Raw genomic sequence first — 72,089 nt, 5'->3', positions numbered from 1 at the left:
GATTCTTGTAATTGAAACGAGTGAGTAACTCAATTATATCGCTGAAAAGTTTTACCCCCTTGTTATTTCTGACTGGATTCGTTTGGGAAATCAATATGGAAATTTTGCCTTGATTTGCATTTCACGTTGAACTTCTGAAGGGTAGTTCGATTATTATTTTTTGTACATTTTTTAATCGTTGAATTTGCATTTGGATCAAGTGTTGGATTATATACAGAATGAAATAAATATTTATATTTTGATAAAATGTGGTGTAATGTCGAGGTTTGCGTATTAGCTAAAATAAATAATGTGAACGAAGTTTAAATATTTTTTTGCAGATGTCACTGTACTCGTAAGTGTTTTTATTTTGAACTTTGTATATTAAAACATTAGTAAAAAAAGTAATTTAAGTATACATACATATATTTAAAATATGTACTTACATACTACATATGTATATGCTCAAATTTTCGAGTTGAATAATATTATAATTTAAAATAATTTCGAGTATCTTTGAAAAATGAACCAATTAAAGAAGTTTTGATAAATAATTTTTAAGATTTTTAAGTAAAATATTCCGTTAAATGTAAATCGAAACAAATAAATCGTAGAAAATATGTATAGTAGAGTGAGTGAAACATGTGGGTTGGAAATTGGATGAGGAATGGTACCCAAGAGAATGTGATAGACTTCAACAATATTTGTTTGATGAACTAACGTATGTAACCCAAGATGGAGCTAGGTATAATATGTGTAATATAATAATTTTTCAAAGTAATTTTTTATTTTGTTACTTACAGATGAACTACCCGGCGTTGCTCAGGCAGGTGAAATTTTTTATGGAGGCACCTTAGCCCTGGGTTTCAACTCCTCAAATCAAAATTCAATTACGATTTTATTTATACCAAATTTGGTAGTTCTCAGTCGAAAACCGTGAATCGCAACATATGTATGTATGTACATACAAACTCTTGGAATTTTATTTTCGCTGTATTTCTTACGCTGCGTTTTATTCGCGAACTTTTTAATTTAGTTTCTATGTTCGCAGTTTTTTCAATATAATTTTTACTTTATCTATGTACGTAGTAACAATAGATGAAGTTTTGTGATCATGCGAAAATTCGAACTCGAGATTTTGACTGATTCGAACTCAGAAAATGTGTGTGTGTCTGTGTATTTTGGGGATTTTTTGAACACCGTTATTCCTATCGAACTGAAACTTAGTATCGGTTACTGAAATTTTTATCACCACGACGTAAATTTTTTTTTAATTTTTAAGTTGACGGAAATGGTACCACCTCTTATAGGTCTTTTTTTAAGATTTTGAATTCAATTATCTTCCAAACCGCTAACTGACTCGGACTGAATTTTTTTTACATGTAATAGAAATTATAAGTTTTATACCCCATAGGGATAATATATTAAATTATCTTTATACGAGAATTAAATAAAATTCCACTTGGAAAAAATTATTTCGACTATTTTTGTGGATTTATAAAAAAAAATCGTTTATTTTATCGAGGTAAGCCACTTATCAATAGAATTTTTGTTCCAATTAACCATTTTAAGCGAAAACAAAAAATAGTGTGGCCAGAACACTATTCCAATAAACATGCTTTAGTAGAAAAAACTCAATATAAAATAGTATTAACAGTGGGAAAAAATCCCAGATGAAAATACATACTTTTGACTTTTGATTTAAAGTGGACGACTACTTAGAGAGATTTGAAAGCTGAAAAATACTACAAATGAAAGGTATAATACCCGACTATAGATTCCAATATTAATTTTGTACAGGAAATTGACAGATTATGAGACATCGACCGAACAACACAAAGATATAGAAAAATCGCGCGATTTAAAAAACACATACATATATCATCGAATCTCGAGGCAATCAACATTTTTATTACCAGATTCGTATTTACTGGGCGTATATCTATAAGAAAAGTCATATTTCGTCTCTGAACATTTTTCGTGTCGAACAGTGCTAAACAGTGTAAAACTCGTACATCATCAGTAAAGCCCGGACCCTGAGGGGGCTGTATATTGTTCAAATGTTGTAAATGCATTGTTAAAGGTTTGCCGAACCTTTTTTACAAAGGATTTACAATTGAACAATAAACGGCACGCTTCCGGTCCTACCTCTAATCATCAATATTTACAATAGCTTACATAGAAGAGGATATAGACCTATTTCACGATAGTTTAATTACTATTAAGAACTAATTTGCTAGATCGTTTTTTTATCCCTTTTCGCTTAACTTTTTACTATTACTTATCATAATTTACTATTACTTATGAATTTTTCATTATTTAATCCTTCCGAAGTTTCACTTTACTCATATTTTTAACCCATTTTTGCCCAAATTTTTTTTTTCTCAAAATTTATAATAATTTCAACAAATCATAGTGTTATATGATACATAAGATTTTTTTTTCTTTTTTTTTTTGCATTCGTATTGGTTTTATACGAGTTTTTCAAGATGTTCCAAATTTGGAACACTGGGAATACAGTGAGGTAGCGTTACAAAACTAAATTAAGAAAAAAAGTTTATTTCAACACAGGCAACCTTATAAAATAGTGTACATAGATAAGTCAAGTTATGTAAATATAATATATATACATGAATTAACGAAAATGAAAGGTTTTAAAACATCCTTCATGCAAATTTACACCACATTTTTCACAACATTTTGTGGCATGTTTTTTACAAAGTGCACATCCATTTTGTTTATCAGCTGTAATCATCCAATGATCTAGGCGATCATATCGAATATTGACAGGCACCCTGCTAGATAATTATTTTGAAGATTTTGGCCTTCCTCCCCCCCTTTACGGGATTTCCGTTAATTTTAAAAATTAACGGAAATCAGTACAGTTGTACTATATTTCTTCTAAATTGCAAGTAATCTAACTTTTTATTTTCTGGATTTTTTCTATTCAAGTTGCCAAGCATTATTAGCACCATTTTTTAGATTTGATGGATACTCGATAGTTATCTATATTTTCATCCATTCGATGTACTCCGGCCATATGTATAGTTGTTGTATTTTAATATGACATTTGGTCGGTTGATTGGTGGTTTTTTTTCTCGGAGGATATCCATCTCTGAGCCTGTCCTGTCCTATTGGTTCTACTGGATCGCAGGAGCTAACGATGAGAACTACTCGGTTGTCATTCCAAGCTGTGATAGTTTTTGCCAGTTTTGGTGTCAATTCAAAATTCATATGTCCCTCTTTCCAGTTTTTTTTTATCAATTTAGTATTTGATATTGGGCATTTTTCTGTTCTATTAGTCATTATTGTTCCCATATAGCCGAACCCAACAATTTCTTCCATCTCTGATGTTGTTAAAAATCTGGGGGGAAAAAAAATCCAATGTTGCTATAATCCCAGTGTTCCAAATTAGGAACATGGATAATATTGTGAATAAAAAAGTTACATATGGAAAAATTAAAAAAAGTACTACACATAACGAATCTAGAACAATAAGAGATTATAATAAATATGGTCAATATGTAATAAATGTATTATAAAGATGTGTAAACTTACTTGTCAGATGACATTTTCTGTTGAACGTATTTGATGCAAATAAAAAAACACTGCTCAGTCCTACAGGTTCCAACCTAAAAAAATATTACCCGAAACGATCCCCACACTCGCTAGCTGTAGACTGATACAATTTAAACTTTTATTGTGTTATTTATTTATTTTATTTATTTATTTATTTATATATATTTTAGCTATCAAGCTAATTTAAAAATACATCTTAATTATTATACTTAACTCTAAAATTTATAATTAACTTATATGTACTGTCCCTCACAGAGGTGTCTCTTCGCACCTCGCAGGAATGCATCCATGTTTTTAGCAGACCTGACGCACTCAGGGAGGGCATTATACATGAGCACACCCCTGTGAAAAACACCCCCAGCCGTCTTATTCTTTCTTACTCTACTTACAACTAGTTTGTCCTTATTTCTAGTATAAAAACTATGTTTATCTCTATTCCTTATTATATAATCATCAAAATACTTAGGTAATAACTTATGATCTAACTTATAAACAAAAGACAATGTACTAATATTTAGACTAATTCTAATACTCATCCATCCTAATTCATCTAACATACTTCCAATACTCTTAAATCTACTCACATTCAAAATAGCTCTCATAGCTTTATTCTGTATTTTTTGCATTTTTTCTAAATCTTGGCCACTAAACAAATTAAGCACAGTGGCACAATAAACCACATGTGGCAAGACAATTGAATTAAACACTAAAATTTTACTTTTTATACTTAAAATATTTCTTAATCTACATAATACACCAACTTTTCTAGCCATTTTTTTTATTATATAGTCAGCGTGCATTTTAAAATTTAGTCCTGAATCTATGTATACACCTAAGTATTTTATATTTTCAACTTTTTCAATTAACTTATCATCAATTCTAATTTCATTCAATATATTTTTATTTTTACCATTCAACCACACGTTATGCATAATAGAGTGGGGGTAAAAATACAAAATGTTCCAATATTGGAACACTGGGCAAAAATGGGTTAATGCTATCTGAAGAAACTTATAATTGGTTTATGTATAACTATTCATTTTATTATCTTTGTATTAGCTGTAAGTTTCTCTTAAGAATATAAAAAAATAAAAAAATAAATGAAAATGTGCGCACCTGGAGATGATGAACCACATTATTCCCCTCTCACGCTTATTGATAAATTTGTATTGTTAAAATGTGATAGTAATTTTTTGTTGTTATTGTTTCAGATCCAGGAAGCACTGACAAGCGGATATATAATTGATGTGAATAGTGTGGTGTGCTGTGGTGTGGTGTGCAGTGGAGAAGTGGAGCGCGAGAGGCTGTGCGGTGCGGGTGGTGCGGGCGGTGGTGGTGGCGGAGGTGGCGCCGATGTGCGTCGTCTGTCGGCGGCAGTGAGGCGCAAGCTGCGGGGCGGCGGCGCGGGGGGCGCGGCCATGCTGCTTCTGGCGGCTCGGGAGCCTCTCGCCTGGTGACGTCACGGGATGGGGCTCATCGTGGCCGCCCTCGTCATGCTAGCGTTCGTCGTGCTCGTCGGTAATACACACCTCGCTCCTAACTTCTCACCCTCCTTTCCCAACTTCGTCCACTTCCATCGAAAGTTTTGAATTTCGCACCTAGAAATACCATCCTAGTAGCGTCGTCATAGACTTTCATTCGAGGGATGCTCTCAAATGGAACAACCAACTTCTAATGAGCCACTGACCAATCAGCCCGTTTTATATAATGAACGCACTGAGCGACGATGATTGATCGATTGATCACGAGGTCTCATTGGTTATTGAGTGCTGCTCGCTGATTGGCTGTTGAGTGCTGCTCGCTGGTTGGTCGATGAGCACTGTTCGCTTAAGGTCTGACTTATGCGACCATGACTATGACTTATGACTATGCGACAACTGAACGATCCGACACTTCACAACAATACGCGACCAAATATTGTATGTATGAAATAATTGTATGAGACATAACGCACTGCGCGACAGTCGTATGACGTACAACGACACCGTGCGTCAAAGTTGACCTTTTTTTATTTTTTATTTTATTTTATTAATTGAAAAACAACAGACAGGATGTACATAGATATGTATAAAAAAAAACAAATAGTAAATAAATAATATATGTAACATCCGAGTCCAATAATAGATTTTTACAAAAATGAAAAAGATAAATATAAGGAAAACAAATTAAAAAGTAAAGAATAAAGGCATGACAAAATATGTAGAACATTGCATAATTAAACTATAGTATTAAAATATTTGGAAAAGGTTATAAAATAGAATATAAGAAGAAATTGACATTACAAATATAAAACAAATGAAAAAGGTAAATACAAAATAAACAAATGAAAAGGAAAAGAATGAAAGCTATAATATGATTAAATAGCACATTGCATAACTAAACTAAAGTATAAAAATATTGGAAATATTGGAAAAATAGAATAGGAGAAGAAATGAATCAATCGGTCAAGATTCTCTTGATGTTAGACCTGAATTGATGTAGGGAAATACCAAATAGATCAACCTCATTCAGCTCTCCGTTAAACATACGATAAACGCGCTGCAGATAAAAATATTTTTGGGAATTAGTATTGAAAGGATCAAGTGAAAAGAGTGCAACGCGTCTAGAGTACCGAACTGGGATTCTGAAATTAACCTTATTCAGTAAATCAGAACAATCAAGGAAATCATCTTTCGACCAACTTTGACGCAAGGTGTCGTTCACGACGTGACGCAAATGTCGTTGAGTGGGGGTTACCTTGCGACAACTATTCTCCTTCTTCATATCGTGACTTTGAAATAACATGTAGTCATAATCTTTTGGTTTTTCTCGATTGTTCTTCTTCCTCGCATATCAAAGATACTATAATAGCGTCCGTTTCGTCCATCTTACTCCGAGGTACCAAACGAATGATTGACATAATTTACTGCGTAGTGTCACATCGCTGTCGTTCAAGCGCGGTTTACCTAATATTGTCGCACACTGTTGTGAAGTGTCGGATCGTTCGTTTGACGCATAGTGCGGTCAGACCATTATTAGTCGATGAGCACTGCTCGCCCAATCTAGTAGACATAATTACTTGTGATCGAACTGCCTAACTAGTACTTAACTACATAAATAATTACTTTCTAGCGTTCAATGGGGTATTTTTTTATAATAAATCAATTAATCATGCACACTCGTCTAACAGATTGCTACAAAACTACGAGTGTGCTAAACAGATTTTGACGAGAGAAACAGCAAATGACGAGAGATGTGACAAATGTCAATGGTACCATCCAGTGAGTTTAAGAAACGGAGGCTGCGAGGAATGGGAGAATTAAGATATGCTGCACTTCTTGTCGATGGCAGCTCCAGATAAAACTCTCCGGAGCATGAATAAACTGACACAAGATAAGACCTCCAAATAAATAAAACAAGATGGATTGAGTTTTGGCTTAAGGACTCCAGATCATAGAGGCATAAGATAAGGCATAGATCATAGAGGCAGAGGAACTGGGTTGAATCGCTCCGCTACAAATGGTTGCAAACCACGCAGCCACATGCTCATTTCGCTGCATGCTCATTTCATACTTTTATCTCGGCTTTTGCCATTTTAAACTTGCCAGAAAGATCTAACTCAATTTTAAGAATTGACAATCATTAATGTACATCGAATTTTTCATCTGCGCAACCCCATGAATATCTCGTCTTTCGTACATGCTGATATACAAACAGATTCAATCGAAATAAAATCGAAACAAAATTCAATCGAAATCAGCATGCAGCCGCGTGGTTGGGTTTGCTACAAATTGTTGCGAAATTTCCAAATTATGACACAAGGAGAGCACGTAAAAACAATACCAATAAGAGGTATGTAAAACTTGATGGAACACGTGTTCGTCATTGCATGCCTTGTGTCCTAATTTGGACAAACCTTAAAAGATATGTATTTTTGGGTGGACGTGAAAAGGGGTTTTCAGGATCGGAGATAAAGTCACCGTAGTATAGTAGAGGTTCTTTATTGGTCTGCACCCGTTGGCTCGCCAGCTCCGAATGCTCTACAGTTCGAGAACGCCCAATATTTAAGGTCTGACCACACTATGCGTCTGCGACACGAATGGCAGCGTGCGGCCAAATATTGTTTGTATGAAATTGTATGAGACAAATATGTACTCATCGGGCGCTCTCTGTACACAGACATTCGCGAGATCCTATTGGTCGATGAGTCGCGCGATCCTATTGGCCGTTATACTCGAGTCCCCTATACGTCGAGGCCGATCAGGTGATCAGCGCTAGTAAGCCATCGGTCCGCGAGCGCCACTCACCTAATCTTCAGTCCTGGGGGAATCTTTCGAGCTCTGGAAAGACTACGAATTTAGTATATTTATTTATTTATTTGGAAAATTTACAGTTTATTAAGTTATATAGATTGATAGTAAAAAAAACATAATTATGTTAAGTAAACCATTAATAATTTTCACATATAAAAAAACAAAAATGATAATAGAGTAAGATAGTTAGAGAAAACAAAAAGAAAAAAATAGAAATAACAGTATAGTAAAAATATCAAAATAATAATAATAATAATATGATAAAAATTATGAAATAATAAAAATAATCTAATCTATAATTTGGAAAGAGACTTTGTATGTATGTAAATATCCTTGGTCTTCGTCGTCGTCGTCGTCGTCGTCGTCGTCGTCGTCGTCGTCGTCGTCGTCGTCGTCGTCGTCGTCGTCGTCGTCGTCCGTAGATCGGTGACGTCATCGAACACGTGATTCGATGGGATTCGAACACATGCCTCATTGGGCCCCAAAGGGGGCGCAGCCTCATGGGGCGCAGCCCCATGGGGCCCCGAAGGGGGCGCAGCCTCATGGGGCGCCGCCTTATGGGGCGCTGCCTTATGGGGCCCCGAAGGGGGCGCAGCCTCATGGGGCGCAGCCTTATGAGGCGAAGCCCTAAACGGCAACTAATCATGGGGGCGCAGAGGGGCGAAGCCCTAATAGGCATTAACTAAGGGGGGCGAAGCCCTAGGCGGCATTTAATCATGAGGGTGCGGAGTGGCGAAGCCCCAAAAGGCATTAGTTAAGGGGGGCGAAGCCCTAAACGGCATTTAATAATGGGGGCGCGGAGGGGCGAAGCCCTAAAAGGCATTAACTAAGGGGGGCGAAGCCCTAAACGGCATTTAATAATGGGGGCGCGGAGGGGCGAAGCCCTAAAAGGCAACTGATAATGGGGGCGAAGCCGTAGACGGCAATTAACCATGGGGACGTGGAGGGGCGAAGCCCTTATCGGCAACTGATCATGGGGGCGAAGCCCTAGACGGCATTTAATCATGAGGGTGCGGAGGGGCGAAGCCCCAAAAGGCATTAGTTAAGGGCGGCGAAGCCCTAAACGGCAGTTAATCATGGGGGCGCGGAAGGGCGAAGCCCTAAAAGGCAACTGATCATGGGGGCGAAGCCCTAGACGGCATTTAACCATGGGGACGTGGAGGGGCGAAGCCCTTATCGGCAACTGATCATGGGGGCGAAGCCCTAGACGGCATTTAATCATGAGGGTGCGGAGGGGCGAAGCCCCAAAAGGCATTAGTTAAGGGGGGCGAAGCCCTAAACGGCAGTTAATCATGGGGGCGCGGAGGGGCGAAGCCCTAAAAGGCATTAGCTAAGGGGGGCGAAGCCCTAAACGGCAATTAATCTTGGGGGCGCGGGGGGCGAAGCCCTAAACGGCAATTAATCTTGGGGGCGCGGGGGGCGAAGCCCTAAAAGGCATTAACTAAGGGGGGCGAAGCCCTAGACGGCTTTGAATCATGGGGGCGCGGAGGGGCGAAGCCCTAAAAGGCAACTGATCATGGGGGCGAAGCCCTAAATGGCAATTGCTCATGGGGCGTGGAGGGGCGAAGCCCTAGAAGGCAAAGGCTCAGGGGGGTGCCGAGGGTGAAGCCCTAGAAGGCAAAGGCTCAGGGGGGGTGCCGAGGGCGAAGCCCTAGAAGGCAAAAAAAAATTTTGATTTTTTAAAATTTTTTTTTGATTTTTTTTTTTTATTTTTTTTTTATTTTTTTTTTAAATTTTTTTTTTAAATTTTAAAATTTTTTTTTTTTTTTTAATTAAATTAGCTTAGTCATGTTTAAGCGGTTTATATTATAAACACTGAGCGAAGCTGGGTAATACAGCTAGTATAATATATAACAAAAAACAAAAAGACAAAATAAATACATCAAAATAAAAATTCATAATCACAATCGTAAATTTTCAATAAAGTTAATCATCGAAAAACAAATTTGCAATAATCACTCTAGCTTGTAAAGCATTAATATTAAATAAGTCAAACATAGAAATTGTTAAAATTAGTGTGTTGACGGTGGAGCTTGCACGCCAGATGAATGAGCTTCTTCCATAATTAGAAAAAGTATTAGGTATGTAAAGGAGCTCATTACATCTAGTCATTCTATTTGGCACACGCAATGATAGTCTACTCAATAATTGAGGACAGTCGATCGAGCCGTTAAGGATGTTCAAAATGTCAGCTATCTCCATTTTTTGACAAGTGGAAGTAGATGCTGACACCTACAAGCATCTTCATAGGAAGTATAGGATAATCCAAAACGGCTACTGATGTACCTCAAGAATCTCTTCTGAATGCGCTCCAATCTGTCTCTTGCACCAGAGTACTCTGGGTTCCAAACTTGGGATGCAAACTCAACAATACTTCTTACGTATGCACAATATAGTATTTTGTATGATTTAATAGAAGTAAAGCATTTGGAGGACCGGATGACGAACCCGAGGGCCTTCGACGCTCGAGCTACAACATTGTCAATATGTTTACTAAAGGATAGATCAGAGTTTAAAAAGACTCCCAAATCCCTAATTTCCGATACCCTTGTGAGTCTATGTCCGTTGATTGAATGAGGAAAGTCAACTGGACATAGTTTTCTGGTGAAGGTTATGCAGGAGCATTTTGCTACATTAATTTCCAACTTATTTATGCTGCAATAAGCCTCTAGCCTGAACAAATCATCTTGTAGGGCCAAAGCATCATTTCGGTTGTCTATTCTCTTGAAAATCTTCATATCATCAGCAAATAATAGTACACTTGAATTCTGAAAACATTTTTCAATATCGAAGATGAAGATATTGAATAATAGAGGTCCCAAGAGGGAGCCTTGCGGAACACCAGAAGGAATATTCATCCATCTCGATATAAATCCATTTATTAAGACAGCCTGTGATCGACGTGTAATGTATGAGGTGAACCATCTATAGAGATCACCATGAATACCGATCTGTAAAAGTTTTTCAAGGAGAATATCGTGATCAATCCTGTCAAATGCCTTACTATAATCTGTATATATAGTATCAACCTGAGACCGATCGTTCATGGTATTAGTAACGAAATCATTAAATAGTAGTAAATTTGTTGTAACTGAGCGTCCTTTCTGTATAGCTAGCTAATGTATGTATAATTTGAGGATAGATTGTAATGATGGTGCAATGGGCAGTTACAGGGTTCCCGTCGGCCGCGGGGGGCGCCAACGTGGCAGCGGTGCCCGGGGGCGCCGTGGTGGGCCCCAGCGTAGCCCCCCACCCTTCAGCCAACCAGCCAGGCGGGGGCGTCGGCGGAGTACGAAGGTAAGCGACGATCACCACACATCTCACCAGACGCCACTCCATCGACGAAGACCAACTATACCCACCGACACAGACACTACTGCTCTTTCTATTATATGCTGCCTACCTTTCAATTTATCGCTATCGAACTGTCTCTGTTGTCTATTTCGGACTCTTCATCCAACAGACCTCCCATCGACCGACACCATATTTTTATTGAATTTTATGTTTGCAAAACTGTGAAGTGGATGTAAAGCAATGTGATTTTTATAGAAGTCGTTCCGTTCGCAAAGGCCCACCCCCACTCCTTGCAAAATATGCGCAAAAACAGCATTCAATGCGCGATCCTATAAGCTAGCGTAGAAAGGTTCGGCAAATTATTTTTTTTTGTTTGTTCTCAATTGTATCCCAAGGTTTGATGCTTAAATAATGCAAATTGTATAAAATATAGAGTGAAAAAAGAAAAAGTTAAAGGCGTTTACAAAATTAAAATTTGACATTGTCTATTGGCGAGAGGGTGGTGAAAAGGGAAAAAATGATAGGAACAGTGGATACATGCGGCAACGTGGATAAATACACTGAGCAACAAAAAAAATTACCAGAGTGAAGACTAATCAATCTTTACTAAGTTTGACCCACTGAATTCGAATATGATAATGATTTTTCTCCTTTACGAGATATGAGCGTTTAAAAAAATGAGAAATTTTTACAGTTTTTTGGCTTTTGCGGTCTTTAATTCAAAATATAGTATTGCTGTGCTCAAAGTGAGTATTGGAATCAATAGTCAGATGTTTTTTCTATTGATTGAAACTTTTTATTGTTTTAAAATACGTATAATTAATTATCTAGCAAATTTTAAAGTCAAAAAAATATTTTTTTCTCTGTGCTATTTTGCATTTGTTTGGTCAGTTTTTTATTTCAGCACGTTCATAAAGATTGGTTTTCTATCTCAATATTTTTTATTTTTATCTAAACGTACTAACTCGAGCGGTAATCGCGTTAGAAAGACTTTCGTTCAGTTTCCGTGAGCGTACACCAGAAGCGTTGGTGCAAGCGAGACGGCAAGCTGCCATCATCAGCGGCCAGGATGCTTTAACCCACAAAAATCGTTCACTATTGTACTACAAAGCAAGAGAGCAAAAAAAAGGTTGGCAATAGTAATTGACGTGGTTTGTTTATAAAATATTGTAAATATATTAGATTTTACAAATCTTTGTGTCTCTGGAGCTCTTTGGGCCGAACTTTGGTTGAATAGGAAGTCTGCTTGTCGATTGATGAATGATGATTTCCTAAATGTGCATCCATCCGTGGGGTGGTTAACCTTCGAAAATGGAACGGCCTCTATCTATTGATTGGTTAGCTTACTATTCATCCACGTTATAGTTGTGAAACGTCTGTACCATTGAATTCTGCAGTGATAGTTATAGAATCTGCTGAAACTGATGATGTGAAGCAAGAAGTGATAGCTTTCATTCACAGTGTCTCGATTTAAAATGTTGGTCAGGTTGATGAGGTCTGTTCGTTAAAGTCCGAACATGTACTGCTATTGCATGAAGTCCTTTGAAAATTTGCTTTGGTTTGTAGATATGTATTTTTGCATGACACGTTACAATACATGTATACTGATTTTATGTCCAAAATGATAATTTAATATCGATCAGGTATCCAAAATATCATCTTGCAGTGGTTGAAAAATTAATAAAAAACAATTTAATTTCTCTTTAAGTTTATTTATTCTCGAGGCATGTGCTTTTCGAAATAAAAAACACAAATGATGAAATAATTCGAAAACTGTCTATTATTTACAACCTTTTATGTTATTTCTGATATTTGTCAATTTAAAAGCAAAAAAATTCTCCTTACAGAAAAGTATGTAAAATTTAGACAAAATATACAATTTAGATTTAATAAAATGTATATTTTGACATAATTTCATTGTACATTCGATATTTGCAAAAAAAATGAAATTGCTATGATTTGACAAGTCTTACTTGAATCTATAATATTATATATTTTCTTATGATTTGATTTTTAATACAACATACAAAGAACACTGCACATTTAAATGTATTATGAAATTTAAAATAAAGCCAAAAAAAAGGTTTTTTTTATATAGTCACAATAAATTTTATATAAATACATATGTATAATTACAGTTTTCTTTTTTTTTATTATTTTTCATACACAAAAAAGATGATTCTATTGCAATTAGCATGTGGAATGTTTTGTTATTTTTTTTTACTTTAATGTAATATAAATGAATTTAAATAACAAAATAATAAAAAAAACTTATATACTAAAACATATTATCATTCAATAATTTAGTTGATGCTTTTTACAAATTGGCATGAAATTTGCACGGTTAATTTATTCTTTTGTTGATTGTTTTGATAAAATGAAACTTAAATAATCATAATAAATGATAAATAAAATGGCCTTAAAATAAAATAAATATGAAAATATATTTTTTTTTGAAAATACATTATAACCCATCAGTAAAGTCATCAGAAAACTATCTCAATATGTTTATTTTGGCTTTATTTCCAATCAATGAAAATAATAAACTGAATGGGAGTTTCTTTTTATATGACTTTCTTCATATAAAAATGTAATTTATGTCAGTATTAATAAACAATGAAACCCATTTTTCAATGTAAATTTTATATATTTACATATATATAAAAAAAAAAAATAGTAAAATTTACATTTATATTGTTCTTATTTTATTAACAAAAAAATTGCATTTTTTCATTGCTAAAAATTCATATTATATAAAAAAAATGCAATTTTTCAGTATTTTCAATCCAGTCAAAGTATTATATTTAGGCATATACACAAGTAAATTGTTTGAGAATTGGCTTAAAAGAGTATACATACATATGTATACTTTTTTTTATATCTACATATTTTTTTCTCTTTACGTTTGCCGATGAAATTAAATTACAAAAAAAGTCTGAACTATTATGAAGGCTTTATATAAATATTTTCGTTTGTTGACAAAATTTGCGTTTTATATGAGAGGGTAATGCCAAAAAGCAAAATAAAATTGCCGTGGCTAATTAATTCAATTATGAAACACGCGGAATGGTGCCAAATGATATTAAAAGATTTGAATTTATGCTTACATTTTTTTAAATTAATTTCGAAACACAATACATACTTATGCCGAAGCGAAAATAGAATTTTAACTATCTATGATTAAATTTTTCATTTTGTACGTAGAAGTTGAATCTTACATTAACAATTTTAAATTTTTTACATTAGAAATATACAAATAGACTTCTTAACATTTATAATAGTCTTACATTTAAGATTATATAAGCGATGGCGATAGTACACATTATTATTTCTTGAATGTGACTGTAAATGTGTAAATTCCTATTTGATAGATTTTTGGTGGCAAATAGGATATTGATATGTTTTCGGCACAAGTATCTTCAATAGGACTTTAAATATCAATAAAGTGCTCACTTAGATCAATTATAGATAGTTTGCTTGTCGAATGGCTTATTGGGTTTGCCTATAGAAAACTAATCCCTTAAATGAAAAATAGATTCAGTCAAAATTCCAGAGGGCGAGGGTACCGCGACTGGAGAACTCGTGGGGACCCCACCCTCATCAACTCGCTCTGGAGGAGCAGACAACCACTGGGCATCAGGAAACAACTTGGTAAGAACCACAATATATCATTTAAAAAGAATAATATTATAAATACATACATATATTCATCATCATTCACCGCTGGATTTCATTCTTCTCAGTCTTTCTACATTCATTCATCTTTCTACCCAAGACATTTTTCTAACTTCGTCCCCCTATATCACTTGTGCCATTCCTTGTATTATTTTACACCCTTCTGGACACCACTAGACTAATCTCTTTATCCTTTTTTAAAGAAAATTGCCCGTCCACTAAAATTTCAATCCCGTCTGTTACTTCTCACTCATATGTCTAGCTTTTTCAATGTTTTCTTGTTTTATCAAATATTTTATGCTTAATGCAACATTTTGGTATTCAATATAATACATTTGATTCAGTAATTACTGGAAAAATACAAATTTAATAAAACAATCAACTTCATGGAAATGTACTCTAACATAATTTAAACTTTTATCTCCTTTTTTTTAAATTCAAACACGTTGATTTATTTTAAATACCATTATATAATACTAAATTATTTTTCAAAGGATAAAAAAAAACATTTTATCAACCTTTATGATGTAATTTTACATGTATTGTTTTAAAAGCTCCACACCGAGGCAGATTTGAATTACATTGTTCTAAAAGATAACATAAAAACATTGTTATTGGCTAAAAATTGATTGACGAGGTATACAGTACCACTGTATACGTATGAATTACTTCTACTGGCTTATTATCTACTGTAATACTTATTATTATACATATTTTACAAGCTTTTTCTTAGTTTCACTTGTTTTAGTTATATCTATGTATATATGTTAATGTTTAATCGTACTTTCCCACTTTTCTAATAAGTTGTATAAGTCTTTCAAATGTTAAATATTATGTAATGATATGATTATAATTAATGAAAGTGTATTGTGAAAATTAAAATTGTATTTTTTGATGTTTCAGGTAATGCAGAGGTGTATATAGTGTTAGCTCTACTTATAGGTTTTGTGACAGTAGTGATAGGATGTTGGTTATCAGACAACTGCTGGTCTCCAGAACCTGAACATGTAGTAACCCTGGCCTGATGGCGAGGCATGCAGGGCTGCACACACATTTAGATCAAGCCGTTGACATCAACGAGACGGAGCGCCCCCGCACCCCTCCACCAACCACAATTACCATCAATCTCCAAAAATACTCTTCGACTATTTTTCAACTTTAATTGAAGACCGGAGGGCATATTTTCAAAATTAAACACATTAATTCTATCGTTTTACATGTCGAAAAAAATGTCATACACTCGTGGGTACATAAATACCGATGATACATGTATTCATAACAGTACACACTCTTGATTTAAAGCGTTTATTTTAATGAGACAATCGTGTCTGTTTGTTAAATCGTTGCAAATTAAGACACTGTCATAGGGGCATGACGTATTAATAACCAGTGCTGTCATCTCGCAGTTTTTAAGGGGTTTCCAGAGACCTTTTGTTCAAAATTTTCAATTTTCGGAACTTCTTCATAGCTAAATTTTTACCTGCCAGCATTTTTGAAAAAAAATACATTGATTAGTTGCATGTATGTACATATTTATAAATAAAACATATGTGGCATTCTGTATTAGTACTGTAGATACATATATTCGAAAATCAATCCATTACCTTTCTACATTGTTTTTTAAATCAAAGCCGGAGTCAGATTGTGGGAAAATGTAGAAGTCGGAGTTGTGCTTTTTTTAAACAAGTCCATAGCCCCAGAATATGTTCATATGTTTGCCCATAGATAGACCCATGATTATTGTAGTATGATTTAGTAATAAAAATATAATACTTTTTCTGAAATTAATTGACAAATTACGATAAAGTTATAAATACATACATGTTGTATAATGATTTATATAAACATGAACATACAGTATATTAAAGCATTAGCTGTATGGTTTAAAAAATGATTTTTATAAGTACATACATTATATATTGGGAGAATGTTTTTGTTGGAAACCCTTTGTTGCAGAAATTGGATGACATCACTGTTTATAATTAGAGTTTGCATTACTGTGGAAATTTTAAAAGTAACGACGAATATATTGTAAAAAAAATTAAACTCCCAATTGACAAAATTTTAGTAAAAAAAATCACTGTATAAGTGTAAATACAATTTAATTTTAAAATATTGGTATAACGCCACCCCCCTCCCCCCACTAATGAAAAAAAAGTATTCAAAATTGCACTGATCCAAAATTTTCAGCATTTTCGGTCACATATTATTATTCTAATAATTCACTTCTAGTATGTTGCTTTTGCAAATTGTTCTTAAAGATGAAAACATAAATAATAGAACATCAGAATATTAAACGTTCATAAAAATCGTTATGTATATTTTAAATATTAAAATTAAAATTGTACACAATATCACCTAAGTATTGAAATTTTTGAAAAGTATCAATTAAACACACTGCTTGATATTTTGCATTGATTTTTATGAATGTTTCAAACCTTAATAACATCTTTGAGAGCAAAACTTCACAAGGAATTTGACTAAATTATAAATTTAAAAAATTATAAACACTTTAGAAATAAACTATAAATTTCCTTACGTGACTAGAAATTAATATTTTCAATCTTCGGAGATAAAATATATTCAAAAAGTAATTGTGCTAATACAATATTCATACTTGTACACACATTATTATATATATATATATATATATATATATATATATATATATATATATATATATATATATATATATATATATATATATATATATATATATTCATCTGCACATATTCATATGAAAATGTACATTTATGGATATTGCATAGGGCGTAAATAAAGCAACCCTGCAAATGCCTAAAAAAGAATATTAACATCAATAATTATTTAAAAAAAAAATAATATAATAAAAATCATCATGATAGTGTATGTTTATTTATAATTGACTATTATTTCATTATGTACATATGAATAAAATTACAAAAAAGGTTGTGCTTAGTACGATAAACTGACATTTTTTCTTAAATATGTATGTATATTAAGAATTTTGTGTAAATGCTTATTATTATTGTTATTATATCATACAAAATACACATTTTTTTTGTATATTTGTGAACTTGGATGCAGTCATAATATCAATTAAAATATGTTTGAACTTATTTAAGTTACGCATTGAAATAATACTGCTTTTAATTTTATTTTACAATTTGATATAATATTTATGTATGTAGGCTTTTTGTATAAAGCTTTTTAGAGATTGGCACGTTTTTTGATTAATTATATACTTTTACAGCACACGTTTCTAATATAAATTAATAATAAAATATTGTCATATTTGTGTGAGCCATGTTTATCCACCAAATAAATTTTGTATTGAATGTTTTAATGCTTATAATAATGTAATATATGTATAATGTTTTGCAAAAAAATGCTTCAATGTCACCTACTTTATTATATATGTATGTGTGTGTGTAATAGAATTGAGGAAGCATTTTAATTTTATATTTTTCATCAGCACTAATGGAAAATTCATATATTTATAAGCATCACTGATCACCCTTAATAATCGGTAGTATCCTTTAGTGAGATAAGAAATCGATTAATGGTCCAAATTTTGTATTCGAAGTGGTTGATTTTTTACAATTAAAAAGTAATTATTTCCTAGTAGATTTGCACGTTTTTTCCTATGAAAAATCAACTGTCATAGTTGTATAAAAAACAGCGATTTTATAATAAGATGATGCATTTTAAAAAAAAATATATAATTGAGTGACACATATAGTTTCTAACGAATGTACAAAATTGTATATAATATACCATATACAGTTGAATAATCCGACAATAGATAATTTAAACCTATTCGATCACAATTTGCAAAATGCTCGGCTATACAATCCAATAATAAATTGTGTATTCTTTACAAAGTTATTTATTATACGTATTATATGAATTTTTTTAAAACGCAGCAACAGTATTTATACAACATAGCGCTTAAATTAATTATTGAACATATTACTATTATGATTAGAAAAATTCAAACTTTTCTAGAAAGTTTGACAGGAATTCCAACAGGCGTATAATTAAAATTATAATAGTATAATTTTATAATTATTATTATATATTATATACATATAGCTATTTAAATTGACATATTTAGTTTACTCTATATTAATATTATACATACATATATGCAAAAATGGCTTAGTTAGATCAAATTGTATATAAATGTGCATGTAAATAAAACACACAAAACTTATTCATTAAAAAAAGTGTCAATTATATGTATTGGAATTGTATAAAATTGATTTATGAAAGGAATTGGAACTCATAATGAATAAAATACACGAACTGATCCAACGTTTCACATAAAAGTTTCATGTTAATATGTAATAGAGTCTTGCGTATTTAAAGCAAGCGATTTTGTACCTCAAATACATACATAAAAATAATACTCGAAATTAAATAACAATTATTTCAGTTAGACGATTATTATTACAAGCTAGTGAGATTCAAATATTAACCATTAGTTGGTGATTGAAATGCTTAGATGTGTTATTTAAATCACAGAAATATTCATTGATGAAATAGTAAAATTGAATTATATTATGTTGAATTTAAATTATGCCATGTAACAAATTTTAAGAATTCAATTTCAAATACTTAACAGATCCTTTATAGTTAAAGTGTGGTGAATCTTCACAGTATAATATGCATAATATATTAATGTACATAATATATAATAAAATTAAATATTATATTAAAATAAATAAATAAAAACTATATATTGCTTTGTAAATGTTTGCATATCGTAGATGACTAAGCAAAACCCCTAACAAAATGAAGCTTAACTAGTTAAAAAGCACCAAAAAATGTAATTCTAAAAAAAATTATATGGTGTTTCAATTGAAACGTGTGCGTAGATTAGTCGAAACAAAGTCAAATCACTTTTGAAGAACTTTTTTGAATAAAAAAAAAACAACTTAAACTATTGTTATTGTAATACACCGTATTGTATTTGTATTTCACTTCATCTGTGTATACTGGAAATCCTAAATCCTTGCCTCGTGCCTGTAATTTTCGTAATGTTATTTAGAAAAATTTACTGTGTACCAATGCCTTTTTGTAACATTTCATATGATGTATACATTCATTGTTACAAATCTCTAGAAGAGCTTTAACCGTAAATTTTCAATTTACTTTCGATTCTTCTCGACGATATTGAGGATATTTTTCACAACTTAAAAATAATAAATACTACACTGATAAGTTTCCATGTTTGAATATGCCTACACGTATTTTATAATAAACGGACAGTATTCAAGCGAAATTGATAGTAATGATTCAAAAGCTTAAAAAATTGGTGCTATCGTAGTACACGGTCAATTAAAAAAAATGTACAGGGATGTTAAATAATATTTTAAAATCATTTTACAAAATCATAATGTGTAATACATATGTAATTTGTTTATTTATAATTTACTTTTTAAAACTTAACGGTTTTAATTGACTAAATTTTGGTTTCTAAGGTTCGAAACTTAGCTGGTTTGAAACTCTGATAAGTAATGTGAAATTTAAAGTCACCAATTTAAATACTGTCCATTTATTATACGATATAATATATGATGTTGATTACAGACATTTAACGGAAAATTTACATTTAATTTTTTAATGAATTATATTTTCTAGAAATATAACTTCTACATAGATAGACACTTCGCCTTAGAAAAAAAAAAAAAAAACTACATCCAAAATCTACCCTATGTATGTATCTAAATATTAACTTTAAGTGAGAAACAATCTTGTATACATATGTAACTTTGTTTTTCTATCTTTTATGGTGTCGATTATGCCTACTTGAAATCCAGTCACTTCTCTGGAAGCATCTGACCCTTAAATATAGGCACTTGTACGCTATATAGTAGGTCTAAGCCATTTTTGATTAGTAACACGTGTGTGCGTGTGAGAGAAGTTATTAAGCCTCGAATACAAATCACACGAATTTAATTTTCAAATCAATTATTACGCTTTTAGTGAACATTTTGATTTTTATGAATACTTTATTGGTAGCATGTAATCGAAAATATTTTAAGTCTTTTAATTGAATATGTATTATATATATTATATATATGACGTGTGTGTAATTGTAACGGCGACTTATTCAATAGAAAAAGCTCAAATATCATGTTAATCATTAGGTATGGTGCCAATAATGTTTATTACCTTTACATTTACTTATTTAATTATTATTATTATTATATTATAAAAGTTAACTATACATACATATATTATATGTAACGAAATTTGTGTATATTCGTATGACAAAGTGACGACATGAAAATTCCCAATAAAAATGTTGAAAAAATTGTCGTTTCCTTTTTCCAGCGATTCTAACATAACAAAAATCGATAATTGACACTCGAATGTATCCCGAATTTATATTTAAGAAGACTTGTATGCTTGGAGCTTTTCCTGACAGAGCTTTGAAGCTTTGTTCAAATGCGATATTCAATTTGTCAGGACTAAAACCTTTCGCTTTCACTCTTCGTGCGACTGTCAGCGTACTTAAACATAGACGTTCGAACAAATTGAATAGATAAAATACTGCCTGAAAAGAGCACAAAGCTGACGAGAAGAAAAGATTTAACGTCCGAGATATTCGTCTATATCTCCTGAATACAAATAAAATCCATTAAAAAAATAATAAGTGGCGAAAGTTCCACATTGAACTCAAAAGCATGCTTTGATTAACCTACTAAACACGTAGCATAATATTTTTTGATTTTTAAATGCTTTTTATTATTACGAAATTATGTTCACAATATATCTTATATCTATTTTAATAGTAACTGATCTACTGATCATTTTCTATTTTACAATTTAATTTAATTTGGTTAGTAATCATAGTATTATATTATTCTAATGTTAATGTACAGCATAATAGGAAAAATAGCTCAAAAACCTATTTACAATTCTTATAAATGTTCATAATTCATCTAATACATAATATTAATTAAAGAATCTCTAAAGTTGATGACCTAAAGCAGATTGTGTTTAGGTAATCTGTGTGTTATACCTGAAGGGTATAGACATTTTGTTGTAATCACCGAGACTCTTCACAAGTGTGTTAGTATGGTTATTAGTGATTCTGTCATAGAATCTACTGGTTAGTTTGTTAGTAATGTCTGTAACAAACGGAATATTAAATATGGCATGCAGTTTTTTCAGGTTGGTATATATGTATGGGTGTATTATAAACTATTTTTAGGGATTTATTTTGTATTACTTGGAGCTTGGAAAGGTTAGTATTCGAGGCGTTATTCCATACAGATGAAGAATAAGTTAAAAATGGTAATATGAGCGCGCGATATAATTTTATTTTATTTTGAGTTGATAAAGAACTATGGCGATTACATAAACTATTAAGATAAAAAAAAATGCTTGAAATAAATGTGTATATTTTTAAACGCGTATTTTTAATCATTGATTATTACTTCTCTCATATTGTTGTAAACAAGGCCGCTGAGATAAATCCCAGCGGCCTTGTTTATCCTATGACAAACTCAAAGAAATATCTTGGAGATTTTTAATATGAGAAAAATCTATCAGAACTATAAGAAAAATACTTACATATGTGTATGTTAAATGTTATTTGAAACTATGAAAGAACTATGGTGATTAAATATTGGATATATTGAGGATATACCCCGCATCGCCTTGCATTTCACTCCCTCAATGTAAGGTGCCCATCTCATTCTTTTATCCAACGTTACTCCTAAATATTTTATTACTGACTGCCATTTCAGACTTTCTCCAGAGGGGATTTTCAGATCTGAACTTGGCTTATGCTTTCTAACACTAAAGAATATGGCGTCTGTTTTGGTTTGATTAATTTGAATTTTCCACTTAGTGAAGTGTTTAGTAATTGTTTTAATTGCAAATTCAAGATTTTTAAGAATAGTGTCTGGTTTTTTGCTACTAGTGAAGCAAGCGGTATCATCTGCATATAGGGCTATGTGACAGTTTTTTGGAATAGGTATGTATGTCATTTATATACATATATGGAGAACAAGAGTGGGCCAAGCAAGCTCCCCTGCGGAACACCAGCTGCGATTATTTTTGGAGACGATAATTCATAACTTACGCTAACCACTAGCTTCCTACGATTTGATGATGAGAATTAGGTAGTTTGGTATTTTGTTAATAAGGAGCTTATGAATGAGTCCATCATGCCAAACCGTGTCGAAAGCGTTTTGTAGCATAATATAAAATATAATAATTCTAGTTAAATTTGTTTATTATTGATATATATATATAGCCAGCAGCATAGCTCGGACGTTAAGCTTCTGCTTACCGTCAAGAAGGTGCCGGGTTCTATCCCTGAATGAAAATGAATTTTTCAGAGTATGCTGTTGGTCAGACCTGGATTTGTGACTCCAGGTTGATCGTTTCCTATCAGAGTTTGCCAATTTTCTCTGATTTCATTGTTGAAACGGTTCCCGGAAAAAAAAATTGGCTAAAAATCCTTCCTACCTACTATGTCACCACTATTTGAAATTTGATGGATGTACAATAAAAATTTATGTACAATTCATAGATGTCTCGTTAATTTGCGAGTTTTTTCAGTGTCTCGCAATTCAACGACTTATAATAAAAAAAATGCTGCATTTGTATTTGTAATTGGCCAGGAAGGCGCATTGGGATTTACCTGTAAGGCCTTCCTGGTATATATGTAAAATAAAATAAAATAAAATAAAATAAAATATGACATTCTATTAAATTGTTTTTTTTTTCGAATATTACACATTATCAGCATCATATTTATCTACATAATGTATGTATCGATCGTTCGTTTGCTTCTTATAATTGTATTTGCTTTTCAGAAGTGTACTGGGTGTCTTATTTCGTTTGCAGACGGCGAAAAAGTAATATAAATAAGGACAAAGATAAACACAGTACATAATATGATATCCATATATATGTAGGTACATACATATACAAACATATGTATATGAAAAAAGTAAAAGGTTCTTCATCGTATTTGACCTCGAAAAAGAAAAAAGTTAATTTTTCAGATGAGCAATGTGTATCAGAGCGTGAAGTTCCAAAAACCTATTTATTTATATTATCATCTGTCGTCGAAAATTATCCGAATAAATTTTCGCAATGGAGAAAAATCCAATTTGCGAGTTAAATTTCAATTAGTGAGAGCAAAAGCGAAACGTTTCATTGAATCATTTTTAATGTGTTGATTTCTGCAATTTGTCCGCGATATTAAATTAATTTTCAGCAGCTTGAAATTGCAAAAGGTTTTCGATACAATTTTTGAAAGACTTTTAATCACATATATACATGTTTATTGAATAACTTTTTGATATAAAATGAAATTTTATATCAAAAAGCATTATTAAATGTCCAACCAACACCATTACTCAATAATTCGGCTTTTGCCTAGCACCGAGAGGTCGCCGGGCTCGATCCCGTGAATTGACCCCGATTGAAAAGAATTTATTCTATTGAGTATATTATCTGTAATGCTGCTGGTCAGAGTTTGCTAATTTATCTGATTTCATTGTTTGAAATGGTTCCTCCATTAAATTGGCTAAAAACCATTACGTCACCTAAAAACTCACTATGTCGCCACTATTTGAGTGTGATTTATATACGTATGTACAAATCAGTGGTGTCACCCTAATGGTTTCCGGAAACCCCTTGTTAGAAATCTAAAAGTTCATATAATTTTTGTCAAAAATTATACAAATCTTGAATTCAAATTTAAAAGCTAGTAGATTTATAAAAATAATCATTTGAAATATTTTAACATTCATGTAATATATAAGAAAAAATTTCATCCAAGTGACTATTACGTAAAAATTGAAATTTATATTTATTTTAATTAATTCATTATTCTTCCTTTTATGATTTATAATTATTATTATTAGGCTTCACTCAGTATTTGTAATATAAACAGCGCAAACTTAAAATAAAATAAAAATATTAATTTGTTTTTTTATTAAATTTATTTCAATCGAAAAAAATAATATTCAACCAATCGAATCATCGTCATAGAAACGTTTTTCGATGTTCCCAACCAAAAATACTTGCATACAAAGTCTCTTCCAAAATTATATATTATATTATTATTATTTATTTTTATTATTATTATTTATTATTATTATTATTATTATTTATTATTATTATTTATAATTATTTTTATTATCTATATATTATTATATGGACGATGGGTATTGCTCTATTCTCCATTTCGTCTGGAATAAGAGTTATTATTATTTATTTAAATTTAAATTTTCACGTAATGGTGTCTTGGATGAAAAAAATTCGTATATAGATAGGAAGCGTGCTTTTTCCAGGCGTTTTGGGTCTATTTAAAAGGTTCTTCATAAAATTTAACAGAGCACAGCGAACAATTAACAATGAACGGCACGCTTCCTATCCGCCCTTTAATAATAATTATCTAATGCATGCGCACCACGTGCTGCACGTGTGCTGCGTGTGAATGTTCGTCATGTACGTGGCATATAATTATATTTAAAATTTAATAAATTTTTTTGAAAAAAATAAATAGTATTTTTAATTTAGTCTTTTGCTTATGTCGGCCGATAAAATGGAGTGCACAATTATGTGCACACAAGCCATTAGTATAAATTTATATAAATTGAAAAAAAATTGGACACCCGTTGTTCCAAAATCGGGGTGACACCACTGTTAAGTGCGAGTTTAAATTCATAGATGTCTCGTTAATTTCGATACTTTCAGTGTCTCGTAATTCAGCGACTTATGTAATAAAAATGTTGCATTGTTTTTAATTGGCCAGTAAGACGCATGGGGTTTAACTGTTAGGCCTTCCTGATATATATGTATGTAAAATGTTAGATAAGACGAAAAACTAAATAACACTACTATTCACAACTTAATTAATCATATTGTGTAATGTTTTCGATTTTATATATATATATATATATATATATATATATATATATATATATATATATATATATATATATATATATATATATATATATATATATATATATATATATACATACATGTACATGAGTAAAATAATGAATAAGCTTGTACATAACAATACAAAACTTTTATCCTTGTAACTTAAAGCACTTGAAATTATTATTGGTTTACAAAGATAAAAACACACTATTATATCATATTTATGTAAGATACTCCGACACATTCGAAACGATTTATTTCAAATATTGAAAATTTAATTTCCGCTCACAGATTCATTGTCGTTGTTTTGCACATTTATTCCATAAATATTATAATATACATCGGGTTATTAAATATTCGCCCTTATAATAGAATGAAACTGTTTATTATCTGAAGAAAAATTATAATTGATTATCTTTTCATTATATAATATATATTGTAATACAATTTAATCCAATATATAATACTTAAATTCACAATGAAAGGCTCTATTGTTTTGGTATAGTATAACCATAGTGTATATGTATGTATTTATGTAGTTGTTCCGCATTTTCAGCTTTTGATCGTTTCACAATTTTCTTTGTAGCTCTGCCACTCATTTTCCAGCCCCTTTTCTATTGTAAAGCAATAACACAATGTCTTTATCATGCAAATAGAGTCTGTGTTTAAATTGTTAAAGAGAGATGTATCCTTTCATTTCGCACAATACACCCCGCGTACTAAAATAGCAAATACAAATATAATAATAAACAGAAATCATCTAAAGATTTATGCGTATATGTTTTATCATTGAAATATATTATACACGAGTATTATTTGTACATGGAATGTTTTTTTTTTAATTTACACCAGGTAACCACAATGCGTTTTCCTGGTCAGAAACATTGTACATTTGATACAAGTATTATTAAAAAAAGTAAATACATAACAATTAACATCCACAGAGACATATGTGGTCAAATTTGTAAATTTGCAGCATTTTATACAATTAAGCAATATTCGAGACTGCTGAAAATTCGAGATTTGCGAGAAAATCGGCAAGGTTGACAATTTTTTGGTACCGTTTCAATTAAAATCAGATAAATTGGCAAATTCCGATAGGAAACGATCGACCTGGAGTCACAAATCCAAGGTCTGGCCAGCAGGAATCAGTGGGATTTGCAGCATTCAGTGAAATTCAGTAAATACAACATCCACAGAGACATCTATGGTCAAATTTGTAAATTTGCAGCATTTTATACAATTCAGTGATATTCAAAATTGCTGAAAATTAACTTTTTCAAAAAAATGGGTAAGGTTTAGAACCGTTTTAATGAAAATCAGGTAAATTGGAAAACTCTGATAGGAAACGATCAACCTGGAGTCACAAATTCAAGGTTTGGCCAACAGAAATCAGTGGGATTTGAAACCGTGACCACTCTATTCAAAGCATTATATGCTAACCATTAGTCTATTGTGCTGGTTTTCATAAAATCAATATATTGTAACGATTATAAATAATTTGAAAGCGTGGCCATTTTGTTCAAAGTATTATATGTATATGTACATATATTCTGCTGGTTTAAATCTAAGCCTATCGATACTTTCTTAATCAGGTATTCGTGACAGTGCTGAACTAATTTGCTGATCGTCGCTAGAATTATACGCTTATATGCACATACATTTCGATTTTAGGATAACCTATAATGGCATAATGGTAAAAAGTACAAAAAAAAATTCTCCCTAAATGAAACATCGTGAGAAATAAAATGAAATCCAATTCGAAATTTATATTATATTTTCCAGGAGGTTTTTGAACGTGAATTTGATGATGCAAAGAGCAAACGAACGAGTTCCAATACAATTATGTAGATACGTATGTATGTATATTATAAATAATGGAAAGCATACACGGGTAAGCACGTTGAAAACAAAGCAATTTTGAGTTTTGTTTGGGGCGCAGACAATGCGAAATATTGTTTATTTGATTTCGCAAGACGTGAAGCTGAGCGTATGGAATAGTCGAATAGATCGACATTTGCCCGCTGGCATTTTCTCGCATAATTCTCGGAAATTCTGGAGACTTTCCGCAGATATGCCTCTTGTATTTATGTATACAAAGTTGGGTATGCTTTTCGCAAACACGTGAATTGAGCGAAATTGTGATATAGAGGGAAAAATTCCACACCACCACCCCCACCCTCTCTCAAGAGGATTTGTATTCAAATGAAACGTATGAATTTTTGCGTATTTACGCAATTACCCCCGCCGCCCTCGCCCCCTTCGCTGAGAGTTATAAATAAAATTGTGCAAATTTTTAAATTTGCTCTGGAGATGTGTTTGCCTTCACTTGAATACGTATGATGAATTCTAGAACGCTTTTAAACCTGCAAAAAATATATATGTACATACATATGTGAATTAAAAATTGAATCCATTCAAAATTTTTATTTATTTTTTTATAATATAAAATGATTCAATTGTTTTATTCAATTGACATGCAAGTCAAGTAAAATGTCGTTCATTCACGATTGCAAATTGTCCAGCCATAAAGAGCTTGAGGTTTCAGCGTTGAAAAATGTCGTGTTGGTGTCTTATGATAATTGGAGAGCCAAAAGAGAATTGATGAGCAGAGAAGCAATACGCATAGAGCGTAAGCGACAATTTGAACATCCTCAATTCATCATACATCCTTACAGCAACTTCAGGTTCTTAAATCAAGTCATCTATTACACGTACTTCCAGCCTTTTTCGAGTCGCGATCCCCTTTTTATTACATACCTCCTTTACGTTTCACATGGCTTTCGTGTCCGTGGTCGTTTTTATCTCTTATCCGATCGTTTTCATACTTTGCCATATTGCTCATTTTGGTCAACAATACACGTTAATGTATCGTCTGCCATTACGTTGGAGATAAAATATCGTATACAACGCGTTTTAAACACGCGGAAAGTAAATCTTCCTGACGTTTAATAAGCGTTCGTCCCGTATCTTCCAACCTGTTCGCCTTGATATGGCGATATAAGATTTTAATTGTTTAAACGTCTATAATTCACTCTATATTTTATGAAATTTGCTCTATTGGTTCCCGTTATCTCTAATATATAAATATTTATAGTTTTAACTCTCATATGTATATATATATAAATTTCAAATTTGGCGTCTAGCTTCATGTAATGTAATACACGATATATATTGTTTTATGGCCAAATATGTCTAATCTGACATTTCACGGTTAAAAGTATATCTCTTCACTGGGTTTTATCTGCGAGAAAAGTATTCAATAATAAGTTATGTTGTATCTAATTGTTAATATGATTTACAATAAGCTTACATACATTTAATTTTTTTTTACAATAAGCTTACATACATACATCACATACAATTATTTTTAGTTATCAGCTGATTTTTACTAGCCTCTTCTTACTTCACTTTCGATTTTTTCGCGCGACGAAATTTGTTTGACAGTCCAGTTACTGCTGGAAAAAAAATAGAATATAATTCATACTTAAAATAATATAATATATAATGTGGTGAATGTACATATTGTATATACTTGCATCTGAGCAATCAGTTTCAAAATTTGTGGTGAGTCAACCTATGGTCCTTTTTGTCGTTTCAATTATTTGAAACATCCTAGAATGCTCTCTCTATTTTAGTAAAAATGCTGGCCACATTTAGACAATTGAAGTACCTTCTTCTTCTAAGTTTTGGAAATAAAATACATCTAACATATAATTTCGAAAGAGACTTTGCATATATGTACATATATATGTATATATTTATTTTTTTATTTATTTATTTAATATACTTGGGGGAGGCGGCAAAGCCGATAGGCCCAAGGGGTTTGAATAAACATATTTTACAAATTATACATATATGCGATAAAAAAATGAGAAAAATTAAAATACATTAAAAAAACAATATTAAAATAAAATAAAATAAGAGAAGAAAAAAAATATAAAATATATAAACAAAAAAGATAAAAATACAGAAATATGATTATGGGAAAGAAGAATCACAAAAATCCTTTGGTTTTAAAAAAAGTATCAAGTTTATTCTTAAAAATATTAATATTAATAGAGGTTACTAAATCGTTGGGAAGACTATTCCAAACTGAAACCACTCTGTTAGAAAAGAATGTATCTCTGATCAATTTATTAGATTTATCTTTTTGGAGTCTAAGCGAGTGACCTCTGAGGTGAGTGTTTGTGTTGAATGAAATAACATTAGACATATGACAATTATTAAGTGATTATTAAGAATTTTATAGATTATATAATTTATATAATTATTTAATTAATTATATAATTTTATAGATTATAGATTTTTATAATTTTATAGAATTATTAAGTGATTATTAAGAATTTTATAGACTTCGATTAAGTCACCTCTAGTTCTTCTCGTCTCCAATGTGACTATGAATATGATATATGAATATGAATATTTAACATTGATTGGTTGGTTCGTAAACAACACATTCGATTTTTTTTTTCAATTCATAGGCGCCGATTCAAATTTTTTGGATTCAAAGTATTCGAAACTGGGCGAAGGCCTAGGAGGCAAAGTTTCCGGGGGCGAAGTGCCGAGGGGCGCCGGGGGGACCGCTGGATTCTGGTATACATATAATTTCAAAAGAGACTTTGTATATATGTTTGTTTGTTCGTGACAGTCAATTTAATAAAAAAAAACAAATGAGTATTCAAATAAATTTAATGTTTAAGCGGTTTATATTACAAATACCGAGCGAAGCCGGGTAAAACCACTAGTATTTTAAAATGAAAATAAGTGGTATTTATCGCACCCAATTTATGACAATTATACATACGTGGAATATGAAGTATGCAGAGGAATTGAATGAAGTTGATCTAAATCAGTTTTATTTTCAAGAAGATGGCGTCACGGCTCATACAAGTCATCAAACAATCTGCGATTCCAAGATCATGCGATTTAACGGTGCTACTTTAGTATGCGGTCTTCCTTTGAATCGCAGTCAACTATTTTTTTTTATTTGGATCGTAGCAACGACCTGTTTATTATAGTTTTTTCCTTTTTTACCCCATAATGTTTCAGCGAATCATTTCTATCAAAATATCAAGAAAATACCTACCTTAACAACCTAATCTTAAATGAATAGGGCCAATTCTAACTTAACCTAACCTAATCTGACCCTTAAATAAATAGATGTTGGCTGCTAAGCTATGTTTTTTTTTTAAGTTTTATTTACACGCTCCCAGGTTGGGAGCGTGTGCTTTGATCAATATTAGCTCGAAACACTTAACATCTCACTTATTTTTATTTTTTTTATGTTCAGGATCGTATGGGATTTCATAATTGCCATCACCATATACTATTTGATACTGTTGGAGTCGCTCTTTTTAACTTTCGAGCAGAGTCCTTACAAGGCAAACAACAAACAGTACGGCGTATACATGCTGTATCCCATGAACGTCATAACCATATTGGACATAATCGTGAACTTTTACACCGGATTCTACGACAGCAACACCCAGAGAGTAGAATTCGACCGGAGGAGAGTGGCTGTGAATTATCTGAAAGGCAAATTCGCAATCCACGTGCTGTTCGCCATACCCTGGTACGCCGTGGTGCTGGTCTTGCAATTCATATACAATAACGATATGTACAGAATCAGTGGTCTGTTCACGATAGCTTCGATAGTCCGCACCCTGAGAATGAGCGACGTGTTCAAGTTCTTGGGTGAGTTTGAGCACCGCAGCTACAGCCATAAGACTTTGTGGCAGCTGATCAGGCTGTGGGTGGTCACTTCGGTCCTGTACCACTTTGGCACTTGTCTACAGATGAACCTGTACGTCGTCTTCAAAGGTCAGTACTTCCAGATGACCTTTGTCAACCAGACTTGGATCATCGTGGAGAATTTTGGCGATCTGTACTCGGCTCACATGTGGGGCCAGTACTTCAAGAGTATGTTCAGGGCTGCCAGCGCGATCACCCTGTACGGTTTGGGGATATCATCAGACGAGACGGCCGAAGAGAAGTGTCTCAACATGCTCTTGAGGACCGTGGGTGTCATCTTCCGAATGTATTTGGTGAGGATTTTCGTCGTCGTGTTGAGGCCGGGCTTCACCAGGAGGAACTACCATTATGTCAGTATGGCGTTCGAAGATTTCGCCAGACACAGAGATTTGCCGCGGGATTTGAAGGTGAAGATCCAAACGTTTCTAAATTATCACTATTCGTTCAATTACTACGAGGAGTCTAGAGTTCTGGGTATGTTCTCGGCTCCGTTGAAGAGGGAAGTTTTGGATCATTGCTACAGGCAGTTGATATCTCGGCCTAGGTTCTTTCGAACGCTGACCGAAGATGTGATGTCGGATCTGATCTCGTCACTCCGGTCCGAAGTGTATTTAACCGGGGAGTTTTTGGAAAAATCGAAAGAAAGTGGACTGGGAATGTGGTTTGTGTGCTCTGGAACGGTTTCGGTCATTTCGCACGAAGGCGTCGTATTGTTTAAATTGGAAGACGACGATTTCTTTGGAGGAAAGTGTTTGTTTTACGAGAGTGTCGATTGTGATTGTAGCATTGTCGCCGAAGAGATCACCGAGTTGAAGCTGCTCAAGAAGCAGATGTTCTGGAAGGTCATGGAAAATCGACAAGATTTGTTTCACGACATGATGAAAATTTTCAATGAGGAATGTGGCGGCTCGTCTAGATCGGTCAGTTATACCGTGCGTCAGGCTTCGGAAAACTGACTTTAATGACAAACTGGAATAAGATTTCTACATATCTATATGGGTGCTACTTTATGTAGTATGCGATCTACCTTCACGTTTTTACTTTAATATGCGGTCTCACTGTCTCGGTTCTCGCTTCTGACACTGAGACTGAATAATACCGACCCTAACAACCCAATCTTAAATTAATAGGGCCAAGCTTAACTTAACCTAACCTATCCTAACCATTAAATAAATAGTTTTATTTCATCAATATTTTCACAAAAAAAGCATATCTTAGCAGCCAACACCTATTCATTTAAGGGTCAGGATAGGTTAGGTTAAGTTAAGGTTGGCCCTATTCATTTAAGATTTGGTTAAGAGATATGTATCTGCTGGCGATATTTTCATAGAAATGCTTCGAAAACGTTATGGGGCGGCAGGAAAAAACAAAAATTGTAATAAACATTTCGTTGCTACGATACAAATAAAAAAGAATATTCGACTGTGATTCAAAGGTAGATCGCATGCTAAGGTAGACCTCATACTAAAGTAGCACCTCTATATGTATGTTTATGATTGAGAATATTTTTGAAAAAGTTACCAGTTACTAGAATTTACTGTGGTCACACAAAAAAGTATTTTTTTTATAAAACTTTATATTAATTTAAAAAAATTAGCTAATTTTTAGGTTGGTGGCCACAGCAAAGTCATCTAGTGGCTTTAATTGAGAGCCATTTCATGAGATTCTCACTATAGGGTTCATCATCTGATGGGTCTTTGAATAAAATTTTATTTTATTAACATAATTAAGAATGTTTCAGAGAAAACTTCAAATGCAATTTCCACTTTTTTATTTTACTTCTACCAATTAAAATTCTATTACATTTATATATTTCTTGTATTTACATGTATATGAAAAAAATATATAATTATTTCTAAATGTTTTTTTTTTTTTTTGTAATTTCAATATAAAAGCAATAATATCACATTTAAATAAATCATATACGAGCTGAGATAGATTGAAAAAAGCTGATCCAATTAAGCGAACGAGCTTTCCTCTATTTATCTCCGAATAATATTTAATGCATATATAATGTAGAAATCTTGTGCGATTATAATGCTCTCATAGTAATGAGTCATAAACTTTGTGCAAAAATAATTAAAATAAAGTAACATAATATATAGGTATGTACATATATATAAATAATTTATTTCTCATTTGTTAACGTGTAAACATTCATGCTAAATTCTAAGGCAATTTACTTTTTAAAATACATTTCTAAAATCACAATTCACGTAATAACAAACACACACATAGTGAGAAAGATAAAAATATTTGTATTTATTTAATCGTTTATTGATTTAATTAGGTTTTATTCGTATTTTCGTTTAAATTGACGATTTTTTTTAGTCAACAGCCATGCGATGTAATCTTTACAGTCGTTTGTCAATTTTAACTGTAAAACCAGTTTTACGTTATTAAGATATAATTTATCTTTACTTTGTTTTAAATTTTAATATAATGAAGACACGTCTACTACTTGTTAAATACATTAGCTACGATATAATAGTATTTTATTTTTAATAAATAATTGGACTAATTGCTAAACACAATTTTTGGTCTTTTGGTCCGCGTAAAGTCGCAATCGAAAGAAATGTAAATGTATCGCAATTTATACGAAAACCGTTTTATATTGTAGAAAAATTATAAAAAATTAACATGCACGACATTTGAATTAATGTGAAAGTAATACTTAAGGAATAGAATGTGTTTTTCATTTTATACGATGTAACTTTCATCTAATCTTTTTCATATTATAATTGATATTTAAATAAATATCTTGAACGACTAACGTATTTGACGAATTTTGAATAATATTAATTTGACAGATAAAGAAGATAAAAAACACTTTTCAAGGTAAAACATTTGAAGTATTGAATGAATATTTAAATTTTTATCGGAATTCTATTCCCAAGACTTCACTCGCACATAATGTATTTTATATTTTCTTAATTTATATCATTAATTTTGTGTAAACGAACATTTAAAGACTTCAAAGCGTCAAAAGACATTCGACATATTATATTTAATTACGAGTCTTGAGGATTCTGAAAGTATTCATACTTCTTATAATTTATTTTAGACTTACATAAAAGCTTTAGGTACTTACGTTCGCATCTTGTTATATGTACACTCTTTGAAAATATATTTTTATATATTTTTAATTAAGTTTCCAGCTCAAGAACAAATGACGAGAACAAGCCCTTAGGCAGATATGCTCGCAGAGTCTTCCGCATGGGTTGCAACATAAATTGAATACAACAATATTCAGAGTGAACACGTAGCATCTACATATGTATTATTATATAGAGGTATTCAACAGTGATTTTTTAAACTTTTCTTAAATAAAATACATATTTTATGAGAAAGCAACTGTGATTGACAGCTTAAACAGTGGCTCTCAAGTGTTTCTCAACGATTTTACTGCTACTGTACATTTGAACGTCAAATCTTATGATAGTGTTTTTCGATTGCATCTTTGCATTGCATTGAATTCGAATATGACATTGGTTTTTGTAGTTTTATTCTATTTTATAAGCGTTTAAAAAAATGCGCAATTTTTACAGATTTTTGGCTTTTGAAAGTTTGTAACTCAAAATTTAGTATTGCTGTATATTTTTGATTTTTATTTATTTATTTGTGACAAATATTTAAAAGCAATAAAAAACCACAATCATAGAATAAACATCCGACTTCTGATTTCAATGGCACAAATATGTATATATTGATTTTAATCTCAATATACATATATATATATACAGTGGCGGACTGGGACTGAAATCAGTGCATGCCAGGAGTCAAAGGGGGCCCCTACCCAGGGTTAAAAAAATTTGTCCCCCCCCCCCCATATAACAAAATTTTCTTCTTTCCATCACGCTAAAAATCAAGGGCAAAAAATAAATAAAATTTTCAAAAATGGGAATAAACAAATTTAGGTACAAGAAAAATGGCAAAAGCAAAATAGATCCATAAATTACATTGTATATTTCGTTTTAATCCTTGTCATAGAATGCATCATAAAAGAATGCGGCATAAAAGCGGCTTTTACTTTCGGTAGCAAACAATCAGGGACGTCATTTCAGCTTTTTCTTGGGGGGGCAGGCAAAGATTGGTCAAATTGAATTTTATTTCAAAAAATCTTTTTTATATCGGAATAAAAATGGAAAATATAAAATATGAAAAAGTTAAGCTTATTTTTGAAAAAATAATTATAAAAAAATATTATGTAAAAAGTCAAAAAAGCGCCGCAGGCGAAAATTTTTTTCCAAAAATCTTCACATGGTTAACAAAAATCGACCATCAAAATGTATCACTATATCCAAAAATATACGAACATTCGGAAAAATAAACGATACACATCTGTTTTTGAGACAAAATAAAGTAAAGGGGACCTTTCTAACGATTCGCTCCATGGGATGAACAATTTCTAAGAATGTTACTAATGGCATACCACTTAAAAACCAAAATATACTTGCTTCAAAATAATAAAATCTTTTTTTTTCAAAGCACATAGCAGCGATTATTTTATTAGTTACCCAAAAGTAACATATGTACATAAGAAATAAACGCAGCATTCATAGATCCATAGTATCTCAATAATCATTAAATCCATAATATTTTCTAAATTCACACTATTCCTTAATTTAGGGGGGCGAGTGCCCCCCCAAATTACGTCCCTGAAAACAAAAAATGCATAATATTTTCAATTAATGTTAATCGAAAATCAGGATTTTGGGGAGGGGGCCCCTATCCTATGTTTCTATATACATGGATTTGTCTAGATTAGGAATAGATTTAATATTCGGAAACTGTTTAAAATTGTGTATTTAAATCTTACTATATCGTCGAAGTATAATCAAATGTTATTTTGAAAGTATGTATGAAGTAAATTTAAATCGCTGGTTGATGATGAATCGTCCTATCAAAATTGTTTTAAGCAATTCAGTTTATATTATTCAGGGAAATTTGTTTATTCCCATTTTTATTTCAGTAGGTAGTTGTTACATAGGTATTGGTATATGCATAATATTGAGGTTGGAAATGGGCCCGGTAAAAGGGCCCACGCAAATGTTGAAACTTACATTTCGAGCCTAATAAAAAAAGTTAACCGATCCTTGGGCTGTTAAAGCAGGCATTAGTTGTTTGTGTATATCGTAAGAAATTTGTTTTGTTGAAATACCCAAACTATTACACACGTGAAATAGTTAAATTAAAAAGTTATTTAATTTTACTGAGGGCCCATATTTTCTAACGGATAGTGGGGCCCACATGCCATCGGGCATGTACGCTTGTATGGCCAGTCCGCCACTGTATATATATATATTTTTATTATCTAAACGCATTAATTCGAGCGGTGCATGATTTTAAATTGAGTAAAAAATACGGCTGCTTAGACCGTATTAATATTTAACAAACGAGATAAATAATAGAGAGCGCATCAATCCATCTCCCTCGCTCTCGTTCACTTACACGCCTAGAATATTTTATATTGTAATATAAAATCATTTACCGTTTACATTAGTGCGTTAAGAAAAAAAATATTGAAATTGAAAACATTCCCTTGTAAACGTACGATAAATGCATGATAGATGAATATGAAAAAGTATGAATTCACATTTGAATTCAAATTTCTGCTGCGTGTTTTTGCTTTAACACATTTATATACATATAAAAATGAATATCTGTTTGTCTGTCTGTCTCTTATAGACTCCTGAACGATGGAACTTTCAGGATTTGTTGTATACATGTCTGGGAAGCTTAATGTGAAAAAAAAACGGGAAAAACCTCTTAATATATTCGTAATTACGATTTTACCGACGCCAAAGTTTGAAGCGCCATTGTGTAGTCAAGGAAATGTGTTCGTTGTTAACCACGTTACCAGTTGGCTTATGACGACACGGCTTTGAAGATACGTTATTTGATCTCCAACCATCACTTGAAACGGGAACGGGAACGGGAATTGCATGATTTATTCTGGTATTGCAACGCATGACGGGTTCAGCTAGTTTGAAATAAAAATAAAAAATATTTTTTTTTACATACATATTTACACAATAATTTAATTAAACATATAGTACTTGTATTTTTTTTAATTTGTTTCAAAATGTCGACTATCTTGATGTGTGATTTTTTGAAATCCGGCAACCCTGTCAGAAATAAAACTTGCAACTGTATACAATATAGAATTACGTTGCTCGCTCATAAAATTTGTAGTTTATTTACGAATATAACTTTCGATGTAACCGTTGCATCAACCTTAAATATTTTATATATATATATATATATATATATACATAATTTTACATATATGTATGTAAAAATTAGTACACGTTTTTGGGCTTTTCGTTCTCTAATCGCCTATTTAATTATAACAATCGCACAATGCTCTGCGGGGTTTCGCTTTTTGTCCTCAGTTGAAACCCAGCCACATACACTTTCACACATACACACACACAAGTATAACGAGGTGAGATTAAAATGATGAGAGTCGTTTGTTTTCGTTTTGTGCCGCTTTGGTGCCTACACGTTGATGTAGTACTCTCGCGGCTTAAGCCTTTCTCATGCGTTCGCGTAGTAATCTCGTCTCTTGTTGCACTTCTCCCTGAGGATGTAGCACAGGGCTATGGTGATGAGAATGGCAATGGTGATCCCCATGCCGATGCTCACCCATATTATTTCTTCGTTGATGCCAGTCGTGGAGCGACCTGGAACAGACGAAGGGTTGAATCAATCGAAGGTATCACTGTCGGGGTGTGGGACAGACGGCTCATTTGTCAAGAACATGTTTATATTTGCTCATTTTGTAAATAAAACTTCTGTACGGACGCGGTGGCTATCACTGCATTGAAAGTTACTTGATCGAAAGTCGAAATATCGAATTTTTTTCACGGCATCGAATGTGACGTCATGAAGCGTTGCACGGAACTAATGCAAGACTTGCCCGGCTTTGCTAGACGTTTTTGTATATAAGTCGGGCTTTGAATCTTACCAAAATCTATCTACAAGGGTTCGGTGATTATTGGTCACAAAAGTAACTAAAATCTCTATAACGGAACATCTGGAATCCGAAAAGTCCATCATACTAAAGAAAACTCGAGTGTCAAATATTCTGCATTCGCGGTTTTCATAGCAAAAATTGTCTTTGTGACCACCACAATGTGACCAATAGTGTATACTAAATTGAAATTTGTGGTTTTTTAATTTTATTTAACATAATTTTCTGAACTTAACTATATTATCAATAAAATATACAATACTTTTATCAGACCTAAACTAGAATACGCTTTTAAGTATATGGAATCCTCATTTAAAGATATATTACATTTATCGAAAGGGTTCAAAGGAGAATTACAAAGATTCCTTATGCACTTAATTCACTTTCTTATAACGAAAGATTTAAAAGAATGAATCTCACTACACTGGAGACGAGAAGAATAAGAGGCGACTAAATCGAAGTCTTTAAAATACTAAATAATCATTATACATGTCAAATTTCCAATCTTATTACATTGAACGAAAACACTCACCTCAGAGGTCACTCGCTTAGACTCCAAAATGAAAAATCTAATAAATTGATCAGAGATTGCTTCATTTCAAATAGAGTGGTTTCAGTTTGGAATAGTCTTCCCAATGATATTGTAATTTCTGACAACCTTAATATTTTTAAGAATAAGCTTGATGTATTTCTTAAACTTAAAGGATTTCTGTAATTTTTTCTTTCCCAATATCTTATTTCTCTCTTATTTTTTTTTTAATATTGTCATTTTGATTGTATTTTACTTTTTTCTCATTTTATTTACAAATATGTATAAATTCATATAATATGTATAAATCAAACCCCTTGGGTCTATCGGTATGCCGCCTCTCCCAAATATGTTAAATAAATAAATAAATAAATAATTGGGGGAGGTGGCAAAGCCGATAGATCCAAAGGGTTTGACTTATAGTAAGAAAAATCATTTACCGTTTACCAGTTTATGAAATTTGACGGTAAATTGCAATCCGCTAGTGTTGTCATTTAACATTTAGAGGATGGACATAGGACAATTTTAATGATTATTTATTATTTTAAGAACTTCGATTAAGTCGTTTCTTATTCTTCTCGTCTTCATTGTGTTGAGATTCTTTCTTTTCAACCTCTAGTTATAAGAAAGTGATCTAAGTTCAGAAGGTATTTTTTTAATTCTCCATTGTACCCTTTCAATACATTGTATAACATATTTTCACTTTATATATGTACGTAGTAACAATAGATGAAGTTTTGTGATCATGCAAAAATTCAAACTCAAGATTTTGACTGATTCGAACTCAAAATCGATCGCTGATCACGTTTTCACGATCTAGAAAAAATGTGTGTGGCTTAAAACTTTTTTTATACAGATAATTGTATCCTTGACGTTTAGTGTAAAGTGCCAAAAAAAAATTACTGTGTATTTTAATATATTATTGTACTAAAAATTTAGAACCGACAATCACGAGAATTTCGCGCGAAATTTGATTACCCAATTACGTATACGTACATGTGTATGTAATATTATATTACTGCAAAAACTTAACGATTCGACACGCGTTTCAGACACACGAAGCGGAATATGGATGTGAAATTATTTCAGCTGAAAGCCCTTCCAGGTGTGTAATTGAAGCGATACAAATTACGTCATTATGAAGTCGTGTGTGTGACGCAGGATAAATGAGTCGGCTTAAATACGACGCAACAAATCATAAAAACCTCAAAATTGAACAGCATGTGTAGAAAATATATTTTTTAATTTAAATAAATTAAATATATCACGTGTGTGAGTGTTTCTGGTGACATTTAGCAAGTAGCATAGCTCGATGCTTACCACTGAGAGGTCCCGGGCTAAGAGGGCTGGACAGCAGCACCTTTTCATACAAACGTACTATACTTCTCCCTTCCTCAATTATGGCAATAGAGAAATTATTTTTTAATATGCTATGGATATCCACCATTGGGGTGCATCTATCGTTTTATTTTTTTGATTAATTATTTTTTATAGTAGCTAGGAGCCGCCAAACATCTATAAAATCGCCTCTTTTTTACAACCACGAAACGAGTCCAGCGTGCTTATTTAACGGTCGATTTTAAAAAAAATACGCCGATAGATGCACAGAAAGTATTTTTCTCATACCGATGATGATTTTTTTTTTAAAATTGGTCCAGTTTTGGAGGAGAAAATAGTAGATTACGAAACCTCGATTTTGTCAATTTAAAATACGTTTTATCTGGTTGAAGCGCAACTGTCGCATTCACTCAATATATATATTGATATATATTGTCGCATTCACTCAATATATACATACACTCAATATATATATCGAAGAAAGGAACGGTAACAAAATTAAGGTTTCGGGTGTACAGCCCTCTTAAAGTCCCTGCTTAACTTTGATTGAAAAAAATTTATTCGGAGTATTTCTGTAGTGCTGCTGTTCAGACTTGGATATTTGTGACTTGCCGATTTTGAAAAATTTGATATTTATCTGATTTTTTGTTGAAATTGTTCCCGGTCAAATTGGCCACCTACCGCCTATTTGTTACCACTCTAAGAATAAAATTTCAAAACTTATATATAAAATTTCGTTTATTTTATCGAGGTAAGCCAGTTATTAATAGAAATTTTGTTATTGATCCACAAGAATAGTTGAAATACAATTTTTCTAAGTAGAGTTTTATTTAATTCTCATATAAAGACAATTTAATATATTATCCCTATTAATTCAATTCTATTCTAAAATTATATTTCGACTATTCTTGTGGATTAATAACAAAAATTATATTGATAACTGGCTTACCTCGATAAAATAAATGAATTTTTGTACAAGTCGGACAGTACCACTCGCAAGTGCCAAAGCAGCAGATAAACTGAAGCTGGCGACCACGGGACCACAGCAGATAAACGACTGCCTCGAACTAAATTACGAATCAGTTCAACTCACGTGGCGAACGGGATGAAGCTACACACTTCCTGACTATTGATATATTACCAAAAATATATATAAACAGTGGCGGACTGGGACTGAAATTAGTACATGCCAGGTGTCAAAGGGTTTTTAACCCAGGGTTAAAAAAATTGTCCCCCCCCCATATAAAAAAAATTTCTTCTTTCCATCACGCTTAAAATTAAGGGTAAAAAAAATAAAATTTTCAAAAATGGGAATAAACATATTTAAGTACAAGAAAAATGGCAAAAGCAAAATAGATCCATAAATTACATTTCTTTTTAACCCTTGTCCTAGGTAAATAGAATGCGGCATAAAAGCGGCTTTTACTTTCGGTAGAAAACAATCAGGGACGTCATTTCAGCTTTTTCTTGGGGGGGGGGGGGGCAGGCAAAGATTGGTCAAATTGAATTTTTTTTCAAAAAATCTGTTTTATATCGGAATAAAAATGGAAAATATTTTTTGCATACACCTTATTGAGTTATAAAATATGACAGAAATAAGCTTATTTTTAATAAAATAATTAAAAAAATATATTATGTGAAAGTGAAAAAAGCGCCGCAGGCGAAAATTTTTTCCAAAAATTTTCACATGGTCAACAAAAATCGACCATCAAACTGAGTCACTAAAAAACTATCAATTAACTTAATTTCTACTGACTGTCTTTTCACTTTATCTATGTACATACATACATATATATGTACGTAATAACAATAGATAAAGTTTTGTGATCATGCGAAAATTCGAACTCGGAATCGATCACTGATCACGTTTACATAATATAGAAAAATGTGTGCGGCTCTGTGTGTTTTTGTGTGTGTCTTTATTATTTTTATTATTTTATATATGTATATATAAAATTATTTTTATCTCAACCAGAAGTAGTACTTTTACCCTATAAGATCGAGGTATTTTTATTTTTTTCTTGGAAAATTTTCGACGTATTGAACTGACATTTCATATCTATAATTATAAACCAAATGCCAAGTTATATACATACATATATAAAATTTCGTGAACACCCGTTAACCGAAAGTGACAGTTTACTCCTGTTGGCAGTTTACCGGATTTTTCTTCCACTATTTTAATCGACCCTTTAAATATGTCTGCTCTTCACGATTTTATGTATAATTCCTTGTATCAATATGATGAAAATATAATAACAAAAAAATCATCAAATTTAATTAACCAGAAGTGGGATTTTTTCCTCTTAAAAAAGAAAAAAAAATTTACCACAACCCTGAACGTATCAAGCTGAAAAATTATATTTGTATTCTTTATGTACTAAATTTGATAAGGTTTTGGTCAGAAAGCAATTTTATTAAATAACTAAAACTTTTTTTGAACCGAATTCGTTACACATTAAGTTTAAATCCATCTCATTCGTTGTTTTGTGAGAGAATGGACGTCTGCAAATAGATAAAATAAAACTACGAGAAATAAAATCATTTGTGATTGAACCGATTCAGTAAAATATTAATTTAAAATCTTTTTTGAAAACAAAAAATATACGAACTTTCGGAAAAATAAACGTTACACAAAATCAAGTAAAGGGGACCTTTCTAACGATTCGCTCCATAGGATGAACAATTTCTAAGAATTTTACCCAAGGCTTACCACTTAAAAACCAAAATATACTTGCTTTGAAATAATTTTTTTTTTTCAAAGCACATAGCAGCGATTATTTTATTAGTTACCCAAAAGTAACATACATAGGAAATAAACGTAGCATTCATATATCCATAGTATCTCATTAATCATTAAATTCATAATATTTTCTAAATTCACACTATTCCTTAATTTAGGGGGACGAGTGTCCCTCTATGCCCCCCCCCCCAAAATACGTTCATGAAAAAAATGTATAATATTTTCAATTAATGTTAATCGAAAATCGAGATTTTGGGGAGGGGGCCCCAAATTGGTATATACATAATATTGAGGTTAGAAATGGGCCCAGCAAAAGAGCCCACGCAAATGTTGAAACTTACATTTCGAGCCTAATAAAAAAAGTTAACCGATCTTTGGGCTGTTAAAGCAGGTATTAGTTGTTTGTGTATATCGTAAGAAATTTGTTTTGTTGAAATACCCAAACTTTAGCTCCCTAAGTGCAAGATCCTATAAATTTTTACACACTTGAAATAGTTAAAAAGTTATTTAATTTTACTGAGGGCCCATATTTTCTAACAGATAGTGGGGCCCACATGCCATCGGGCATGTTCGCTTGTATGGCCAGTCCGCCACTGTATATAAAAATAATATTTTTTGATCAGGAAAAAAATTGTATGGGGCAGTGCCCTGGTTGCTCTTGAATACGAGCCGCCCCTGTAATATAATACTTATTTTTTGTCAAATTTCTGTATATATATGCATTTATGGCCATAGTGATGGATGAAGGCAATCTCTAACATATGTTGTTAATAAAAGGTAACATTTATATTCCGTCGTCGAAAAATACAGTAAATATTCGATATTTCAATATTTAGATAAGCTTTCTAGTATGTAGATCTGCAGCCAATACGTATTTGAATGCATTATTGAATTTATTTGAAGCTCTTCAGAAGAAAACTCTATGTAAATGCATTTTCCGAAGGTTGGAAAAAGTATGCAAGAGCAATAGTCTACATATAAAGTATCAGACATTGAATTTTATATGCACATTCTCACCGGAAAAATCCAGTATCTCTTTCAACTATATTAGAATATTCATAATGCTATATCTATCATTATAATATTAAATAACAAAAAATATTTGCTAACACGCGAGTGTGACGAACATATATTTTTGTTTATTTTGTAATTTCCTCAGAAGAACCTTCGAGAAAAATGTCCACTTTGAGTGTACGGTGTCTGGATCGATTTCCAGACGTTTCTATGGATATAACGAGAGCGATTTCGAAAATATTCTAGTCGTTAACGACGTTAATAACGGCTGTGAAAAAAAAACGGTATAAATCGTCGAAACTTACCGCTATAATTGTTTGAGTAGATTCCAATTTTTCCAGCCACTCTGGCGTCTGAAGGAGCTATTAGAGCTGATATTAGAGCAAAACTCATAGACAGCACAAGCCCTGAAAAAATACAAATATTATATACATAAAATATAGAAACAATAAAGCCCTGAAAATAAAAATAAAAATACAAAATTAACTTGAGACAAAAATATGAACACTATAATAAAATGGGAACTCATCATTTGGTGGGTTAAAAATAACTAAAATGATTAGTTAAAAATTAAGATTATTGATCAGTAATTTATTAAATAAGTGATCAGTTAAATAATATAAATGATCAGTAAATATTCATTTTTTGATCAGTAATTAATTAAATAAGTGATCAGATAAATAGTGATAAATAAATGATAAGTAAAACCAAATAAATTATAATTTTGACAGTTGGAAGCAACCAGATAGCGGTGTCTTGGGAAAATATAAAATTGGGTCCATCATGCCACCTTTCCCAAGTAGAAATAAATAGCCAGCAGCATAGATCAATGTTTAGTGCTTTTAATTGTGTGGTCACGGGTTCAATCCCTGGCTGTGCTGCTGACCGCACCTTAGACATGTGACTTCAAGGTTGATCGTTTTCAATCAGAGTTTGCTAATTTATCTGATTTCATTGAAACTGTTCCAACAATTCGGCAACCCTATCCTATTTCTTGGAAAAATCGAGTTCACAGCATCTAAAATTTGCTGATTAATAAAATGTTGCAAATTTGTGTATAGACGTCTGTCTCATAGATTCGGCGATTCATATAAAAAACATGCTGCCAAAATTTAATATTTACCAAAATTTTTCACAAATTCCAATACACTCAAACAAGTGTGGATCGGTTTATACTAGCGAAGAAAGACATGAAACGGAATACGTGGGTGAAAAGTATTGCAAGGGTAGAGGATATAGTGAAGAGGTGGGCCACATGGCTTGAAGTATGGACGAAAGTTGAACAAAATAAGTGCTAGAATGGTACCTGAGAGAATGCAAAAGGGTAAAAGAAAGACCGCAAGGAAGATGGGTAGACAAAATCAGGAAAATGTTCGGGGTGAGATGGATGAGAGTTGTGCAAAACAGAGACGAGTGGAAGCGTGTTGGAGAGGCCTTCATCCAGCAGTGGATGGTGAATGGGTGTAGATGATGATATATACATATGTGAATAAAATAAAATAATTATACATGCATATGTATATAAAAAAATGAAATTTATTAAATATATTTTGAATGATTTCTATATATGTATGTAAATATTTTTTCATAATGTAATTCATATTAATGTTAGAATTCATTTAGAATTTAATTTTTTTCCCATTATTTCACGCCCTAAATCGCGTTTCAGAAATGAAATGAATGTACACTTTATTTTTGCGTTTTGTTCAGCGCATGAAATTTTTTACAAAGCGTAACGTTTTATAATATATGTACATATGTATATCGTACATTTGTCAGAATTATTATTACGCGAAATTCTCGCCCTTTTTTTCTCACAGTATTATTTATTTTATTGTGCTTGTATGTATGTATGTATGTGAATAAAAAATCAGCGTCAATATGAAAATCCGCGTTGAATTTTAACGATCAAAAGTTTATATTGAACGTCAAAGTTTTAATCTTTAATACGGCTTACAAGTTTTCGTCTCGGCTTATGAGTTAATTTGTGCAATGGATATTTGAATATAAAATAATCCTAACGTGAAATTTAACAATCATAAAATTATACTCCAGTTTGAAGATACACTTTTCATATTTTGTTCAAAATTAAATTGTTTTATACGTATGTGTATATAACATGTATATTCGACACTGAATTTTAGTGCGATAACAATTATTATCGAAATGCTTTAAATCATTTTTGAATTGTTCGGAAATAATTGCGACAAAGTTCAAAACGGAACAACTGCGATTCCAAGTTAAACGGCGAATTTGGCGAGCAAATTTATTATGGTCTTGTTAGAGTTTTGAATATTGTGAACTAATTTATAACATTGCGATGTTTTGTAATATTTAAGGAGAAAATGTCGAAGTGTTGAACACAGTCTTTTTACTCGAATGAGAAAAATTTGCTTTTAATTATTAATTAAAATTATTTATTAAAGCATTATGTTTCAGCGTTAAATTAGTGTATATACCTATACGTATATGTTTCTGTTTATTTTCAGTATAAAGAACATTCATTTGTTTTGTAATAATCAGCGATCAGCACTTTAAAAAAATGATCAGTTTATGATGATAATGTTATGAAGTGGAAAACTCGTGATTTTCCATTTTAATATTACAGATATTTTGATAAATCGATATTTTCTGATAAAACCGTTATATAAAATTACCGAATTCGTATATAATTATTTTTAACTTGTTTAAGTTAAAAATAACTGACCAACTTTAATGAATAACTACCGAAATTTTAGTGGCCTTTATTATATTGCCGATTGGAAAATGGGCTCTTGATTTAAAGCATGACAGGCTGATAAATGTCTTTAATTGTAATCATCGAATGAAACTTTCTTCAATGAACAAATCTAAGTAATTTTCAAAATGATTTAGAACAGCGTTTCCCAACCTGTGGTACGTGATTATAGGCACGTGAAAAATAATTATAATGACGGCAAAATATTGCGATCATCCTTTCTTTACGCAAATTTATTATTTTTTTCATATTTTTTGACAAACATTGATTAGGGCCGCTTTCTATATACGAGCCGTTTTATTTTAAAGTGGCATAAGTCCACTTTGCTTCATTTCGTGAAATATTTCGCAAAACATTAAATATAATGTGATTTTATTTTTTATTCATATTTTGTTTTATTTTATTTTATTTTTTCTTTCTCCTTTGTACATTTTTATATACTATTTTAATTTTGCTCAGTGTAAACAAAGAATGGGATTTATGGATTTTATTTTTAATTTTTACACTTTTGTTATTTTTTTTTTCTCTCTGAATGATGTATTATTTTCCTTTTGTTACTTTTTTTTATTATTTTATTTTACCATGTTTTCTGCTTTTGCTTTTTTCCTTTATTTACAGTTTACTTGTTTTTATATCATGTTTTTATATCTTTTTCAAATGTAGGCCATTGTGGCGCATTAGGTTCTTCCTGTAATGCCACAATGGTCCAAAACTATTAAATAAATAATGCTTTGCATTTAACAATATTTAAAGATATGTACTGGTGGCCTGTAATACGTTTATTCCACTTTTCCGAGATTCAGGACATATTGAATTAAAATAAGTAATACCAATTTGTGAATTCAGTCAAACCTCAATAGTTTTTTTCGGAACTAAACATTGGACTCTTGCCACTTTCAAATATAACGCCTCATATTTATTTATTTTATTATTTATATTAATAATAACAATAAAATGACCAGTTTGACCTGACAGCTTGCCCCAAAGCGTCAAACCAATTTTACAAAACAAAAGAAATAAAATAACAAAATAAAAACAATAAAAATTCCAATCATTCATCTCATTCAAATAGTCAAGAAACTAACCAGCTCATCAGCATGACAATTGAACAGGTCCAAATGCTCATCAATCACATTAAGAAACCGGATAGCCTTTACAAGAGACGAGTTATTGAAAGCAGACGCTTTCGCAGGAATAGGTTGGAAAAGTAAATAATGACGCAAAGCTCTACCGCATTCAGGCGCCGAAAATTTAAATCCAATAAAATTGAAGGGTTGTCGATTCTTCCCTTTAATACTAAAAAGAAATATTTGGAAATGGCAATAATTCTTCTCGAAGATAGTGAGTTAAAGGCTAGCATACCTTGTAAAAAGGCAGTGGGAAATAAATAGGGGTAATATTTATATTTATTCATATAAAGGCATCTAAGAAATTTTTTTTAAACTCTTTCTATCAAGAGACAGAATTTAATTTCAGTGGGACTCCAAATTACGGAACCAAACTTCAATATGCACTGGACAAGCGAACAATAAAGTAATACCATTTTTGACTTGGATCTTGGAAGTAGTGAGAATATGTAAGTATGTATATATATATTATTTTATGTCGAAATAATATTTAATGCAAAAAGGTTATTGTAAAATGGAAGCTGAAGAATTATTTACTCACATATTTACGAAAAATTATTGCCTCAAATAGATTGACGATATGAATATGTATATAAAAACAATGGCTATATGACTATTCTTTATATGGGGCTCATATTTAGAATCGATTAAAAACCGACTGCAGATTTGTCTATTAAACATTGTCTATAACAGTTTTTGGAAATGGGTTTAGAAATCGCTTATCCAGTAAATTAAGTTGTGATTTGTAGTACAAGCACAACAATATATATTCCAAGTCGTAAATTCTATTCTATCCCTTGTTAGGAAGTCTGTACAAACCTGTACAAAATATACATATACTTATATACACGAGATTCAACTTAGGGGACTGTAGAACAAGCGCGAAAACATTTTGCAAACAATTCTCCGCGCTTCCGGTTCCGTTTTGTTATTTCAATTAATTTGAAGCGAACGACCGAAATTATACTCGTTTCGTCCGACCTGATTTATAATTTGATTAAGATCCGAATTACATAGAACGCAGAATGTAAACTCGCGGCTTTGTAGCCCAAAACTTTACACCCCATTCTTAATATTCCAATTAGCGATAAACACGCCTTATCAAATCTGGAGATCTTCAATTATAAAGAAAAGGAAAAGCCGATGTGAACGTGTCAAAATCAGATTTTCTGCGTCAAACGACGAGCGATCAATAAAACAAGCGAACGTGGCCAATATTGGGTTAGGGGTATCAACGCGACGACAACAAATTGACAAGCCTTTAAAGACTGTCAATGTCAGATTAATATCAACCCGAGTTAAAATTCATATCGGAAACGTTGGGTGTGTGAATGAATTTTCTCGCGTATTGTACGCTCGAGTGGTTTTCTTGCGGAAAATGCGTGGAAAGTTTCCGGCTGAGAGGAGAGGACTCGCGCGATGAAAGTACGCGACCCGGAAAACGATCGACTTTCCATGAAAAACCTCGACGACCGGAAAATGCGCTCTTCGTGACGGATCACGTACTTACAAGCGCACACTTTGCATAATAATAAATTCATCCCGACTATTTTTAGAAGCAAAAAGCGTATTGCCATAGCGGCCCTATACCGGTGTTTCGAAATATGAATAATAAACTGAATACTGTGGAGGGAAATTAGTCACAATTTTCGTCATATTCTATATATGTATGTAGTTGTCTCGTACGCTTTTAATGTGATTTTGTGGATTCTAATGCTTTTTACACAACTGACGAAGCCAAAGTTGACCAACTAAGTTGTTGCAGTGAAACTTTAGAACTGCCTCGAGTGTACCATAGTCGGAAAACTAACTTGTTAAACTTTTCACTTCGTAAATTTCAGTGTCCTGTGTTGGTCATCCGTGTACATATATGAGCCGTTATATTTGAGTCCAATTTCAGTTCCAAAAACACTATTTCTGTGTGACTTAATTTATAAATTTTCTTCGTTCAAAACTTCTTTTTTGTATGTAATTCGATATGTCCAGAATCTCGGAAACACAGAAAAAAGGCCTCATATATTGACATATACATACATTGTATATAGGTATAAAAAATGGTAAAAATGATATATACATATATCTACATATATCGCCATTATATAGCATGAAAAAGATAACATTTATCTATATCTTACATATGTACATAGATTAATATTTAGAAAATTACATTTTCCGAATTTCTCCGACGGGATTTTGCATTTGAATTTTTTTTTTTTTGAAACGGGTTTAGTTTCATTTACAATTTGGGTAAAACTATTAAAATTTTAATTGAAGAAATCTCAGCAAGATGCTATCAGATTAATGCGACTTTATATATCTTTTTATATAATCAGCTATTACGAAAAAAAAACTGATTGCATATTTAAACCATGAGGTCGAATCTCTACGAGCTTTTATGTAATATTTGATGGTACTTTCATTATTACTTTTAAATAATTAATATAGAAAGACTATTGAAAATTTGAAAAAAAAATGTGAATTATTTAATATGTCTACATATAACACACTAAAGAGGGTCTGCTCTCATAAACATTTTGTACAAATATTGAACATTTACCTTTTAGATATGAATAAAATAAATGCTTGAGATTGCCATTTTGCGACGCGTGTGCTATTTTTAGTAAAATATTCAATACATCCATTTAAGAAATACACTTGAATTGTTTTAAATTAATCTTTCTTCTATCAAAGCTTTATAAAACACGTTTTTCTACTCAAATATAAAAACCCACAATATACATATACATACATATATTATATAATATATTAAACAAAATAATCATTTTGTTTTAGATTTTTTTAACAGTGTGAGTTAAAATGAGGTGACATTTTTAACATTTGAAATTTTTTAACAGTGAGTTAAAATGTTAAAATAAAATAAATAATAAACTTTTTTTATAAATATACATACATACATACATAGTAAAATTTAATACGGCTAAGTTCCAAAATGCATTGTAATTACATTAAGTTCCAAATTATATTAAGTTTCAAAGTATATTGCTCAATTCATGAACTAAGCAATGAATCCCTGTATATTTCTTGAATTCGGTAGATACTTTTGACAAATTGGTGAAAAATCAATAGGTTTACATCGTTCACGAACTTAGCATTTATTTTCAGCGGCCATGCTTACGCTGTGTATATTACAAATACTGAGCAGAGCCGGGTAAAACAACTAGTGCTTAATAATTGAGCGCCAAGTGACGTCATCGTCAGGTGCGCTGCGCGGGAGCGTACACACATACATATCATCCACGAAGACACACACACACATTAATCCATCATTTTGAACGGGTGAACGGGGAATTTATATGTACATATATAACATATAATATTAGCCAGCAGTGTGGATTAATGGTAGCGTGTATGTTTAGCATCAAGTAATCAGTGGGTTCGAACCGCTATACTGCTGGTTAGATTTGAGGGTATTTGTAACTCCAAATCGATCGTTTCTTATCAGAGTTTGCCAATTTTATCTGATCATCGTTGAAACGGTTCCTCAAAATTTCATAAATCTTTTGTATTTATTGTATGCACAATTTTTAAAAATTATGTACAAATCTTAAATCCATAGATGTCTCAATGGATTAATTCTGTACTTAATTAATTTCGTGTTCTTCAGCTTCTGGAAATACAATGATTAATGCAATAATAAAATGCTGCATTGTTTGTAATTAATTGTCCAGGAAGGAGCATTGGGGTCTTCCTGTCAATCTTTCCTGGTATTTGTATATCTATGTAAAAATAAAATAAAATATGTATGTATAGAATAACTTTATTTTAATTCGTGTGTCAATACCTTTCCGAAGCCACTCGTTGAAATCAACGGACACAACACAAGTTTTATATAATAATACAATATATAACGAGGCAAGTGTTGTGAGGAATATGTGCGTGTTTCCGAATAAACAACGAGTCATCTCATAGTCGTAAAATTGGATTTTCTGGCGCGTGAAGGGCAGATAAGCCTATCGGGGTTACGACAATAAAAATGAATGTTTTTCCTAGACGGTGTTTGTCGACTACGTGCGAATTTCCCACTTTTCCGACCTTTGCAGCGAAAAATAAAAAAAGCAAAACCAAAAGCCACAGATTAATCTCTGTCACATTGAACCGATCCTTTACAATGCAATCATTCAAACGTCTACTTCACTTTGGCTGACCGCTGCATTAAACACCACATACACCCATACATATATACATATGTACATATAATTTACATATAAATGTGTTTGGGTTGACCTAAATATTATTAATTCATTTATAGTCACATCACAGATATACTCCATGGCGTCACTATAACTAGGCGTAGTAACATGAAAAAACAATTAAAAGATACATAAAATTAAACATCAAAATGTAAAAAAAATAAGGCATGAAAATAATGTAAAGTAAGAACAAAAATAATAGAATTAATAAAAAATGAAATATTTATTTATTATATGTAAATAGCAAATTGCTAATGAATTATTTCACAATTAATAGTTTTAAACTAAAACTAACAACTATGATATAACAAAAAACTATAATTAGTAACCCTAAAATAATATAATATAATTCCAAACGTAGCATTTTATTAAACTTACATATATAATTACGTCATCTTCCATAGAGGTAGCAATTAACACCCCTCAAGAGAACACCAATGTTACTAGCACCTCTAATGCTCTCAGGAAGGACATTGTATATCTGAACACCTCTGTGGAAAACACCTCCTGCAGTTTTTGATTTCTTAACTCTACCTATAGTTAATTTATTCCAATTTCCAGTTTTATAATTATGAATATCTCTATTCCTAACTATAACTACATACAAATATGAACAATCTAATATCAAACTAAACAATGCCTCAACCAGATCAACATATTTTAGATTGAACAAATCCAATTTCACAGAAATCTGGTTGAGGAGCTTGATGCCCCGAGCAACAGGCGACGAAACTATCAAATTGGTACGTGCCCCAGGAGAATAGAACAAACTGTTGCATCTAATATACCTGAGTTGACTGGTAACATTGAAGTTCAATTATGCCTGAATTTGAGGAATGCTCAACAAACCAACCAGTAATTTATAGAAAATTTTCCACAAATATATGTACTCTACGATATGACTCCAGGAATTATAACCTGGTGCTCCCAGGTAACAAACAGGTAAGAACTAGGATTGAGAACTATATTTTAACAGGTAAGAACTAGGATTGAGGACTGAGGATAGCGACCGTTAACTATCATGTAGGTATATCTGATACACCTCCTTTATACTCTTTCGATTCTCAAACATTAGACCCTAGCACTAGGGCTGTATTAGATCAATGGACCCTAGCACTCGGCTATAATAGAAGAAAATTCAAGAATGCTTCGTACTAGCGAATCATATAGGATACGGAATACTTATGCACTTTGTAAATGTTTGCTTGCACGCAGTATGAAACCCAACATTTGTATGGCTCTTGAGCAAATATCATCAATGTACTGTTCAAAATCGAAATTCGCGAAAAGAAGATTACCAAATCATTGAAACTCACAATCGAATTACGCTTAATGCGATTTAAACGGTAAGAATATTTAAGTTGGTTTCGCGATCTGGTGAAGCTTAAAGAGCAGAACTTCTCATTGTTGAACGGTAACATATTTACACCTGATGAATTGAAAAAGCATCCAACTCAGCTTGAAGGTCAAACGAATCATAAAAGGCATCGATAAATTTGAATAATTTGAGATCGTCAGCAAACCATAGGAATTCAAAGTGCTTAATGACCTTAAATATATAATTTGTAAATATAATGAAGAGCAGAGGACCTAAATTAGAACCTTGAGGAACACCAGAATAATTGAATTATATATTTATATGTTATAATAAAATCACACATTTACTCCGAGTGGAACTTTATATGATGATATGCGTTGAATTCGAAATTAGTTCTGATGTAGTCGAATGCGGGTTTTATACTTGTTTGAAACACCATATAGTATATGTACGAGTATGTATGTATGTATATATTTTCACCCACATATACATATACAATAGGTAGTTCGGTTCATCAGGTCGTTTGTGCATGAGCAATAAGAGCTTTGCATTCAAGTGCAAAGCTTGCACTTGCAACGGACGAGAGTCAGCGGAAAATTTCAATGTGGGGTGTTTCAATATTGTACATTTTTTAACAAAAAAAATGTAATTGAATTTTACATCGTATTGAACGAGAAATTCTTGAATGTTTGTTGATTTAAATTATCTATTAGATTTGAATAGTAAATTTTTAGTATTGAAGTCGGAATTATACAAATACAGGTATATAAAATCATTGGAAATGTTAAAGCAGGTAAATTTAATTAAAAATTTATGCTAATGTGAAGCAATAAAAAAAACTTTCAGTCTGCATGTGAACGTAAAGGATACTTACTTTTTAATCTCTCCATATCCATAAACATTTTCGTGCTGTTTTTCTGCTGTGTCATAATATTATCATAAACTCGTACTGTGGTCGGTTTTTTTAATTGCTGCTCCTTTGCGAATTTTTCTGCAAATAAAAAAAGTGTTTTTTTAATACGCTAAAAATTATAGACACGTTTATGTGTGTGGCGCTTAAAAAGAACCCATAAATTGGGGGAGGAGGGGTATTGTTAATTATTTATAAAGAAAAACATGACGAGAAAATAGAAATTCGCTGGAAGTGGCATTTATAAAGAGCCTCCGGGGTAATTTAGGCGAATGAAAATCTCTTAAGAGAGCTACCGAAACTAAGTTTTGCGTTGAACGGTTGGTAAAACTTTTATATAAAAGATTTTATAATATGTTCGTTAAATGAAAAAATGGATTTTATATGCGGAATTTGTATATAATATATGCATACGCACGTACCTACGTACGTGCGTATATAAAAGTTTATATACATATTTACTGTGTGTCATTTTTGTACAAAATGCAAAAGTCAATGTTTGTTTGAATGTGAAGGGCCCTCATTCAGAAATATCCTGGCAACGACAGGTAAGTGTGTTTGTCTGTTATTAATTCAGTAGTTAAATAATTGATACTGAATAATTGTGTTTTGCAAGGGGTTGGAGCCTTTTTGGAGACTTTTCACAACTTTCATCTGCCTGAGCAATAACTGGATATATGTATATGTAAATAAGTCGTATGATGCAAGGCATTTTCGAGAAAAATAACTGTATAATCTAATATATAATTTAGAGACTTTGTATATATGTATGTATGTATGTATGTATCCTTCTTTCGTAGAAATCCGTGACGTCATCGAACAAGTAATTCGCTTTTTTCTGATTCAAAGATTCTAAATTCCCGGGGGCGTAAGCGCCGAGGGCGAAGCCCTAGGGGGCGCAGACGCCAAGGGCGGAGCCCTAGGGGGGGACAGACGCCGGGGGCGAAGCCCTAGGGGGCGCAGACGCCAAGGGCGGAGCCCTAGGGGGGACAGACGCCGGGGGCGTACATACAATTTTTTATAAGAGACTTACTATATATGTTTGTTTGTTCGTGACAGTCAATTTAATAAAAAAAACAAATGAGTATTCAAATAAATTTATATAAAATAAAACTATTCAAATAATTTCAATTAAATGTTTACTATTAGATTAGTCATGTTTAAACGGATTATATTACAAATACCGAGCGAAGCCGGGTAATACAGCTAGTATTATATATTTATAATATCGCTATCCTGTGTGTCTGTGTGTGTCAGATAAGTCAGATATATTATATAATGTGTAAGATAACGCTCACCAAACTATAATCGTCGTTTCGATTCGACATATATGCACGTCAAAGCTAAAACACTGCCAATAAAATGTAAGAATATAATACGAATATATTGACAAAAAAAAACTACTTATATTGTTTGCTAACAATGTTTCCTCTAGGGAAATAAGTTTTTGAGCATTTAGCGCCACCCATTGAAATTTTATTTAATTAATTAATTCATTCATTTTTCTTTTGGTATTTTATATTATTTATATGTATTTAAGTAGATAGGTACGTAGGTAGTTTTTACCTTTTTTTCAATTAACAATTAAATATAAATATTAAATTAAATGTACACAAGACTAGAGTTCTATTTCCGGCTGTCGGATTTTGTTAAAAAAAAACAACTATAAATATTTTATAATAGCGCAATTCTGTGTGTGTCTGTTTGTCTGTAATAACGGTCGCCTTACAATAATAGTCGACTCGATTTGATACATGTACGTCACAGTTAAAACACTGCCAACAAAACGTACGGTTATAATACGAACAAAATAACAGATTACGAAAAAACTTCTATACATACTGTTTGCTACCACTGTTTCCTCTAGTGAAAAATCAATTCATTCATTTTTATTGGTTTTTTATATTGTTTATGTATGTAGGTAGGTAGGCAGTTTTTACCATTTTTTTTCATATTAATCAATTAAATATGAATGTTACATTAAATATATTCAAAAGGTATTTGAAAAAATACGAGAGTGTGCGGATCGAACACAGCACCGACACATTTTTTTATTATTTTTTTATTTAATAATTTGATATGCCATAGCCCGTGCGATGATATTAAATCGGGCACAACACTAGTTAAATAATAATATGACTGTTCAGATTCTTTAATTTAAAACGGCGTGTATTTAATTGATCAGTAATTTATTCAGCTTTTGATCAACAAAAATAAATAAATTGTCAGTAAATATTTCGAAATTATCAGTGAGTATTCTAAATAACTAATCAGTACGCTGTGATCAGTTGTTATATACTCAGTTATTAAACTAAATAATCAGTTATTAACACGATGTGTTTGGATGGATATTACTGTATGTGGACCATGAGGAGAGTGGGAATGGACAGTAGCGGGGCGACGCGCTATCACCCTACTGTCAAAAATTATAATTTCACTGATGGAAAATCCTTTTTGATCAGTATTTAAATAAAATACTGATCAAAAAGTAATAATTTACTGACAGTTTATTATATTCTAATGATCATTCAGAATAAGAAAGTAATGTATTATGGAAATAAGTCGGCTTCACATGGTTCTGAAATCTGTACCATTTTTGCTGACTATTTTGACTCCACTTTCAATAGTGATTCTACCATTAACCTTTCTATCTCTAATACAGATACTTCTTCTTGTAACTTATCTACTTTTCATTTTGACTTATCTACTGTACTCAGTCACATCAACTCTCTCAATGTTAATCTTGGTGCGGGTTGTGATGGTTTGCCTTCTTTTTTCCTTGTTAAATGTGCTGTCCCATTATCTCTTCCCATAACAATCCTTTTCAATCTTTCTATGTCGAACGGTAAATTTCCTGACTATTGGAAATTATCTTACATCACCCCTATTTTTAAAAAAGGTGATAAGAATCTTATTGAGAATTACCGTCCTATATCTAAACTATCTGTCATTAGTAAAATCTTTGAAAAAATTATCTATAATTTCCTTTTCTCCAATTTCAAAAACTACATTATACCTGAACAACATGGTTTTTTTAAGGGGAGATCGGTAGAGACTAACCTGCTTAATTTCACTAGTACTCTCACATCTTATATGGACAAACGAATCCAAATAGACGTCGTTTATACGGATTTCTCTAAAGCTTTTGATAAAATCAATCACAACCTTTTACTCAATAAACTTTGGTCCCTCGGAATCCGAGGAAATTTATTTCGTTGGATCTCTTCGTATATACTAAATCGTCACCAAATCATAATTCTCAATGGTTTTAGATCATCACTTAGACATATTCCTTCCGGTGTCCCACAAGGGTCGCATTTAGGTCCCTTATTCTTTTTACTCTATATTAATGATATCTCATACATCTTCAAACATTCCTTTATACTTCTTTACGCTGATGATTTAAAAATTTACAAACCTATATACACCATAGACGATTGTCATAAGATACAAGAAGATCTAGATAGATTCTCTATATATTGTTTAAATAATGATCTTTTTATTAATCTAGAAAAATGCTCTATTTTAAATTTCACTAGAAATAAGTCAATTATTACTAATCAATATCAATTAAATCATTCAATCCTTAACACGTCATCTTCTATTAAGGATCTTGGTGTAATACTCAATGATAAACTAGATTTCTCTGAACATATTTCTTTTATTACCAACAAAGCATTTAAATCTCTTGGATTCCTACTCCGCTCAACAAAACCCTTTAATGATCCTTACGTACTAAAATTACTTTATTTTTCCTTTGTAAGGTCTCACCTTGAATTTGCCTCAATTATCTGGTCACCTTTTTATTTATCCCATATTAATTGTATTGAGAAAGTTCAACTTAAATTTATTAAATCCTTACGCTACCTTTTTCCTACCTATACCCATTCTACTGTTTCCGACATTTTAAAAATCCTTTCTTTTAACAATCTTTCTGTCAGGCGACGACATTCTGATGCTATATTCTTCTTTAAGCTCATAAATGGTTTCCTTGATTGTTCTGATTTACTGAATAAGGTTAATTTCAGAATCCCAGTTCGATACCCTAGACGCGTTGCACTCTTTTCACTTGATCCTTTCAATACTAATTCCCAAAAATATTTTTATCTGCAGCGCGTTTATCGTATGTTTAACGGAGAGCTGAATGAGGTTGATCTGTTTGGTATTTCCCTACATCAATTCAGGTCTAACATCAAGAGAATCTTGACCGATTGATTCATTTTTTCTTCTATTCTATTTTTCCAATATTTCCATTATTTTTATACTTTAGTTTAGTTATGTAATGTGCTATTTAATCATATTATAGCTTTCATTCCTTTCCATTTCATTTGTTTATTTTGTATTTACCTTTTTCATTTGTTTTTTATATTTGTAAATTTCAATTTCTTCTTATATTCTATCTTATAACCTTTTCCAATTATTTTAATACTATAGTTTAATTATGCAATGTACTACATATTTTGTCATGCCTTTATTCTTTACTTTTTAATTTGTTTTCCTTATATTTATCTTTTTCATTTTTGTAAAAATCTATTATTGGACTCGGGTGTTACATATATTATTTATTTACTTTTTGTGTTTTTTATACCTATCTCTGTACATCCTGTCTGTTGATTTTTCAATTAATAAAATAAATAAATAAATAAGTTACTGATCAAGTTTATAATTAATTACTGATAATTTTTTCATTTGTTTACTGACCACTTTAGGAATTATACACTAACCAAATAATTTGTTGCCATTTAAAAGAATATTAGTCTATTTGTATATGTACATATATATAAATTTGTTTGTTTTTATTTCATGCTAAATTTAAACTACTAAATTTGAACTCGTGATTCTCGTGAATTTAGTTCAATTTTTATTCGGCCGAGCAACGCCACCCAGTACAACTCACATTGCTATAATCAAGTATTACAGTATCGTAACTTGATATTTGTATGACACATCCTGTACATATGTACATATATAGGAATTTCACGTGGGAAAATTCGTTAATAAGTTATATTGTGTTTTCGAAATGATTGTCGCGAGTAAAACCACCTGCGTTCACGGTTCCGGAAAAATGTTGTGAAAATCTTTTTTCCGCATTTGATCCTGTGGAATATATCATTTCCGGAAAGGTACGGATGAGGTAGTGTAAAAGGTTTTTTTTATAAATAATTCACAGAATCGCACGCAAACGTGTGAAATTTCATCCCCAATTATTTTCGACTTTTTAGGACACCTGGGGTTTTTTTTTAATATGTAATGTGATTAATATGAATGAAATTTTATTCCGTTTAACAATGAAATTTCAAAAAATTTGGTTTTCCATCTCTACATTATGACCGAAAAATATTTTGTTGTTTTGTATTTTGTTTGAGGAAGGAAAAGTTTGAAAATTCGTCGAGTATGGTTTACATTTTATTTTAATTAGAAAAGTTTTAATTTAATTCAATAACGCAAAGCTTTACCTTTCATTTTTTTTTGATGTTCAGGTGAAGATTTATTTATTGATAATTAAACTTTTTCTCGGAAATTATATGTTTATAAAATTTGCATCGTTTTTAATAACTTAATACAAAAAATACGCTATAATATGACGATCATTATTTCGTTAAGCAATACAAAGTTTTAATATATGTAGCAGAATTAAAAGTTTTATCTTAAAAATACACACCACACACACACATTTAAAAAAACGCTTGTAGGTATCGATACTTCGAATATAAATTATAAATAAATTAAAATTCAACCAGCAACGTAGACTATTGGTTAGGATATTATTCTTTCGAGCAGAGTGGTCACGGTTCGATTCCCATTAGTAGCTGTTGGCCAGACCTTGGTTTGTGACTCCAGGTCGATCGTTTCCTTTTACAGTTTGCCAATTTTTCTGATTTTCATTGAAACGGTTCCTGTTAATTGGCATTTCCTTCCCATCTCTCTTTCAAATCTCAAATTACACTGTTCGACAAATGACGACTTTTTGTTGGTTTAGAGACGAGATATGACTTTTCTTATAGATATATGCCCAGTTATTACGAATCTGGTAATAAAAAATGTTGATTGGCTCGAAATTCGGAGATATATGTGTTTATTAAATTGCGTGATTTTTCTATATCTTGGTGTTGTTCGGTCGATGTCTCAAAATCTGTCAATTTCTTGTATAAAATGAATATTGGAATCTATAGTCGGGTATTTTATCTTTCATTTGTAGTACTTTTTAGCTTTCAAATCTCTCTAAGTAGTCGTCCAGTTCAAATCAGAAGTCAAAAGTACGTATTTTCACTTGGGATTTTTTCCGACTGTTAATACTATTTTATATTGAGTATTTTCTATTGAAACATATTTATTGGGATAATATTCTGGCCACACTATTTTTTGTTTTCGTTTAAAAGGGTTAATTGAAAGTGCGCTGAATTTTAAATCGGTAAAATTGCGAGCTAAAAACTCGTACTAGTATTTACTCGTATTTACACGAATCTAACTTGAATTAATAAGGGTAATATATTAATAGACTATAGATTTCAATATTCACTTTTAACAGAAAATTGACAGATTTTGAGACATCGACCGAACAACACCAAGATATAGAAAATTCGCGCGATTTAAAAAACACACATATCTCCGAACCTCGAGCCAATCAACATTATTTATTACCAGATTCGTATTTACTGGGCATAGATCTATAATAAAAATCATATCTCGTCTCTGAACCATTTTTCATGTCTAACAGCGTTATTCAGCGTCTTGAGGTTCACCAATTTCTATGTCGAACTATATCGTAATTTCGATGTCTCTGTGGATGATTTTTATATGAATTTGCATTGTATAAAAATGCTTGTATTAATTATATTATTATATTGTATCTGTATTAGCACACTAGTCGCTTTGGAGCGATCTGTAAAGGCGAGTGTACGTGTTTGCTTGAAATAAAAATGCTACATATGCAAATAAGTAAATAAAAAAAGATTTTCTGTTTACGTATATAATAAATTCACATGCATGTACTAAGTACATATGTATGTTATATTAATCAATTTAATCGCTCGTTTGTGCCATTTATTCCCAGTCATGTAAACCGCACACTAATTGTTATTACACCAAAGAGACCGCAAGGTATTATCTTGTATAATATGTATGTATATTTGAAAAGTCACTTGAAACTTTGAGTTTGAAAACTCACCATTTGAACCAACCGTTCTCAACTTTTACACACACAAGTCACTAACAAGCGCACACATTATATAACATTTCACGATAGTGCCACACGACATCGTATCGTGATTGTAACAATCAAAGTTTCGCATTTAATTCACACATAATGTATAATATTATGTTATTAAATCGTACAAGTTTGAAATGTTTAGAATATTTCTATATCTCCCATATTTGTGCCGCACCCTCACTAGAGCGCGAAAATTCACCACGATTGAAAATTTCATAAACATATGAATATATTACATATGTTTATACTGTTTTTAATTTGTATTTTAATTAAAATATAATAAAGACACCTTTTGTGTGAGTGAATGATCCAAAAATATTTCCATTGAAATAAAATATTTCACGCCCAGTTATATTAAAATGACATTATAAAAAGATCAGATTTTACTGTAAAATACATACATTTATACATGTATGAACAAAAGTACATAGATTTGTACTTCATTGATTGAAGCAGATGAAACTTTTCCGCATTTTGCGAAAAACTTCCTAACGAGCGAAAGAAAATCAACGGTTGAAATGCGAGCGAATTGAAGTTGATTTCACTCTTAAAAGAATTGGACCAAACCGAAAGATAAAACTTTGCTATGCTAAAATAAAACTTGGGTATTGATTACAAATTTTAAATATTGAATTACATTAAAACACAGACTGGCTCACATTTTATCAATGTAATCAAAGACAATCCCGATCAAAGTCTATTCAATTCAAATGAAAAGAAGCGATGATCAATATTCCGGTGATACTTTTTACAGATTCTAATTGGGTTGTCTGAAGAGGGGAACGTTTTGGGTCAAGACTACTCTAGCATATTTCGGGTAAATCAGGGTTGGCCGCGTCTTGCATACTAATTGGGTACGCAATAGTAGTCTTCGCTTATCAATTAGTTCAGATAATTAATTAGACCGCTTGTTTCGCCATTAAATTTATCTGGAATCGACAAAAAGCCACATTCGACGAGACTGGAATACGCTCTGGGAACAATTGAGCCTCTTTTAAATGCGAAATAGATACCGAGTCGAAATATTAAGTGAACCGAAAAAAAAGTTTTCGAAGCCAATTAATACTATATCAAGCTCTTTTAGAAGTTTTCAGACTGATTTATTAAAATGACTGGATCAATATGGTCAAAACGATCAGGTCTACATATTTTATATCTTTCAAAGTATAATTCTGTATATAAATTGTAATACTATATGTACATATATTCATCAGTGGCAGATTTTTCTTGCACTATTTTTATGACCCTTTGAATATGTGTACTCTTCTTGAAAAATATCCAGTATAATTCTAGTACTAATTTCATGTAAATAAAAAAACATTGATAAATTTCATGAACTGGAAGTGGGATTTTTTCTTCTTCAAATTCAACAATGATAAGATCACACAAATTTTCACGAACGTCCATGGATGCCGTGGATGCTGCGCATCCCTTAAAATTTACGTCAAAAATATTTTCATATCGTTTGTTTTCTGAATTTCTTAGTTTTATTTCTCTTTCATTTATTGTTGATTACGTGATTATGATATATACGATATTTTGTCTGATCCAAAATTTACATAAACGAGCATCCCCGTTGAAAGACCGTAGCCGTCTGCGTGACCGGTGCTTGTTTCCCATCAAGCTTGTATTACCATGGATGCTGAAGTTCTCTACAAATCTTTTGCGCATGCGCACAAGTGAGCTGTCACTCTTGCATATGCGCATAAGTAAGACGACGCTACAGTCGTCTCGCTCGTGCGACACTTGCCCTGGAAGCAAAATTTCCTTTTGCCTATGTATGGACTTGATTCGGTTTTTATGTATGGACTTTCGCTTGATTCGTTGATTAATATTTACTTTTATTATTTTAAGTTATTTACTTTTATTATTTTATTGTAATTTATTATATCCTAAATTATTATTTATTATGGCTCTAAATATAAATATCCAAAGCAAAAATGTGAGTGAATTTATAATAATTGCAATTGTTTAATTAAAAATGTACTTAAAAGGACATTTGCCTCTCCATATAATGAAAAACGTAAAGGAGGTATGTAAAAAGAGATGATTGTTAAGAACCCAAAACCCACACCAATATTCATTCAAAAACGAAAACATATCAAAGACATTTTAATCAATATAAATATGACAATGTTTGGAAGAATAAAATAAAATTTAAAAAAATAAAATGATCGTGTTTTGGACAGCATCCTCTAGTTGAAAAGTTACTGCACGCCACTGCACTGAACGTATCAAGCTGAAAATTTATATTTGTATTTTTCATGTACAAACTTGATGAGGTTTGAATTAAAATTCGTATACCGGAAGTATTATATTTTTTAAAAACAATATTTAATTATTTTATTTCGATCTTCTTGATGTTTTATGTTTATTTACTAGTACATATATTTATAATATTTACTCGTGGTGTGCCCGATGAAATATCATTGTATGGGTTATGGAATATTACGTTATGAAATTAAAAAAAATTAAAAGAAATGTGTCAGTCAAATACCTTTTCAATATATTTAATTTTATATTTATATTCAATTGATCAATATGAAAAAAATGGTAAAAACTGCCTACCTACCTGCATATAAACAATATAAAAAACCAATAAAAATGAATGAATTGATTTTTCAATAGATGGCGCTAATTGCTCTGAGACTATTTCCCTAGAGGAAACATTGGTAGCAAACAGTATATACAGAAGTTTTTTCTTGATCTATTATTATGTTCGTATTATATTCGTGCATTTTGTTAGCAGTGTTTTAACTGTGACGTATATACATATGTCGTATTGAGACGACTATTATAGTAAGGCGACCATTATAGCAGACAAACACAGAATGGCGCTATTATATAATATTTAAAGTTGTTTTTTTTTTTAATAAAATCAGACAGCCGGAAATAGAACTTTAGTTTTGAGTTTCCCTACATTTGCGTTTCACTGTCATTTTGTTTTTTATACTTTTTATATTCCTCAAATATAAAGATAATGCCGTGGATTAGTCACATCTAAAGTTTTTTGTCTAACGACATAAATTACTTTCAAGCTACCATAAATACAAATATAATTTATTAATTAAAATATATGTATAACAAAGTAGGTTTATTTCAAAGTGTATACCTTTCATTGAACGTTACTGTATGTACATATGTATAATGCACATATATGTTTGTGTATATATGTATGTACGAGAATTTGTTTAGGTCAGCAGAAACCTTAAAGGTCACTAATGGGTCTTTACGGAAGACCTTTAATTTGACCCGGTCCATTTATACTCTATAAAAATCTTACTTATACATAAGTAATTGATTCCGTATTGAAGGTAACGGGTTTTAAATAAATTCTGTTTTTTTTAAGGTGGATTATTTAGAAAATGAAATTTTCTCGCAGAAAATATATGTATACGTGCGCTGTTTGATTAAATTAAATACGTGAGAAAATTACGTGTTGGCTCCTTAATGTTATTTAGGTTATTAGAGATCAAAAGCGACAAATTAAATGATGGACGCCATATAAATATATATTCTCATCTCAAAGAATTTTTCAATTAAAAACCTACAAAATGTCTCCATTTCTATGTATAATATACATATGTACATATATAATATTAAAATGTTTCTGTATGTTATACAAACTAAATTACAATTGAGTACAGAAAAATATTAAATTAAATGATTTTAATTAATAAATTTGATTCCCATTCTTAAATGCGGAAAATCCTTCAATTATAATTGTGAAACACCTCTTGAAAGGAAAATTTGGGTGTTTCTGGAATTGAAAATGTGTCGATTTCCCGGAAAACATTCACACCGACGAAAGAGCTCGGTTCAAAAGATTAATCAAAGAAAACAGCACTATAATCTAGGCAAGTGAAGAATACTTGGATTAGACATAAAAATAAAATAAAAGACAAAAATAAAACGATTTTATTGGCTTTCAATAAATTTGATTCCCATTCTAAAATGCGGAAAATCCTTCAATTATAATTGTGAAACACCTCGCGAGAGGAAAATTTAAGTGTTTCTGGAATTGAAAATGTGATGATTTCCCGGAAAACATTCACACCGACGAAAGAGCTCAGTTCAAAAGATTAATCAAAGAAAATAGTCCTCCAATCTAAGCAAGTGAAGAATGGTATATATTTAAGATATAAAAATAAAATGATTTTATTCGCTTTCAATAAGTTTGATGTCCATTCTAAAATTTTTAAAAATTCTTCAATTATAATTGTGAAACACATCGCGAGAGGAAAAGTTTCTGTATGTTTCTGGAATTGTAAATGTGACGCTTTCCCGGAAAACATTCACACCGACGAAAGATTTCCGTTCAAAGGGTTAATCAAAGAAAATAGTCCTCCAATCTAAGCAAGTGAAGAATGGAATATAATTAAGACATAAAAATAAAACGATTTTGTTAACTTTCAATAAGTTCGATTCCCATTCTCAAATGCGGAAAATTCTTCAATTATAATTTTGAAACACATCGCGAGAGGAAAAGTTTCTGTGTGTTTCTAGAATTGAAAATATGACGCTTTCCCGGAAAACATTCACACCGACGAAAGAGCTAATTTCAAAAGATAAATCAAAGAAAATAGCTCTCTAATCTAAGCGAGTGAAGAATGGAAGCTCAAGTTTTGAAATATCTAAGGAAAATTATAAGGCTCTTTACATAGAACCCAATTTTGTGGACTTGACGTTGGCCACGTGTCTCTCAACCATGAATTATGCGAAGGGCAAAGACGAGGGAAAAGCGAGCTTTATTAGCACACAGGTGAAATTAGAATGTACTTATGTAAGTATGTATATAAATGTAGTTTACGAGCGAAATATTTGATAAATTAAAGCTGTTTTTTCTTTGTACCTGTATTTGTATTTATTAATAAAATTCTACTATGCTAAAACTATAAAGCTTTCATTCATTACTACATACATATATATGTAATGTAGATTGTCACACATCGTAAAATGAACATTCGGAATCATTTCATCAAAACTCAGTTCATGTTTATGACTGATTTTTATCATGTACTAAAACACAAATTCACCACGTTCCATTCTATAATATAATAATAAAGTATGATATTAGACTGACCCACATATTTTAATTGCATTCCCAGTCGCTTATTAAACATTTTATAGAGTTATTATACAACGGAGTTTATGATTAAATAAATTAAATGCCCGCAACATTTATATGACACATACGCCAGTTATTTATTTAATGGAATTTATAACATACGAAGTATACAAAACATGATAATTTGATTTGAATTTTTTGGTCCGAAATATTCAGGGCTTGATTTGACTTTCAAAGCGATTCATCTCGTCGATTGTTTAAGAAAAATTTGTTTAACTTTATCCGCTGTTTATCGGCTCGATTTGACTAGAAATTTATTCGACGCGTGTCTCGAAACCAAATTAAGTCAACGTTCATAAAGGGCTTGTAATACATTCATGAGATACATTCTCTTCCTCGCTCTCTCTGCATTTCCAGCGATGAATATTCAATTCTGTGCGATTCGCGTACGTCGCTATAAACGATGTCGGAAAAATTCGCATTTTTATAAAAGAAAAATACAGAGGTGGGAAAAAAAATGTGCGTCGGGAAAAGTTTCGCTTTGATGTGTTAAAAACTTTCGGGCGTGAAACGTAGTAAAAACGTTGACGTTATTTTAACGTATTTTTTGGCGAATCGTTTCAAAATTTTCGGCTTCATAGTACAATACGTATCCATGCGTGAAAAGTTTTCAAATATATTCAAAATCTTCTTTCACAATGGAAATAAAAATTTAGAATATTGTAGTACAGCGTTTCCCAACGGAAAGTATTTCGACCATCATTTTTGACCGTTTCACGCACTGAATATCGATTATTCTCATATTTTTTGATGAACATAGTATGGGATATGTTTCTATTATATCTATGTACAGCATGAGATGTGTTTCTATATGTATATTTTATATATTTTGTTTTATTAATAAACACATATACCAGAAAAGATTAACAGTTAAACCCCAATGCACTTTCCAGGCCAATTAAATAGTATCATAGAGACATAATACGTAAAATTCTATTTTATAATATCTCTAAATTTGAGATTATAAGCATTAACTCGAAGTGGTGATAACTAAATAAGATATCTTTTATGTGCATATGAATATATACAATAATACATAAACGAAACAAAAAATATATAAAAAAATTTGTACCTACATATATTCATATACCCTATTTATTTTTTATTTTTTTTAAATAAGAGAAAAATTAATCATAATATGATATCGTTTCCGTGTTTATATATATTTATATTTATAGAGGTGTTATATTCAAAGGTGTCAAAAGTCTACTTTTCTTCATTTCGATAAATATTTATTTAACGTTTAACAATATTAAAAATAAAAATAATGGTAGCCTGTAATAAGTTAATTCTGCTTTTCCGAGATTCTATAAATATTTAATTAATACAAGTGATACCAATCAACCAGTAATATATACATATATAATACATGTAAAATATGATGCTGAATGAAAAAAGTTTCTAAAAGAAACAGCAAATGATCGAATAAATATCAGATTTATCCACTACATACATATACATATGTAGGAATTGATGTATAATTTCTAAATGTAAGAGTAAAGTCAAATAGTTATTGCACATTAGTGTTAGTTATTAGCAGTTGGTACCCCAGATACCGATTGACTGCGGCTGAACTGTGATTGGTCGGAGTGTCAGCGAGTCTTTGCATCATGTTTGATGTGAATAGAGTGTTGGATTGGCTGTATAAACATTACAAAGAATAAAATACTTGCTGTAAGTCACCTATCATTTCTCCCTCTTCACGATCTTCCCTTACAAGAAGCCCCACATATATATAGTATATATGTATATATATTTTTTATTTATTTTTTTTATTGTTACAAATCAATATACACTCGCCATTACAGATTTGCTCCAATGCGACGGGTGTACGTTAACGAAATACAGAATACATAAACAATCAGAATATATAGCATATAACAATTAATCAGAAATAATAATCATAGAGACATCTATGGATTATTTTTAGATTTTTTTGTGTACAATTTTTATACATATAATAAATACGAAATTATAGAGATGTCTATAGAGATATCTATAGATTGCAGATTACTGTGTATAATTATTACAAATTATACACGGGCAGATTTTGTAACAACAGGATTAGATCTAATACCAATTTTCAGGAACCGTTTCAGCAATGATCAGATAAAATTGGCAAACTCTGATAGAGAAACGATCGATTTGGAGTCACAAAATCCCCAAATCTAACCAGCAGATGGCGAGGACTCGAACCTTTGACCTCAGTGGTGCTAAATATATACGCTACCACTAAGCCAAACTGCTGGCTTAATATATAAAGACTTAATAATGCTCAAGAGGGCTGGACACCAGCGCCTTGTCCATTCAAACGTATTACACTTCTCCCTTCCTCAATTATGGCACTAGAGAACTTATTTGCTTATTAATATGCTATGAATAGAACTTATTAATATGCTACGGATATCCACCATAGGCATGTTTCTGTGGTTTTATTTTTTTGATTAGTTATTTTTTATAGGAGCTAGGAGCCGCCAAACATCTATAAAATCGCCTCCTTTTTACACCCACGAAAAGAGTCCAGCGTGCTTATTTAACTGTTAATTTTTGAATGCGAGCACACAAACATAGAACATATCTTTCTCATACCGATGATGTTTTTTTTTTAATTGGTCCAGTTTCAGAGGAGAAAACTGGACAATACGAAACCTCGATTTTGTCGATTTAAAATAGATATTATCTGGTCGAAGCGCAACTGTCGCATTCACTCAATATATATATGTATATATATTGTCGCATTCACTCAATATATATATATATATATATTGATATATATTGTCGCATTCATTCAATATATACATATATCGATGAAAGGAATGGCAACAAAATTAAGGTTTCGGGTATACATCCCTCTTAATATGCTAGAATAACGATTTTGGACGAATACAAATCAAAATATTTTCAATGTTTGTACTTATTGAATACGGAGCATTTATGTAATTACTCATTTAATTTATCATTAATTTCTTATTACGCAATACCGATTAGCAGTGAATGTTACGTCTAATGATTTATTTCATTGGTCAGTAATTGCGCATGATTTTGGTCACCATTACATTACACACACATTAGAGATAGCAAAATTTTCGGGCGATTATTAAATAGAGTGACTTTTCATATTATATAGTCAGTAGGCAACTACATAGGTATATATATACGAATTTTGTCAGTTGATTTATCAGTTTTAAACTTTCACTAGATTCATCAAAATTTCTATTCAATGTATAAAATTCAAAAAATATTTCATTGTATAAAAAATTATTTCATTGCGCATAAAAGCCCTAAAGAAAATATTATATGTTTGTCCAACCAACAAAATAAGCTGACCATTGAATGAATCATAGCTACGTTAAGTTACTGACAAAGTTTTAATTAAATATTATTCGTAATAGCAATAAATTAAATCAATTGTGAATTTTCGCAACCGTCCTGTGCAAATTCACTAAAACTCCATAAATCTCAAAAGCAAACACTCATATCGAAAAAAATACGACGTTTCAGACCGTTAGGTTTACTATTACAGTTTCCGAAAAAGGATTCGATCGCGCACAAGACAAATAACATTACAAAATCCACCATAAACTGTAAACACACATATATACGTACATATGAACGAACCATATATCTCGACCTACACGCAATTTTCCCGATATCCAATACTTTATAATATAAAAAAAGGTTTTTTCATTAACGAATAGTGGGATGCGTCATTGTTGAAGCTGAAACGAGTTTCTATTTATATTTCCTGTACACTTTTGTGCCGTACATCAATTTTTGCCACATATATTATATCACATGATTATATCGTGTGCTATCGTTGTGTCTGGACGTGTTAAATCGTTCGCATTCTACCATGGAGGATATTGTTACTATAAGCCAGAGAATACTCGCGGACCTTTCAAAAAAAGGATCTGGTGCCAATGTCCTTACCAAGGACAGGGTGCGATACATCAGCGACGAAATTAAAAATATAGTATCCATCGCACGCGTCGCTTTTAATAACCTGGCCTCGCTAAAAATCGCTGTGGAGTCCCTCCAGACTATCCACACTGATGTCGGTGAAATAAAGAGGATGATGTGTCGTCCCTTTCCAGCAGCTCTGGCTCCAGCTGTTTTTGTTGAACCTACAACTCTGCAATCGGGCGAGGTAACATTACGAGAACTCTCCACACTGTCAACTGAATGTAACAATACTACAGTACATAAACAAACACCTGTCAGATGCCCGTATGACGTTATAGCGGCATCCTCTACCGTTTCACCTCCGCCTTATTCAGCTTCAACTTCACTCGCGTCTGCTTTAGCTTCAGCATCTACTCCTGGGTGTGCTACTGTTTCTGCTTCTACTGTTTCTGTTTCTGCTTCTCCTCCTTCTCCTATAAAACCTGCGAAATCTTACAGTCAGGTCGCAGCGCTATCTTCTACTGCTTCACCTCTGCCATCTTCATCTTCAGCTACACTTACATCAGCTTCTGCTTCAACATCTGATTATGTTCCTGTCTCTTGTGCTCCTGCTTCTGCTTCTACTGTAGATCCTTCAAATTCGTTCAGTCAGGTCGCTGGGACTTCTTCTGGGAGACTGCCATACACTCGTGGATCTGGAGCACCTGATAAAACTTTACAGGTGGCCACTATTCCGAAATTGAAGAATGTACACGTTTTTAATTTGGCAAATAACTGCACTTGTGATACTGTGAAACAGTTCATATTAAATAAAATTAAAAATAAAAGAATCAACGTTTCTCAGGTTGCTAAAACTGACATGTGCTCGTCATTTAAAATTAGTGTAGATACTGAAACTTTTAATATAATTATCAATCCTGAATTTTGGCCTATGGGTACTGGCATAAGAGAATGGTTATTTCTCAAAAAATCTCTTCGAAACCGATTGCCCAAACCCGTGACCCGTAACATTAAACTTTATTATCAAAATGTGCGGGGTTTAAATACAAAACTCAAGGAATTCTACAACAACGCCGCTTCTAGATCTATTGACGTCCTTGCTATTACTGAAACATGGCTAAACTCATCTGTACATGATGCCGAAGTACTTGACAGCAGTTTCAATATATATCGCCATGATAGATCTGCCAGAGGTGGTGGTGTTCTTCTAGCAGTTAAAAATACAAATATTATTTCGGTTGAAAGACTTAGTCATCTTGAGGACATTCATGAATGTGTATGGCTAAAACTAAGATTTGTTAACATTCCTTTTTTTATATACATATGTACTATTTATTTTCCACCAAGATCTCCACCAAATATTTATAAGCGATTTTTTGATTTAATTATATCTAATTATTCACATTTAAGTAATGGTCGCATTTTTATATCTGGAGATTTTAATCTGAATTCTTCTAACTGTTTTCC

General features: G+C 31.7%; 3 protein-coding genes across 3 annotated transcripts; 2 read left to right on the top strand and 1 right to left on the bottom strand.

Moving 5' to 3' along the window:
* Window positions 1-11,001: 11,001 nt before the first annotated feature.
* Window positions 11,002-15,844, top strand: LOC143917361 (uncharacterized). Its single transcript, XM_077438841.1, has 3 exons — window positions 11,002-11,147; window positions 14,698-14,795; window positions 15,723-15,844. The coding sequence occupies exons 1-3, from the start codon at window positions 11,002-11,004 to the stop codon at window positions 15,842-15,844; spliced, it is 366 nt and encodes a 121-aa protein (XP_077294967.1).
* Window positions 15,845-28,217: 12,373 nt separating this feature from the next.
* Window positions 28,218-32,434, top strand: LOC143917360 (potassium/sodium hyperpolarization-activated cyclic nucleotide-gated channel 4-like). Its single transcript, XM_077438840.1, has 2 exons — window positions 28,218-28,411; window positions 31,018-32,434. Exons 1-2 carry the CDS (start codon window positions 28,218-28,220, stop codon window positions 32,432-32,434), a joined length of 1,611 nt encoding a protein of 536 aa, XP_077294966.1.
* Window positions 32,435-38,018: 5,584 nt separating this feature from the next.
* LOC143917359 (uncharacterized) lies at window positions 38,019-54,542 on the bottom strand. The gene is made up of 4 exons (XM_077438839.1): window positions 54,539-54,542; window positions 54,346-54,462; window positions 44,384-44,485; window positions 38,019-38,164 (listed from the first exon to the last, which is right to left on the bottom strand). The coding sequence occupies exons 1-4, from the start codon at window positions 54,540-54,542 to the stop codon at window positions 38,019-38,021; spliced, it is 369 nt and encodes a 122-aa protein (XP_077294965.1).
* Window positions 54,543-72,089: the final 17,547 nt, after the last annotated feature.

This window comes from Arctopsyche grandis, chromosome 9 (assembly GCF_051622035.1).
Source record: "Arctopsyche grandis isolate Sample6627 chromosome 9, ASM5162203v2, whole genome shotgun sequence".
NCBI lineage: Eukaryota > Metazoa > Arthropoda > Insecta > Trichoptera > Hydropsychidae > Arctopsyche > Arctopsyche grandis.
This window is presented reverse-complemented; position numbering and strand designations above follow the sequence as displayed.

What these genes read in the sequence shown, in the direction of transcription:
- LOC143917361 (XM_077438841.1), top strand. Translation starts at nt 11,002, where the DNA reads ATGGTGCAATGGGCAGTTACAGGGTTCCCGTCGGCCGCGGGGGGCGCC. An exon ending in GGCGTCGGCGGAGTACGAAG is followed by an intron (nt 11,148 to 14,697) that starts GTAAGCGACGAT and finishes TCAAAATTCCAG; the next exon opens with AGGGCGAGGGTACCGCGACT. An exon ending in GGGCATCAGGAAACAACTTG is followed by an intron (nt 14,796 to 15,722) that starts GTAAGAACCACA and finishes TTGATGTTTCAG; the next exon opens with GTAATGCAGAGGTGTATATA.
- LOC143917360 (XM_077438840.1), top strand. Translation starts at nt 28,218, where the DNA reads ATGTCGTTCATTCACGATTGCAAATTGTCCAGCCATAAAGAGCTTGAG. An exon ending in CATCCTTACAGCAACTTCAG is followed by an intron (nt 28,412 to 31,017) that starts GTTCTTAAATCA and finishes TTTTATGTTCAG; the next exon opens with GATCGTATGGGATTTCATAA.
- LOC143917359 (XM_077438839.1), bottom strand. An exon ending in GGATATGGAGAGATTAAAAA is followed by an intron (nt 44,486 to 54,345) that starts GTAAGTATCCTT and finishes GTATTTTTTCAG; the next exon opens with GGCTTGTGCTGTCTATGAGT. An exon ending in CTACTCAAACAATTATAGCG is followed by an intron (nt 38,165 to 44,383) that starts GTAAGTTTCGAC and finishes CGTCTGTTCCAG; the next exon opens with GTCGCTCCACGACTGGCATC.